The sequence below is a fragment of the Gastrolobium bilobum genome, unplaced genomic scaffold, assembly GCF_033153095.1.
Source record: "Gastrolobium bilobum isolate Gb01-03AN ecotype WA unplaced genomic scaffold, APGP_CSIRO_Gbil_v1 utg1595, whole genome shotgun sequence".
In the NCBI taxonomy this organism is placed as follows: domain Eukaryota; kingdom Viridiplantae; phylum Streptophyta; class Magnoliopsida; order Fabales; family Fabaceae; genus Gastrolobium; species Gastrolobium bilobum.
The window spans coordinates 341,551-413,639 of record NW_026899397.1 but is presented as its reverse complement, the minus strand read 5'-3'; the positions used below and the strand labels follow the sequence as shown (position 1 = coordinate 413,639).

At 33.8% G+C, this 72,089-nt stretch overlaps 7 protein-coding genes across 7 annotated transcripts; 2 read left to right on the top strand and 5 right to left on the bottom strand.

Moving 5' to 3' along the window:
• Positions 1–6,888: 6,888 nt before the first annotated feature.
• Positions 6,889–7,269, bottom strand: LOC133290256 (14 kDa proline-rich protein DC2.15-like). The gene has a single exon (XM_061488323.1). It carries the CDS (start codon positions 7,267–7,269, stop codon positions 6,889–6,891), a length of 381 nt encoding a protein of 126 aa, XP_061344307.1.
• A 6,553-nt stretch (positions 7,270–13,822) lies between these two features.
• On the bottom strand, positions 13,823–15,909 carry LOC133290255 (trihelix transcription factor GTL1). Its single transcript, XM_061488322.1, has 2 exons — positions 15,351–15,909; positions 13,823–14,612 (listed from the first exon to the last, which is right to left on the bottom strand). The coding sequence occupies exons 1-2, from the start codon at positions 15,635–15,637 to the stop codon at positions 13,823–13,825; spliced, it is 1,077 nt and encodes a 358-aa protein (XP_061344306.1). The 5' UTR covers positions 15,638–15,909.
• Positions 15,910–23,928: 8,019 nt separating this feature from the next.
• Positions 23,929–28,804, top strand: LOC133290285 (nudix hydrolase 2-like). The gene is made up of 9 exons (XM_061488359.1): positions 23,929–24,119; positions 25,010–25,236; positions 25,956–26,021; positions 26,157–26,294; positions 26,778–26,855; positions 26,937–26,987; positions 27,109–27,143; positions 27,615–27,723; positions 28,486–28,804. Exons 1-9 carry the CDS (start codon positions 23,930–23,932, stop codon positions 28,684–28,686), a joined length of 1,095 nt encoding a protein of 364 aa, XP_061344343.1. The 5' UTR covers position 23,929; the 3' UTR covers positions 28,687–28,804.
• A 10,134-nt stretch (positions 28,805–38,938) lies between these two features.
• LOC133290286 (nuclear transcription factor Y subunit B-3) lies at positions 38,939–39,904 on the bottom strand. Its single transcript, XM_061488360.1, has one exon. The coding sequence runs from the start codon at positions 39,679–39,681 to the stop codon at positions 39,127–39,129; it is 555 nt and encodes a 184-aa protein (XP_061344344.1). The 5' UTR covers positions 39,682–39,904; the 3' UTR covers positions 38,939–39,126.
• Positions 39,905–42,604: 2,700 nt separating this feature from the next.
• LOC133290319 (acyl carrier protein 3, mitochondrial) lies at positions 42,605–46,293 on the bottom strand. The gene is given in 3 exon segments (XM_061488405.1): positions 42,605–43,046; positions 46,017–46,262; positions 46,264–46,293. Coding segments are annotated over 3 exon segments (468 nt in total). The 3' UTR covers positions 42,605–42,854.
• A 4,061-nt stretch (positions 46,294–50,354) lies between these two features.
• On the top strand, positions 50,355–53,731 carry LOC133290295 (SNF1-related protein kinase regulatory subunit beta-2-like). The gene is made up of 4 exons (XM_061488374.1): positions 50,355–51,025; positions 51,913–52,091; positions 52,177–52,339; positions 53,137–53,731. Exons 1-4 carry the CDS (start codon positions 50,819–50,821, stop codon positions 53,461–53,463), a joined length of 876 nt encoding a protein of 291 aa, XP_061344358.1. The 5' UTR covers positions 50,355–50,818; the 3' UTR covers positions 53,464–53,731.
• A 2,367-nt stretch (positions 53,732–56,098) lies between these two features.
• Positions 56,099–60,426, bottom strand: LOC133290305 (heavy metal-associated isoprenylated plant protein 7-like). The gene is made up of 5 exons (XM_061488387.1): positions 60,401–60,426; positions 60,036–60,201; positions 59,504–59,700; positions 57,860–57,950; positions 56,099–56,436 (listed from the first exon to the last, which is right to left on the bottom strand). Exons 1-5 carry the CDS (start codon positions 60,407–60,409, stop codon positions 56,099–56,101), a joined length of 801 nt encoding a protein of 266 aa, XP_061344371.1. The 5' UTR covers positions 60,410–60,426.
• Positions 60,427–72,089: the final 11,663 nt, after the last annotated feature.

Here is a 72,089-nt window from a genome sequence, read left to right as displayed (position 1 = left end):
TCCAATTTTATTCGGTTCGGATTTGATCAATTTTCGATTTTTCGAAAAGTCTGAAATTTCAGCCATATAAATCACTAGCTATATCGAAATAAAGCCATACAAAGTTACAAATCACTGGAAAATTCAAATCTTCAAACTAAAACAAGTCTTAAAACTCATGAAGAATTAAAATAGATTAATAGATAATAAAAATTAAAACTAGAGTTTGCTATTAATAACATCCAAGATTCTATGTCTACAAAATAACAAGATTCATTTTAAGACGAGTCGACCCAGGATATTCTCATAATCTTCAATTCTTTGAGTTAGCAAGAAAGTAAGTTCTTTTTTTTTTTTTTGATACAATGATGAGACTTGAGCACATAACTTAATATAAACTACTCAACCCCCGCCTCGTCATTAATGGCTTAAAGTAAGTTCTTTAAGATTAGCTATTTGTAGATGCCCTATTTTATATTAAATTAAATTAAATAGCTACAAGAGGTAAAATTCTTTCCTGTGAGTTGGGATTTTTGGGATTTTTCATGGTAGTGCTCTAGGCTGGGGCTTACCTATTTAGATAAGAAAGTACGAACCATAAATAGAAAGGCAAAATTAGGGTGAGAGTTTCAGTTCCTTTTTACATTTTTTTAGATTTTTTTTCTGTTTAAAATAGCTTATTCAAAACAAAAACTTAATTAAAAAGGAAAAATGTTTATATTAATATTTTTTATTTGAACTGAGTTCTGATTTTTTTGTACATGTATAAATGGATTTGAAATGTGTATTAGGATCTGTTTGGTGTGATGTATAAGGCTTGATAGTATAAGTTTACACTATACATTATGACATTTTTAGTTATTTGGTGTGACCATCGTATAGTATAAGCTTATACAGCAAAACCCCTTAATACATCAAAATAATGTATAACTTATTCGGGCCTAAGAGGTGAGATTAGGCCTGATAAGGGGTTGATGTATTAATATTGGTTACAAGTACAATTCTCAATAACTAATATATCATTTCAATATTAATATATTAAAATAATTTTTTTAATATATTAATTTTTAAAATATTAGAGGATATTATCTTATACAATACCATACCAAACACTAGATATTATTAAAATTTAATCAGGTCTTATACTATCAGACCGTATCCAATACTATGCACCAAACATGCCCTCAGTGTGTCCTTTACAATTGAGGGCAGTCCACCAGCAATTCAAGGTGTTAAAACATGATTTTTCTTGGTTTTCAATATGACTTATAAAATTTGTTTTTCTATTCTTTTCAAGAAGAAAGTAATTTTTTTTTGTATAGTGATCCTAATTACTTTTTTAAGACGAGTCAACCCACAATATTTTCATAATCTTAAATTCTTTGAGTCAACAAGAAAGTAAGTTCCTTTTTTTTTTTGATACAATGATGAGAATTGAATACAGAGCCTAATACAAACTACTCAAATCCCTCATCACTAGACCAATCCTAGTGATTTAAAGTAAGTTCTTTCAAATTAGCTATTTGCAGATAGGGGTGCTCGCAGTCTAGATTGGATTAGTTTTGAAACAAAAATTATCCGATCCAATCCCTTCGGTTTGATCATTTAATCATTTATTCGATTTGATTTCTTTTTTAAATTCGATCCAATCCAATCCAATTTTATTCGGTTTGGATTGGATTGATTTTTGATTTTTTGAAAAGTCTAAAATTTTATCCATACAAATCACTAGCTATATCGAAATAAAGCCATACAAAGTTACAAACCACTGAAAAATTCAAATCTCCAAAATAAAACAAGTCTTAAAACTCATGAAGAGTTAAAATATATTAATAGACAATAAAAAAACTAAAACAAGAGCTTGTTATCAATATATAACATCCAAGATTCTAAGTCTACAAAACAACAAGATTCGTTTTAAGACGAGTCAACCCAGGATATTCTCATAATCTTCAATTCTTTGAGTTAGCTAGAAAGTAAGTTCTTTTATTTTTTGATACAATGATGAGAATTGAACACATAACTTAATATAAATTATTTAAATCCCTTATCACTAGACCAATCTTAGTGACTTAAAATAAGTTCTTTCATATTAGCTATTTGTAGATGCCCTATTTTATATTAAATTAAATTAAATAGCTACGAAGAGGTAAAATTCTTTCATGTGAGTTGGGATTTTTCATGGCAGTGCTCTAGGCTGGGGCTTACCTATTTAGATAAGAAAGTACGTACCATAAATAGAAAAGCAAAATTAGGATGAGAATTTCAGTTCCCTTTTACATTTCTTTAGATTTTTTTTTTCTGTTTGAAATAGCTTATTCAAAACGAAAACTTAATTAAAAAGGAAAAATGTTTATTATTTATTAGAAAAATTAAAATCTATAAATTATTTTTGAATTATGAAGTACTATTCTATATTTACTTTATAAAATATTATACAGTTAAACGAATATTATAAAGTTCTATAAAAATACTTGCTAAGGAAGGATGCAATACAAATATACAATTGATAATTATATATGCATTCCTCTTAATAATATTTTAAATGGAGAAGCGTACTTTGCATAATGAATATCGGGCATTCATAAAATATTGAAATTTTGCATTTACCACTAGACCGTGCCCGCTCGTAATATCCATTTAAATTAAGTTGACTTGAGTTTCTATGATTTATGGTATTTATACCTAACCCTAATAAGCCTAAGCATATATTTACACTTAGGGGTGTGCATGGCTCTGATCGAGTCAGTTTTTTATGCCGACTCGACTCAACTTGGTTTTTATAAGTCATGTATTTTGAATCGACCCGCTTTAATTTGATCCAAGTCAGATCTAACATGGTTTGGATTTTTTTGAACTAGTTCAGAATCGAGTCGGATCTGGCCTGACTTGGTTTTTGAAGTGGGTGAAATCTAACCTGACTCGTTTTTGACTTGATTTCGTCACAAAATTTTGTCAAAATTTTTACGTTGCAAACGACGAAAATTTTGTCACAAAATTATATTTTCGTCGGAATACTCTTTGTCAAAAAGCAACGAAATTTTTTCTCTAATGAAAACTTTTACAAAAATAAATTTTCTATCGAAATTTAGTTTCCGTAAATTTTTTTGACGAAAATGATTTTCTCCATCAAATGTTTTAAACAAAAAAAGAATTCCGTAAAAAATTTTGACGAAATGTTTTTCGTTCAAAATTTCGATGGGAATGTGTTCTGACGAAAATTTCGACGGAAGTTGTTTTAAGAGAAATGTTTCATTCAAAACTTTCGGTGAAATTTAGATTCTCTAAAGAATTTTGACAGATTATTTTTTTCGTCAAATTTTTTTATAGAAATATATTGTCAAAATTTTTTGACAGAAATGTGTTCAGTTGAAAATTTTGATGAAAATGTTTTTTATCAAAAAACTTTACGAAAATATTTAGTCGAAAATTTTCGATGGAAATGTGTTTTGATAAAAATTTTGACGAAAATTTTTTTTTGTCAAAAAGTTTAACAAAAATGTTTCCGTCGAAAACTTTCGCCGAAATTTGAATTCTGTAAAGAATTTTGATGAAATTTTTTTCTGTCAAAAAATTTCGATGGAAATGTGTTTCGTCGAAATTTTTGTTGAATATGTTTTTTTGTGAAATATTTTGACGAAATTTAGATTCCATTAAAAAAAAAGTTTCGTCAAATTTTTTTACAAAAATATTTTTAGTCACAAATTTTGATGAAAATATTTTTTCGTCAAAAATTTTGACGTAATTGTTTTGCGTTAAAACTTTTCTTTTAATGTAATTGTGATTTTCTTTTTCTTTTTCTTTTTTTCACATAATGGGTGTGGGTCAAGTTTTGGGTCAACATGTCATTGTTAAAACAAGTCAGGTCTAAAACTGGCCTAAATAAAAGTGGGTCAGTATTTAAATCCAGGTCAGATCAAGGGTAGGGCAAGTGAACCATTTTTTTTTCACACCCCATTTTACACGTAATTGTTATATAGTATAGTGATTTAGCAGGTTGATTGACCATTATGCTCTTGTATTTATTTATTTTTTTCTATTTTATCTCATTTTTAATCTCTATATTAATTTTAACCTTTTATTAAAACTATATATATCAATTTGCCCCTTTGTAACCAAGTTTGACCAACAACTACTCGAGTAAATGACTTAGTTCAGTAAATAAAGTCAATTACTCGAGTAAATCAATAATTTACTCGAGTAAATCAATAATTTACTCGAATAAATCAGTCTTGTTTACTCGAGTAAACCATTCTAATTTTAATATATTTTATTCAAATCAAGTTCTAATTTCTTGTACATGTATAAATGGACATAAGATGGATGTTCGTGGATTCTTTACAATTGAGGGACCATTCAAATCAGGGTGTGAAAACATGATTTTCTATTGATTTTCAATATAACTTGTTAAATTTTGTTCATTTTTTATTAATCCATGCTTATTATATCATACACACACATATTTGGACTCTATATATATGTTCACGGATCCAAAATAATTAAGGAAATCTCCAGCCAATATCAAGCTCTTTATACCCTAAAATGATGTAAATTTTGGAAAGACATAACTTTTGGCTTGATTGTCCGAATCAGGTTTATTTTTTGATTTCATATACTTTTTCGAGATCTACGTATTGGCAAATACTCGGAGGGAATTTGATCAATTTTTGTTGTTGAAGAAAATGCTTCTTTGTTGGGCTTTGGGCATATTTGTGTTCATGTTGCACGGAAGATTGATGCCTGTTTAGCAGATTTTATTTCTATGCATGATGTTTGTTGGAGATAAATTAGGGAATTAATTTGATTAATTATATAATCATGTATCAAATGTAGGCCATAAAAAGAGCAACAAATCATCTGATTTCATTGATTGTAAGTAAAATAATTTGGTCCAATTATTATATCACTCACTATTTATATTTTATATTGAAGGGAACCCCCCTCATAACTAAGCCAGGGAGAAAACTCATTACGATGTAGGTCACCACCATGCTGAATCACTATACTTACTCTGTCACTTTTGTTTACTTTGCTTGGCTTTTATAATAATGTTATTCAATTCAATTCATATTCCTATTTCTCACTATATCCAACAATAACAAATAATGGTGATCATTATTTCCATGGATATAAGATAATGTAAAACTAAATGAACTTGTAAGAAAGTAGACATCTATATCCCAAAATGGATGAAGTATGTGACGACGACGAATAAAGAGACATAATTTATGCTCACTTCCACTTACTCGAATAAATATTGGTCAACCAATTAAAACATGGATAGATCGATATATAATTTGAGAAAATGCGCAAAGTAATAATTATTTAAAAAATAGCGACAAAATGGTCAATCAACCTATAATGAGCCATACTATGAAAAGCAACCCAAAATGCAGCAACTGGGCTAGGGCTAAAAGAGTTAAAAAGCAAGTTCAGATACTTCCTTGATTACATCCCAAATTATCATGGGCTTTCCAATTTAGTATACAGCCCAAAATTTTATTTGGTTTTAAAATTTAAGCATTTAATATAGATTTATTCTACCAAATGATGATAGCTCAGTTGGCTTTAAGCAACTATTGAGCAGATGGGGTGAGAGTACGTGTTCAATTCTTTCCAGTATCGTCTTTGGGAGGAATTTAAAACTTTAACCGTAAGACCCGTCCCAAATCAAACTAGTCACGAAACGATGAACCGATCAAAATATTTCAAAAAAAAAAAAAAAAAAACATAGGCTTATTCGTCGTCATGTCAGTCAATGCGCTGACTTCCTTGCAAAACCAGGCCTACCTTTAGATTTTTCTGAAACTTCTCAATTGATTGAGCCTCATCATGATCTTCAACCTCTCCTTGCTATAGACAAGACTTAGGATCTAATTAACACCCTCTGTAGCATTGCTAACAGTGCTCTTGGATAATACCTTGTTTATGGGTTTTTTTGTGTGTTTAACTTGATATATGCTTTTTTTGTTTTTACCTTAATGCCCTCCATATAAAAAATAAAAATAAAACATACATTGTTTGGATGTAATTTTCTCCTTTTGTATGCTTTCCCTTAACATGCCAACCAATCGAGGTAGCTGTGACTGAATAATATTCAATTTGATCAAATTGGCTTTTGTGCTTAAAACAAGAGTGCATGATAAACCAGAGGTCCAGATCGAAAGTGTTGTTATTGAGTTCTAATTATTAGTTTCTTAATTCTGTTGATCAGATGGAGAAAATTATATGGACAAAACTAGGTAAATTATTCGATCATATAAATTATCACAAATTCGTATTCTTTACTAAACAGTGTGACTAGACATTGGACAGTATAGAGAGAATATAACAAAAAACTGTTGCCAAATCATCACGAGCAATAATTGTTGATAAACAGTCTAAATAAATTTACCATTATGCTTATCACAAGCTATCAAAGTTAGCTGTTCGATTTAAGTATAATATTCCATCCCATTTTAATAGTTTTCGTTAGTAAAAAACAAAAATAGATAGAGCCAAATATAATTTCAAATGTAAATTGGGGATTGGTATCATTTTGTGAAATATGATAGGGAATAAGTAATGCTTAAAAAGAAGAAGAAAAAGAGAGAGGCATAGTTGCCTTCCTTTCCGATCAAATAATCGTTCTATATGATAAACAAATTGACAAATTAAAAAAGGAAATGATATATGATATATCCCTTCTGGAAATAAGAATCACATAATTTTATTTGTACAACAGCTTATACACGATGGAAGAAGCTGATGAGGAAGGTGAGTAATCTTCCATCCAATATTAGAACAATGATGAAGGGGTAAGAAATTACATGCACATAACAAGAATTGAAAAAAAAGGAGAAAATAATTAACCACGAACAAACATATAACAAGAGACAACATTTGGAAATGTGGACAGAGGCGATGAATTTAGTAGCACTCGAAACCTGAGTTGTTCTTTCCACAGTTGTTGAGAATGACACTCAAGGAAATAGGAACATTAAGGTTGATGCCAAGAACGTTAGCTTTAAGGGCAGTGCAAAGGCAAGCAGCAGCTTCAAGATCAGCTAGACCCTGAATGAGGGAACAGCAAGGGAGGGTAGGTGGGGCCCCCAATTTAACATTGACCAAGTTCAACACTTTGGCACACACACCCAACTTAAGTGTATCTATAGGGCAGGTACCCTTTTGATAAGGCACTGGGACTGGGATATAAGGCACGTAGTTGGAGCTCACCATGGTGAAGGAAAGGATATTGAGACACAGGAACAGGGCAGCATATGCGGATGCAACTGTACCCTTGGAAGCCATTTCACACAATTAAGTATATATCACAGTGCTTAGTGATTGGATGTTTAATTTGTTTGTGATTTTTGGCTTATGGCTCTGTTAAGGTAAGGGGGGGTTTTATAGGTAAGTATTTGTGTGATACTTTTGTTGTATTAGTTTTTAATTATTAGTTAGGAAAACCCGTGAACACATTGGATTATAATTGAGATGCTCAAATGCAAGCTGGCACCCTGGCAGGGAAACACCTAATTTCATATGATAGTTGCGTGAATTTTGTTGTATATATTAGAATCACTGTAGCACCAAATGTGTATAGTTGGTGTTCTTCTTTTGATTATAAGGATGGAATTGACATAAAGATTGAATATTCTGAGGACTCTAAATATATCAATTTTTATAATAACTTCATTAAATTAATAGCATGCAAGTAGATATATTATTGACCCGTTCTTGTTTTCTGTAACATCCAAGACAAATGAGATCATAGAAAAAACAAGAAAGTTAACTCATCAATCATGTTATTCATCTCTTAATTTGTGCCCAAATTAATTGGGATATTGGAGTGGCCCGTGTTTACCCATAACGTGGGGTCGTAAGTCGTAACCAGTTTCAATTTCTTTCTTGATATATATGTATTATGATCCCACAAAATAAAATAAGAAATTTTTCAAAGAAAATAGAAAGAAACAAAAGGAGACTCTTCCATTTATCTAATCTCTCTGGCAAAATATATCATACAAATGCTAAATTCAAAAAAATAAAATAAAATCTACTATGAAATTTATTATTACAAATGACGTCGAAGAAATTGAAAATAATTATCGTGAGTCCCGAAAAGAAAAGTGAAGGATAAAACAAACGTAATGAAAAATAGATTTAATATTTCTTATGTTATACGAGATAAATTAATTTTCTATATAAATAAAAATGTATATGACATGACTCATTTTTTTTCTTTCTCTTCTTCTCACATAGGTCAATATATTTTTATATATATTTAAAAGATAAATTCATCTCCTGCAAAACTAGAAATATTAAACTCACAAAAAATTACACCTTTTGTAAAAATTTAAGTATGAAATATCGCCCTACGTACGTACTCTTGTATATAACACACATACATATATTTAACATATAAACGATTTTTTCCTATATTTTTCCATACGTTTGTGAGACAAAACATATACAATTATGTATACTATATCACGAAAAGCTGGAGAATGGCGAATTTATCTTTATTTTAAAATTATTTTCCAATTTACTATACTTTTAAACTATTAACTATTTTATTTCATTTTTACAAAAGTTGATTACTTTTAATCATGTGGGTCACTCAAATGTGTTATCATCATTATATGAGTGACAGGTATTATACTTGTGAGATCGATATTATCAAAAGTTGTCATCTTTGATTAAAGTAGGATAAATTAATAAATGGTTTTGAAAGTATGATAAATCAATATAAATAATTTTAAAATACAGAAATATTGGTCAATCAACTTACGAAAAGCATATAACCTTATATTTAATAGCGTTTTTTCCTATCATACAAAACTATTAATATAGGGAAAAATATCTATTCTTTTAAAGGATATAAGCTTATATCATTTTAGATCCTAATCGTTGATTTCCGTCCATCAACAGTTATAATCTATTGGGTCAAACTTAATGGGCCAAAATTATTATTAATTAATTAATAATTTTGACCCAATAAATTATAATCGTTGATAAACAGGAATCAACGGTTAGGATCTAAAATGATATAAACTTACATCATTTAAAATGATAGATGTTATTCCCATTAATATATGGGGGAAATGTTTCTGCAGTCACTGCAGATAATTTATCTGCATTTTTTCTAAAACGACGTCATTTTGGTATTGAAATATTAAAAAAAATATAAATATAAAGACTATTATAATCCTGAAATAAATTAGAATTACAAAAATACCATGATTTTCGTCCCAAAACGACGTCGTATTGGGCTTACTGCAGATAACTTATCTGTAGTAACTGCAGAAAAGCGAAGCCATATATATAATGGGGCAAGTTATTCTTACACTAGTGTAACGATAAAAAGTCTTACATCAAATCTTGGCTATTAATTTGTTTATATCTAACGGCAACATGTATAATATATAAACCATAACTTTTATGTATAAAAAGGATCAACGGCTAATATTAAAAGTGTAACTTACATCTGTATTTTATATATTTATATATGTGTGTGTGTGTGTCAAGTCACTGGATATAAGCTTTTGTCGAGTCACTAAATTATAATTGTACAAAGGTGGATCAATGATAATAAAGGAATAGAGAGAAAAAGAAAATTAAAACTATACAAAGATGAATCAATTAATATAAGAAAATAAATAAACAAAACGACGTAGTTTAATCACGACTTGACTATTTAGTGACATAACAAACAATAATCATATATATATACGAGGTAGGATCCTTTGACACCAGTGTCAAATTTTAAATTTGACACCTCATCTGATAACCGTTAGATAAAAAAAAAACCAACGACTCTGATTTGTAAGCATATAACACCATTGATCTTTTTTGATCTAACGGCTACCAAATGTGGTGTCAAATTTTAAATTTGACACCGGTGTCAAATGATCCTACCTCTCTCTCTCTCTCTCTCTCTCTATATATATATATATATATATATATATATATATATATATATATATATGAGATATGATCCTTCGACATCGGTGTCAAACTTTAAAATTTGACATCAAATCTTAAACGTTGATTGGCAGCAGTTATCATTTATTGAGAATTAATAATTAATTAATAAGTTTGATTGACGAAAATTATAACCGTTGATTGACGGAAATCAACAGTTGGATTTGATGTCAAATTTTAAAGTTTGAACCGGTATCAAAGGATTCTGCTCCTATATATTTATATATATATATATATATATATATATATATATATATATATATATATATGATCAACTTACATCGGTGTAAGAATAACAAAACTTATACCAAATCTTAACTGTTGATTTGTACGAAGTTTTTTAATTTTAAGTAGTGGTATATGAGTGTAATTGTACATGATCTCATTGATTAATAGCATATGGCTCATTAAATATTCCATGAATCTGGAAACCTATTGTAATGGTCATTGGACCAAGATTGTCTATAGTAAGAGCCAGCTCATTCATTGAGTTAGGGTAACAAAAATTTAAATAGGGTCTAATACTATATCCACAAACTTAGCCACGTTTATTTAGTTACGTTAAAAATATGGCTAATTTATAAATTTTAGCTCGGGTCAACCGGTCAAGGCCCCACCCTGCTCCTAAATGGCTCCGCCATTGTTTATAGCATATGGCTCATTATATCTCTAATACATCAAAGCCGTTATATATAAATAGGATAACGATCAAAATTGAGAGTATAACTTACATATGATCCTGACCCATATATATATATGGGGAGGGTTATATTTATAAATTTTTTGTTTACAAGTTACACTATATTCTCTCAGGAGAACACTAAGTTACACTATGTTCTCCTGGGAGTACAAAGTGTAATTTGTAAAAATTTATAAAAAAAAGTTTATAAATAGATCGTTCCCCTCTATATATATATATATATATATATATATATATATATATAGGGTAAGGATCATTTTACACCGGTGTAAGTTACACTCTTAATCTTGTTCGTTGATCTCATTTATATTTAAGGCTCAAATTTTTTAGTAATGTGAGCCATTGGATACAAGTGGATCAATGATCAAGATTGAGTGTAAGACTTCTAACTCTTACAACGGACAAGATTAAAGGTGTAACTTACACTGGTGTAAAATGATCCTAACCCATATATATATATATATATATATATTTATTTATTTATAAAAAGATTCGAGTAGTTGGCACTACGAATTAAGAATTTAAAATATTATGTCAAGTAGATTTGTCATATCATAACTCGTGAAGATTAAATTGTCAGATTTAAGCAATGAAGGTTTTTAATTTTAAGTCGTATATATGAGTGTAATTGTACATGATCTCGTTGATTAATAGCATATGGCTCATTAAATATTCAATGAATTCGGAAACCTATTGCAATGGTCACTGGACCAAGATTGTTTACAGCATATGGCTCAATATATATCTAATAAATTAAAATCGTTAGATATAAATGAGATAACTATTAAGATTAATAATATAACTTATACAAATATAAAATAATTATAATTCATATATATATATATATATATATATTTATAGGGGAAAGTTATATTTACAAATTTTTTGTTTACAAATTACACTATGTCTGACCGGTCTTATACTAATCAATAATATATGACCGGTCATACTTAGTGTAATTTATAAAAAAAGTTTGTAAATATATATATATATATATATATATATATATATATATATATGGATTCGAGTAGTTGGCACTACGAAGTACGAATTTAAAATATTATGTCAAGTAGATTTGTCATATCATAACTCGTGAAGATTAAATTGTCAGATTTAAGCAATGAAGTTTTTTATTTTTAAGTAGTGGTATATGAGTGTCATTGTACATGATCTCATTGATTAATAGCATATGGCTCATTAAATATTTAATGAATCCGGAAACCTATTGTAATGGTCATGATCTCATTAAATCAGGGAAACAAAAGCTCATAACTCCCTTCTGTATATATTATTAAATATGTCTCTGATCTGAATTCATGTAGGACCTCATTAATAATAGTTTTACAAATTCACAAATAATACAATGATTCTCGACAACAATTATTATATCTTTTCATCTCTTGAAAAAAATTATCAACATTATTGCGTCTTACCGCATGCGGTTGAAAATGAATTCTCTCGTGTTAAAAATTTACATGATCAAATTATGTGAAATTTTTATTTTTATTTCTTTCTCCATTAATAATAATTGAACCCCACCTATTTAATGCATCAGAAGAGAGAGATAAAAACAAGAATTTCACGTGATCACATCATGTGAAATTTTAATACGAAAGAATCCGCTCCCCACGTGGTTAATTGATTGAGTTTGGTTAGTTAGTAACTAATGTTTTATTTTATTTTATTTGGTAAACAGTAACTAATTAATTAATTGGTGATCAGTCCAATGATTGTAATTAGTTACTTTTTATTGGTATATATAATTAGAGCCCATTTGAATGAGTTTTTTTCTTCAAAAGCTGCTTTTTTTAAGAAAAAAAAGCATTTCTCGAAAAAAAGTCTGTTTGGATGTCTGCTTTTAAAAAAAGCAGAAGTCATAAAAAAAGTCAAAAATCTACTTTTTTCGGAAGTTAAAATATTTAGCTTTTACAAAAAACAGAAGTCAGAAGTCAAATATTTTTTTTCAAAAATCAAATATTTTTTTAAAAATTTAAATAACCGTAACTTTTATAGAAAGTACTTTTAAAATAAAGAAGTGATAAAAAGGACTTTCTTAAAAAGTGAATACAAACCACCGCTTAAACTACTTTGTTGTTACACTATGATGACTTCTCTCATTAACTTTTTTTTCTTCTATTTCTCTAGCTCTTGTCATTGAAGAACTCTTTTCTGCTCAATTAAATTCCATGGAGCTCCTCTCTCTCCCATTATATCTCGTTTACTCTCTCTGTTTCCACACAAAAAAAATTTCTCTCAAATTTCTCTTTTCTTTTCCAGTATGCAGGGATGATAGTATTATTCGTTAGTATGTGAAACCAAAATGCCAAATACACACGGTATTTTCCTCCAAGATATTTATTCCTTTACATTGCGTATGGAATCATTAAACTATAAAATTAATTTGATTAAATATAAGTTGATTGATTTAATATTATTCATTTGCATTATATTTGAAATCATTAAACTACAAATTTAATTTGATTAAATTTTTTTGTTCAATAATTACTATTATGATGACTGATATCTGATACTTATGTTCTGCTTCTTTACGTGAAATGCTTTTTATCATAGGCACTTTCTTTCAAAGTCTTTATATGATTGTCAACCGATGCTTGTAGCCTTTTCATGTTTTTAGGATGGGTTTTGCGGTAGATTTCAGCATATCATACCTATAAACTTATATATGTGTAAAAGATAAAATTATCTTCTACAACATAAAAAACATTCATCACTTAATTATATGGGTTTGTAACTTCTGCTGTCAGAGGTTAGGGATGTACAACAAAGAGAGAAAAAAGGTGGAGTCCCCCATATTTGTTTTTTTGGAAAAAAATAAACAATTTTTTTTTTTAGTCGGCTGCAAAGGAAAATACTTGTACAACACAAGAAGTATTTTTCCCTAATTATAGACACATATAATGTCTTAATCGGTATGACCTCAATTGCGTTATTGCAAACACCCCCCCACCCCCCAAAAAAAAAAATTAATAATAATAATAATACTAATAACAATGATGAAAATAAAATGAAAAATTTCAACCCGGTGAACTGAATATTTAAATGCAGAGTTTAAGGGTGGTATATTGTCTAATGAAATTCATTAGTATGCTGGTTCAAAAGACCAATGACTAAATAAATATGGTAGTGCTGGAAATTTTACATAAGCCATATTTATGATTATGAAGTTTGAGTCAAGTCCTTTTCTTCAATCCTGGAAACATTGTTGCTATTGCTCAATACATTTCCAGGATTGAGGAGCCCGTTTCTATACAGAATGTCCAACTCATCAAAGTAAGGGCAAGTTTTACTATTTTCACGCCTTTTCTTGCCGCTTCCCACTGTCCTTTTATAGTACTTGTTGATGTTTTCCCATTTCTCCTTACACTTCTTTGCAGAACGATTGTATCCCATGCTATGCATTGCTCCTGATATCTCCTCCCATATTGATGATCCTTTGGACCCCATAAGACGAAACTTGTGGTCCAATGAAGTTCTTACAGTTATGAGTGCTTGTACTTCAGCAACAGGCCATCTATTGTTACTTAGATCACTGTTGAAATCTTTTTGAATGTTCACCTCAACTTCATCATCTTCTCTTATATTGCTTACTTCTGCTGGTTGGGGGATTTGAATTTCATGGCCCAATAGATTCTGAATGAAAGCTATGAGGGCTAAATTACGAGACCTTTCTTGGGCCCTAACCTCTTCATCTTTTTTAATCCTTTCCATCTCCTCTTGCTTCCAAGCTTCTTCCCTCTTTATTCTTTCCCTTTCCTTGCTTTCTATCATCTCCATCAATTGTTTATGCATCTGCTCTTGCTTTTCCATCACCTTCTTTACCAAATTTTCTACAAAACCTTCAAGCTTTCTCACTGTTTTTCTCTTCCTCTTTCTAGAGCCAGGTACTTTAGTACTTGCTGATGAGTTGTCGTACTCATCATCATCATCATCATCGTCCAATGATGAACTGAAATAAAGACAAATAAATCAAAAGAACAGCTCAAATTCATGTTAAAATTGTCATGGAATGATGGTTCCATTCCATAAGGCCTTTCCTCAAGGTTTGTTTGTCATATAGAACATTTCATATGCTACAAAAACTTGCATTGTGCAAATAAGACATAACTGTTGGCCCAACTATAATAAATTGTATGGTTTGTTTTTAATTTAACCAACACAATACCATAAAACAAGGACAATTTCAATCACAAAATGATAATACAAAGTAGTGACTAGTCACTGCCCAATTGTGGACTCTAATTTATTTTTTTTCTCTCTTTCTCATCAAGACTAATGAGCTTCAAATGTACCAGAATACACAAGTTCTAATGCCTAATTGCACCCATCAAAACCCCACACACTGTCATCCCCACAAATCACATTATTTTTTCTATTAAATAAATAAATAAATAAAAAGGTATCACTTTATTGGTTGGGTACGGATAAGAATAAGATAAATACAAAAAGATAAGGCTATGGAATGGCATACAAATTTTAAATTTAAGTTGAATTAAATAATTTAAAAGGAGAAAAAAAAGAAAAGAAAAGACAAGAGAAAAGAGAAGATGATTGAATTACTCGCCATTCACCAAAGGCAAAGCCAATTTTATAATAATCATTGATATTCGAATAATCAAAAGTTATAAACTTTGGCAACTAGCGACGAAATGAAACTGGAGGGATTGGAGGAACGAAATGAACTCACCCAGATTCCTGCCCCGAGGGAAACGGGGCATGACCCGACCCGGACGCAATCGGATCCTGCATCTGGAGCGATGGTTCTAGAGGGTGGCCCGGATGCTGAGTTGAGTCAGGGCAGGGATGGAAACCGGAGGGAGGTGGGCCTCCGTTGGACCTGATGGGGCGGAGCTTCTGGGGGTTATGGCGGCTTTGAAGGAGGAGGTCGGCGGCGGAGTAAAGGTGGTCGCCGGAATCGGGAAATGGAGCGACGTGGTCGGGGACGGGGAAGTGGTCGGCGGCGAAGAGGTCCATATGGTAAAAATAAAAAAAATAGCGGCGCGAGGGTTTTGGGAAGAGGTGAAAATGGAGTGGAAGGGTGGTTACTCAAGTTGGGTAAGTAAAATACCAAGTGCGTTAAAACCTTGGTAGTAAATTAGTAGTGCCAAACTCCCATTATAAATTTTGTTAGGTAAGTGTAATTTTTTTTGGTTTTGTTAAATTAATTATAGGGATAAGATAGTGTGACACACAAATAATGTTACGTACAATGTTACGACCACATCTTAACCGATGATTTCTGCCGATCAACGGTTATTATTTATTGCGAATTAATAATTAATTAATGAGTTTGATTTAAAAAATGATATCCGTTGATTGGCGAAAATCAACGGTTAAGATGTGGTCGTAACATTGTGCGTAACATTATTTGTGTGTCACAATATCCTATCCCTTAATTAATTATATATATATATATATATATATATATATATATATATATATATATATATATAATGTTAAGTATTCGTTATAAAATTAATATTCTATGTATTTTGAGACAATGTCTAGTTTGAGAATGTATAATTGTATATGCACTTTGTAAAAAAAAAGAAAAGAAAAAGCAAACAGAAATAATGTATAAGCAACATTATTTAGGTTTTTTATTTGTTGCTGATGATAAATTAGGCATTTTATTATGACTAATACTATATTGCTATTAGGGATCAATTTGATTTCAAAATATCATAAAAAATAGATGAAATTAATGATATTATTATATTAGTTATTATTAACGGAACAATTTTATATTTGATAGCATGTATGTATTATTATATATTATAAATTATGGTTTAAGTTTTTTTTTTTATTGCCTCCACTTGAATCGTAGTTGGAGACATCAATCACTCTTTATTTGAGTTGTAACGTATTTGTTTATGGGAGTTATTAATCTTATGTCACATAAGTTAAGTATCTTATATCGGTGAAATAAAGTTGTGTGGCTCGTAATTTTTAAAAAAATATAAAAGAAAAAGAAAAAATGGGCACAAGATTCTATGAATGTACAACATAATGTTGCAAGGATCCAAGCTTCTCTCATTCCTAGCGCATCGGATGGAAATGACCGCATTATTTGGAGAAATCAAAAGGTTGGCTGCTCTTTAGTTAAAACCGCGTATTATAACATGCTTGGTTTCCCTCTCATGCCGTTGAAAAATTCTTGGACTACCATATGGAAATGGCATGGGCCTCAACGTGTTAAATCTTGTATGTGGATCATAATGTCTGGCCGCCTTCTTACTAAAGACCGCACATCTAGATGGAGTGGGGAATCTGGTCATTGTAAAATATGTCCTGGTGAGTTGGAAACAAACCTCCATGTTCTAAGAGATTGTAAGCATGCTAGAAGTGTTTGGAATTCTCTGGTTTCAGCTAATCGGCAAAGCTTATTCTACAGCTTGGATCTTAGAGATTGGATTGAAAATAATATCTCAAAAGCTTGGAATCAAAGTAATTCAGATGATTGGCGTGATGTCTTTTTTTATCTCTTGTTGGTTCATTTGGGGATGGAGGAACAAAAGTGTCCATGATACTAACTTCAAGCATCCAACCCATGGAACGCACATAATTGCTATGTATATAGAGGAAGTTCGTAACTGCATGGGTAGGAAGGCTATGGCTACTACTAGCATTCATCCAACTCGTATGAGTTTATGGAAACCTCCAAGGTTAAATTGGGTGAAGATTAATATTGATGGGGCAGTTGAAAGGAATACTGAGGTGGCTGCTTGTGGTGGGATTATCAGATCTGATGATGGCTCTTGGTTGGGAGGCTTTGAGTATCATATTGGTGCTTGCACTCCTTTAATGGCGGAGCTTTGGGGAACTCTAAAAGGTCTGGAATTGGTTTGGCAACTGGGATTTAAGAAGGTGGAACTAGAAGGAGATGCTTCTGAAGTATTCTCTTTGCTTGCTGATTGCAATGCAGCTTGTCAGCCTCGTATAGTGGCTAAGATACAAGCACTCATCGGTCAGGATTGGGAGGTAACGCTTTCTCATATTCCAAGAGAAGCTAATTCCTGTGCTGATTGGTTAGCCAAGTCTGCTCTTCACAAAGATACTGGATTCTGGAGTCATAGAGTTATGCCGTTTCACCTTGCTCAGTTATTTGATCACGATCTTCAGGGAATCTCCTCTTGTATGGATATAGACCCTGGATAGTTATTTTTTGTTTCTGGTTGTTAGTTTGTTTTTGTTTGGGGCTTCGCCCCTTAATGTTATCAAAAAAAAAAAAAGATAATTGTCTTATATGATATAAGACAACTATTTCCCTTTCTTTTATTTGTTTATTTGTTTTTTTAAGTAACGTTTTGGAGTTTAAATTAGTGAATATATATGAAATTGTTTATCTCATTTAACATGATATAAACTCATTTTTCTACATAGCTACACTCACATATATAAGAGAGATGAGAGATGAGAGAGAATAAAGGAGAGAGAAAAAAGTATCAATGGGTCCCACCACTCAATGAGTTTATCTTATGTTAAATGAAAAAATAATTCCCTATATAAATATATATATGAACTATTTCGGTCTGTCTCGATAGAACCACTATATACCTCTCAAGGGATGAAGTATGTTAATTTAGGGGTGCTCATAGTGGCAATGGAAAAGACAAAAGTAATGTAGAAGCTTCCCATGGTATTATGCAGGTATATTGCTAGGGTGGGAGTGTGTGTGTGTGTGAATGACTATGGTGGGTCCACATTGGTGCAGAGTAACAGTTCATAAAATAGATAGATTTGAATATGCCCCTTCAATGAGAGAATGAGGTATTTAGGGAGAAAAGACCACTCTCAAGCGTGGGAAAGAGAATGTGTAGTTGTACCACCTAAATGTTGAACCCATTGTCAATGTACAGGAGCAGCAGTGCATGGAGAAGAAAGCGAATCCTATGTGATGAGAGTGCCCTCTAGAAGGTTTTAGATGTGAGCATTTTGGGTGAGCGAAATCATATTTAAGCACAACACAATCATGAGTTTGCTAAATATATTATTTATAGATGAAATTTAATTTTTACATCCAAACTAAAGTTCTAAACTAATCTTCCTTGGGCTTGATTTTTGATTTTTTTTCTTTGAAAGGTAATATATAATCTCAAGTTGAAGTTGGTGGTCATTTTTAGCCTTAAAAGCATTGGATCTTGGAAGGAGACATAAACACCAGGTTCTACCACATAAAGACAGGTTCTCATAGACAAATGAACAAAGTTTCTCGTCTCAGGAATGAAGCTAATATTTGGGTCAATGATGAGTCTCAGCTTAGAAAGTTAGCTTGTGATTTCTACAAAAGGCTCTTTGAGAAAAATTGTAGCGAACAGAGGTGATTTTCATCCCAATCAATGTGGCCACAATTGTCGGAGGTTGATGTACGAAAATTAGAGGTGGTACCTAATCATCTGGAAATTTGCCACAATTTGTTTGAGATGAGTTTGTTTAAAGCCCCAGGAATATGTGGTTTTCCTGCAATTTTCTTTAAGAGAAACTGGGGACATATTCATTTCCAGGTAAGCGAGCATGTTAGGAAAATTTGAAATCAGCCTGAATCAATCCAAAAAATTAATAACACCTTAGTTGTGCTAATCTCGAACACGAAGATTCCTAGCTCTATGTCTCAGTTCAGACCCATCTCTCTATGCATGGTTTCTTACAAGTTGATCACAAAGATTATTGTCAATCATCTGAAACCTCTTATTGACAAAATTATTTCCTCTTATCAGGCGAGTTTTGTTCTTAAGAGACAGATCCATGACAATGTTGTTAGCATGCAAGAGTTAATCCATAGCATGCAGAAGATGCGAAGCTGCAAACCTTTTCTGGCTATAAAAGTTGATCTTTAAAAGGCATACGATGGACTTAATTGGAATTTTCTACGAAATGTTTGGGAAAAAATCCCGTTGCCAGGTAAGATTGTCCATCTTATTATGTCTGCTGTCACTTTTTCTTCTATTGATATTTTGTGGAATGGGGAAGGCAGATATTTTCCAACCGACCAGAGATGATCGTCAGGGGTGACCTTCTTTCTCCATATTTATTTGTGATGGCTATGGAAAAAATCACCCACATTATTCTTACGACGGTAAGTGGCAAGTTGTGGCGTCCGATTAAAGCAGGAAGGGGAGGGTCACATATCTCCCATTTGATGTTTGCAGAAGACCTATTGTTATTTGTCGAGGCTTCCCAGGAGCAATTGGATGTTGTCCTTAGGTGCATCAGTATGTTTGAAGAGATCTCTGGCCAGAAATTAAGTGTTCAGAAGACAAGTATATTTTTCTCCAAGAATACTCCTAACGATCTGACACTTAGTATTTTGGAGAAAAATTGTTTCAAGCGAGTTCACAATGTGGGGCAGTATTTAGGTGCTTGGATGATTCATGGTCGTGCAACAAAACAAAATTATGTGGCCATCATTGATAAAATTCAAGATAAGCTCTCGGGTTGGCAAGAGCAGTCCTCTCTCAAGCTGGCTGAATCAGTCTAGCTCAATCAGTCTAGGCCAATATGTTATCTCATCTATTGCTTACTTCCACATGCAGCATAGTTGGATCCTTACTATAGTTTGTGCAGAGATAAAGAGTAATCAATGTAAGTTTATTAGGGGACACAAAAAAAGGCATCGGCGGTGGCATGCTATCGGTTGGGATACTTTGACTATTCCTAAAGAAGACAATGGTCTGGGCATCAAAAGACTGATGGAGATGAATTCGACTTTCCTGGCAAAAACATCGTGGAGAAGGGAGCCTTTGGGCTCAAATGCTAAGAGGTAAGTACGAAGGTTCAGTTAATGATTTTGACCCTTTTTCTATTAAAGTGGGTTGTTTGCGGTTTTGGACAGATCTTTGTTTGATGTGGCATAAGTTGGAGGACAATATTGTGTGGGAAATAGGGGATGGGAGATCTATTTCCTTTTGGCTGGACCGTTAGGCTGGCAATTTACTGCCTCTTATTCAGCTGACCATATGCTTGATTCCTGTCGCAACTATTGATGCCAGACTTGATACATTTGTGGATGAAAATGGAAATTAGCATTTGAATCAGATGCGAGTTGTTCTTCCTGACTAGATTGTCCAGCGTATCCAAAGAATTCTCCCTCCGAGAGCAGATGACAGATTGGACAGGAAGTTCTGGCTTTTGGAAGGTGGTTTTCAAGTGACGATTAAAGCTCTGTATCACTTCTTTACAACAAACAAAGAGGTTAAGTCTTTGAGGGTGGAGGGGGTGATTTAGAATTTAATTAGAAAGTGGAAGAGGCCATAAAAAAATCAATTTGTTTACGTGGAAAATGATGCATGATCGTATTCCGACGAAGGTAAGAATGGCGGAGTGGATCAATGGGAGTCCCTTGTGTCCTTTTTGGGAATTGGATAATGAAACGTTGCAACATGCTTTGCAAGACTGCTCTCTTGGCTAACAAGTTTGGAAGGAATTTTGGCCCTCTGCGTGGGGGACTGGGTTCTTTTCCATTTCTATGGAAGAGTAGCTAGCGTCTAATATAAAATGCTAGCGTATAGTTGGCTGTGACATTCCGTGGTATTATACTTTTATGATTATTTGCTGGATGATCTTGAATTGGAGGAATGAGCGGGTTCATAACAATACACAAATACGTCAGTGTGTTTATGCGAAGATGGTTGGAGATAAGGTCCTACAGATTCATAATGAAATTCGCGTGGTGAATAGGAGAGCCTTGCGATGAAGAGTGATGAGCAGAGCTATCTACTGTTTTCTACCAGATGTGGATGTGGTGAAACTTAATACATATGTAACTTCGAGGGGGAACCCGAGTATAGCGACTTGCAGTGGCTTACTACGAGATTTGCATGGAAGATGGCTAGGTGGTTTTTCCTAAGGGGGTGGTGTTCAGTGCTAATAGCAGAGTTGTGTGGTGTTTTGAGAAGGTTAGAGTTTGCCTGGAATGAAAGGTGGAGACATCTAATTGTTGAATGTGATACAGTAATGATTATTTCCTTGCTCACTAACCTGGTGATGATGCCTGTCAGTCGCACTTGTTGACTCGTATACGGGAATGGTTGGAACGAGACTGGTAGATTCGTTTGATGCATGCTTTTCGGGAAGCGAACAGTTGTGCGGACGGGTTAGCTAATTATCTTCTGGATCATTTTGAGTTGGATGGTGTGTGGCACTTTTGACGACCGCCTGTGGAACTTGGTTTGCTCTTGCAGGCTGATGCAGCGGGTGTCTCTAGGAATACGATTTGCATCCTATGATAAGTTCGTCTCGGTCTGATTTTTGCTTTGCTGTTTTCTTTTCTTCTGTTTCAGGCTTAGCCCCCCCTCTATTGCCAAGAAAATAAAATTAAAATATATATTTTACGAGTACAAAAGCATTGTCATGTCATAAGTAATGTCGATTGGTTTTACTAAAAATTAATTTGATACTTTAATATTACTAATTAATGAAATTTAGATACTACAAATAATATCCGAAACCTTAATTTCTAGTTTTCTACTATGTAAGTAAAACAGAAAAATGAGAATCAAAATTATTTTAAACAAAAAAATAAGCTTTTATTTCTATCAACATCAAACTGAATTTTGTAAAAAAATATATATTAAGGACATTTATTAAGTCATTAAAAATAAAATAAAATATGAAATTGTATTAAATATATTTTCATTTCTTAATAAATTTCTTGAAAGTATTTATTGACAAAACTTAATTATATATCTAAATATTATACTTACTACCATTTTAAGCTTACAACTCTTACTACCTGTTTGGTTACCGTTGAATCAATTTGAAATCAACGGTTAAAAAATAAAAAATGATAGTAAGAGTGGTAAGTCTAAAATGGTAGTAACTATAATGTCCCTTAAATTTATAATATTTTCTTCAAATAACTTCATAATAGGTTTTTTTTACTAATACTTAATAAAAATATTAAATAAAAATTTAATATATATATAATATGTATAGATATAAAAAATAATAATACTTGTTATACCAAAATAAAAAATATTATTAAGACAATTTAAAATTATTCATTAAATCTATAATGGCTAAAGTACACACATCAAGTCTGCATAATGTTAGAAATAACAATATGTTTTGAAATAGATTAATTGAGAAAATATTTTTTTATGTCCTTCCATGAAGTTTTTAACTAAAAAATATGCTGAACTCAAAATAATTTAATCCAATCACTTGCTCCGAAGTATGAAATCATGATTGGTTTCAATAAAAGTGGATTATTATTCTAGATGAATTTTATCTTTACTTAGAGATTAATAGTGATTATAATCAAATAAATAGATAAATTTCTATGAGTTATTCCAATTTAATTAGTGATTTCAAATTTGTGTCTTGGATACGTAATTAATGATTGAGTTAGTCAACTAATGAATGGATGATGGAGAAATTAAAAGTTAATATAATAATTATATTTGTAACAGGTGCTAATAAAATATTTTTAAGTATTTTTTTTATTGAGGAAGGTTATATTTACAATCTTTTTTTTACAACCTCTTACAACCATATTTTATCACTGTTGATTTTCGTCAATCAACGGTTATCATTTATTGTGAATTAATAATTAATTAATGAGTTTAATTTGTTCAAATGATAACCGTTGATTGACGAAAATTAACGGTGATAAGATATGGTTGTAAGAGGTTGTAAGAAAAAAAGGTTGTAACTATAATCTTGCTCTTTTTTATTTGGTAACATTTTATGTCAAATTATTAATAGAGTAAATTAAAATTTATTTTATAAAACTTCTCCACCAAAAAGGAAAATGTATTCATATAATTGTCTTTAAATGACTTGGCCATGTTTGATGCAATAGATTTTTTCACGTTAAAGTTTTATATAATTTTATCGTACAAAATTTTATATTTACTAATTTTTTTTGGTTAACTATTTTTTAATATTAATTAGATTAAATTTTTTCAAAATTTATAAATTTTTATAAAAAAGAAATACAAAATTTTCATATAACAAAAAAGGAAAATTATATTTATAAATTTTTTTATTTGTAAATTTACACTATCTAATCGGGAAAGTACATTCAGTTAGGAATGTAATCGTATTCAGTTAGAAAATAATGCGAATTTTTAATATCACGATTTATCGTGTCCCGACACCGCCGTGTCCACTGTTCAACCACTTTCCTTGCTGTTGCTGTTTGGAATGCGTTTCGGTCTCAATTTTCATCGCACACAAATAATGCTAATCGCATTCTTTCAACTTTCAACGTCAAAATTCGATTTAGTAATTTCAGTTCCTAACATAAATCAATCAAATTAAAACATGGCAAATGCAACGATAATATATTGTGGTCGTGGGTTTGGTTTCGCACTCACACGCAACAACAACAACATGCTAAGATCGCTGCCAAAGCTCTCGTTCCTCTTCTCCCCAACCAGGAATCCCCATTATCTTGCAAATGGGCAGCGTTTTATATCTTCTGTGAGAACAATTAGAAGAACAGCTTCAAGAGGTACTCATCTGAAACCAAACTAGCTTAAGCTATTTTCATTACTGATCCTTGTTTTTCTGTTGGATTAGTAGTGACCCGGTTTCAAATTCTGTGTCCTTTTGTGTTTGGGTATCGTTTATGACTCACAAAATTTATCATTTTTTATTGGTTCCAACGTGAATGTTTGGTTATCATTGATTTTTTTTCTGAAATATCATTTTTTTTAATGTCTTTCAGATAGGTTTTGATTATATCATTTTTTGAACAATGACCCGAATTTCAATGGTTTTGATTTGGATCCGCATTTGCTGAATAGACCTCCCCTTCCTTATGGAGTCTTCTTCATCGTAGCACAATTCACTGTACAATTCTGTTCTCAATAAGTTGCTGTCTGTGTTTTTGAGATTGTTCCCTGTCAGTAAATTTTCTTACTTGAAAGTTGTGACATCTCCTTGGAAGTTTTAAAGAAAGAGAAATACCTTAACCTTCATTTTCCTTATTTTTTCAACAATTCTCATGTCCAAAGGTCATTCTTGGCAGGTTTTAAAATAGTGATGGTAACTGAATAATCAAGAAAATTAAAGGGAGATTGAACTAATTCACTTTCCCTCTTAAAAAAATAAAATAAAAAATTGTTTTTGGTCTGTATGGTTCTGAAGTCTTGTAAGATTCAGTTTGAAATGTGTAATTCATGCATCCATATGGTTCGATAAAAGTTTGGTTCTACCTCTTTCCTAATCAGTTGGGAAAAGTGGGCTATAAGGATTGCTAGCTTTTGTTTACACTGGTTAGGATTCCCCTTTTATAGGGAATGCTTAATAATTCTGTTCAGGTTTGTTTAGAATTATTAAAAGTAAACTACTTTTTTTGTATAGAGTCTAATGTTGCTTTTTCTTACTTTTCCTTATTAGTCAAGATTGGAGTGACTACCCCTGTTCCTATTCGATCCATGTCAACCTCAACAACTTCTTCACTAACTGCAGCAGAAATGATTGCAGAAAATCATGTCCAGCAGGCTAAACTTCTAACATCAACCAATGATGATTATGGTGGTGTTATTGTGGAACTGGATCAGCCTATGGATTCTACAACATTTGTCTCGATTCTTAGAGCATCAATTTCTCACTGGAAGCAGCTGGTAGTCTTTCATATTAGTTGCTTATTGTAATTAATATCACCCCATTTGAGTTCATTCATTGATTGAAACATACTGGTAAAATGATAAATAGAACATAAGGCCTTTTTCATTTAAAACTATGCATGGTTAGATAGCTTTCTTTCCTTTTCTTATGTTGTAGTTAATTTGTCCTCTTAAATTTATCAATTTGATGGACACATACTGGTGTACCTTTGGACCAGACATAAGGCTTATCCATGTAAAGTTTCTGCATTTAGTTAGGTGTTGTTTGTACATCATGTTACAGCTGTCAGAAGGCAATAATACAAGCACAAAAATAAGGTTATAGATAATTTGCATGTATACCTACTGGTCATCTTTTTTTCTGTTTCCTAGTGTTGTATGGTAATAACATTTCTTCTTCATCAATGCATTCAGACACATAAATATAGTTTTATTTTAAGTGACTTTAGTTTCTTCTTTTGTCATTGACCTGTCATTCAGTATATAGAACATTTTTATACATTTTCATATAGTTTTGGTAATGTGGAAAATTTAATCAATAAATAATGCCACTATATTATCTAGTTCTCATAATCCTAGTTTAGCAATTATGATCTACTAGAACAAGCTAATACATTTATATGCAACTTGGGTATTTTTATCGTTACTACATGTACTAGGAATCTAGAATCCATCACTTTGTTTATTTGAGCTAATGAATCAACATTGTTTTGCAGGGCAAGAAGGGCGTTTGGATAAAATTACCTATTCATCTAGTCAGTCTTGTTGAAGCTCTAGTTAAGGTGACTTTGTTGCTTACTACCGTATTGATAATGGTTATGCTTGAGAAGTTTGGTTAATGAAAATTGGAGTTCCATTAATGCCGTCATGTATCAAATTTATGTCTTAACCATTATTTCTGTGATCCTTTTATGCAGGAAGGTTTTTGGTATCACCATGCAGAACCAAAATATTTAATGCTTGTATATTGGATTCCTGAAAGTCCAAGCACTATTCCTGCAAATGCCACACACAGGGTGGGCATTGGTGCATTTGTCATGAACGAAAAACAAGAGGTACTTCCTCACTATTAATCGTAATGGAGTGCAATTAGGCTTATGGTTAATTAGGAAGCACTCCCTTACAGTTTGAGGGCTGTATCTGTGACAAATACTACTTATGCCAGTCCTGTATCTTGATAAAATGATAATGTCATAAATTAGGATGAAAAAGGACTTACATCTGTTGCATTTTATTCCATACAGGAACTAGTATATTTGGATCATTTAGGAAAGCAAAAGGAAAAGAGCACCTTCCTTTTCATTTATTCATAGAAAAGAAGTGACTAATGGACTTTATCTTTTTTGTTTATTTTAATTCCTATCTTCATTCTCTCATCCATTATTTCTACTTATTTTAATTCCTATCAGTTTCTGTCAGGTTCATTATCGCAATTTTCATTGGAAAAAGAATATCGTGTCTGTCACTAATAAAAATTCTTCAGAATTTTATTCTATTGGTAGTTAACATCTTATTTTCTAGTTATTCAATGATCTTAGGTCCTAGTTGTTCAAGAAAATAGTGGACAACTTCAGGGAACTGGAGTCTGGAAATTTCCTACTGGAGTTGTTGATCAGGTTAATGTCTAGGATATCTTCCTCATTATAGTATAATAATCTATGCTATATGTATGTAATCTACTCGTTCAACCTATATAGGGAGAAGATATTTGTGTAGCAGCAGTAAGAGAGGTCAAAGAAGAAACAGGAGTAAGTAATGTCGTTGCCACCAATTGCATGAGGCTACTCCCGAAATCAGTTATTTGATCAAGTGTGAAGAAAGTTTATGGTTGTTCTAAGCCTAATAATTCTGAGTTCTCTCAATTTTCAGGTTGACTCTGAATTTGTGGAATTATTAGCATTCAGGTAGCATGTCTATACGCATATATATCAATCCATATAGTTGATGGGAAGTTACAATGATTGAATATGGAGACTTCGAATTTAAGGTATAAGGTTCAAATCTCATTGATATTGGATATAGGGAATAGGGACTGATGGAAGGAGGGTGACCCCATCAGCATCATGTAGTTCAAAATCCTACGGGGGACGAGGGAATTCTTAACCGTTCATACACCAACTGCAGGCTCCGTTTTAGTTCTTACAATGTCAACCGAAAGTATTAAAGCTTGCCTATGTTGACATATCCATTTTTCACTATATCATTGCCTATTGGAGAATGTGTGCTCAAAACATTTATATGTTGTCTCATTTATTGTTACTTGTTGATAAATTATGAAGTTTTTCTTCCTTTTGAAGTTTCTTGGATTCTTGTGAGTTTGCAATTTATATGACTGAGCATTCTTTTCTTCTTTCATCTGAATATGCGATCAACAGACAAAGTCATAAATCATTCTTTGAGAAGTCAGATATATTCTTTGTGTGCAAGTTGAGGCCCCTTTCTTCTGACATCCAAATGCAGAGATTAGAGATAGATCGTGCACAGGTACTTAAATTTTTGTTGAATTTAAGCAGTAATTATGATTTGTTTTCCATGTGTCTTTTAAAATGGTCAATGCCTATAGATAATAAAAATATCATCATTTCTGATATGAACCTTGGCCGATATAAACCCTACACCAGAACCTTATGTTTCCGATGTGGGACTCTAAGTCCCGTACCTTACAACTGGATCGTAACATTAACTTGATAGGTGCCAACCAAGACTCAGCAAGATAATACAGGAATCGAAAAAAATTTAGTATATTGATGAGGTAAATGATCTGTTACAATTTCTCTGTTTATAAGCAGAAACGGATACACTGATTTAGAGGAAAATTACAAGTAAAATGAACAAATGAAAGACAATACTAGAGCACATAGAGAGGCTCCAGTCTCTCCCTATCCTGTTCCAAGTCCTTGTCCAAAGCTGCTGTTCTCAGCTACAACTTTCCTACTTAAGCAAGCTCCTTCCTGCCCAATTCTTCTAACTGCTTTTTGTTGCAACTTCCACCAGAACATTCCCCTTGTAACAATCCCTCATCTGCTGACTCAGCATGTAAAACCACCGTTTTATACTTCTTGCATCAATACTGTTCAATTGGTTGAGGAACCCCTGCACATTAAAGCTTTCTTTTTTGAAATTGTTTTGCTTAATCCATCCATTCAAGTTTGACAATAAATTGTACTTTTTAAAAAGATCTGAGGAAATGTAAAATGATTATAGCCAAAGGCAGATATCAATTCTTCATATTATTCTTTGCTGCAGTGGATGCCATATGAGGAATATGCAGCTCAGCCATTTGTCCAAAAGCAGGAGCTTTTGAAGTATATAAATGATATATGTTTGGCAAAGATTGATGGACGATATTCTGGATTTATTCCTGTTTCTACATCATCAAACTCCTCTGAGTGGCAGAGTTACTTGTACTTGAATGCTGCGGCCTTGAACAGGTCAAATTCTTTATAAGCATCATCAAAGGTTTACACAACTAGAAACGACATTCTATCTTAGTTACTTTGTATTATTTGATTCATGATGTGAACAATGCTGGTCTTCATCAGGTAAATTATCGTAATTTACCAAAAGTAGCCTTTGTCATTTGAAAGGGATTGCATTGTTAATGAAATTTAGTTCCTATTAAAGATGGTTGGAGAAAAGTTAGACAAGCAACAAAGCCTACACGGTCACTTGTTGTAATGCATGATTATTTAAATAAAAAGTTGGAAAATTTTGCATAAACACAGCACATAGCATAGTCACAGACAGAACTGTGTGACTGGTCATTGCTAGCTATTTGGAGTCATGCAGACATTATAAAAGAACCTGCATGAATGTTGACATCATCTGTGGCTTTGGTAGCAGCTCGTTAGTGCTGATTGTCATGCGCATATTTGGCTGCACAATATTGTTTGGTTAGTTTCACGATGCTGGAAAGCAATATGAGTTCTTTACAAATTGACCTCTTAATACAAATAAACTTTTACGAATGCTTTGAAAAACTTTTTTGGGCATTCGTTCCAGCAGCAGTTATCCAAGAAGATCATTTTGGTATAGATTCATTTGCCAGTGGTAAATTTGGAGAAGTTTTAAGATAAAAATAATCAGTCAAGTTATTTATGCATAAATAGTTAGTTACCCGTTTGAAACGATGTATATGGTCTTTTTGGGAAAATTATAAAATAAAGGCATCCTTCAAAATTAGCGCATATGTTATTATCCCTGTATATTTTATTTTAGTACAATTTACTTTTGTAACATCCCGTCTCGAGCCGATTCAATTAACATGCATATGATATAAACAGAAACAACGAAAGACTTAACTTACGAAAATACGAGTTAACTTTTTCTTTTTCTACTTTAATTCTTACTCGGCGTAAACGAAAATCGGGCAGAGTTTCCTCTGTAAATCGAACAACTGGGGATTTTTCAATCTCACTCAGAAGCATTTCCTGATAAACAGTTTATACAACATATCAATTCAGAAATACCAGGTATCCAAATATAATCACATACCCATCCATGGGCGCATGCATAACATGGCTCCGTGCCACTATATCTAACATCATGCAATCCAACACGTAAACATATATGAATACTACATCATCATATAACGTGCCTGAATACTCAAATGTACATGCATCAAACTGACAGACATGTACAAAACATATACAGGCCACATACAAAATAAAGGATCTAACATCATGATCTACAAAATACTGAAATACTAAAGGAAAACATTATACTCCAAAATAGAAGTAGCCTACAACTACTCAAAATCCAATCCGTCCAAAATCCTCAGCCACGGGTCGCGTCCCTGACTAGAGAGGTCTCACCGGGAATCTGGACACCTGAAAATATGGCCCCAACGAGGGGTGAGATTACAAATCTCAATAAGCTCCAGGTTTATAGAGAATTCTCCATACCCCTGGCTCACTCCTGCATGAAAGTCAGATACAGAGTATACAAATGCAACATATAGCAGATATCATAACAGAACAGAGCATATATCCATATCATATCAGAGACGTGCACCGTCATTCCCAAGGGAGGACCCCAAGTGGAAATCAACGCACGTGTTCCCAAGAGAGGGCCCCAAGCGGAACTAGAACATGTCAGAGGTGTACATCGTCAATCCCAGGGAAGCCCCAAGAAGACATCAGTGTACCATATATCAATACAGAAATCATATCAGAGCAAATCATATCATGTTATCAAATAACTCTATATGAATGCATCTATACAAAGTATCATATCAACAGTCATACATTCCAACCACAGTCCACTAACTATGGTGGAACACTCGAGCAGGAAAAGACTCCTTAAACATAGAGCTTACCTCTTGAAGCTTTATCAATCTGCTTACTTGTGGCACAAGTTACTTTTTTTATCTTCAAGAGATTCCGATCCTTTTCAGTCCCTAGGCACACCTAGAGAAGAATCCACAATAATATCAATAAAATGCTCTAATGCCATGTTCTTACATAAGGCATACATTTTATCGCTTATTTTCACTTCTTCACGTTTTTGACAATCCTATGCCAATACACAAGTCTAGACCACTTTGTAATCGTTAGTGTTCTTTAATTTAATAAAGTATTCCCTTAAGAATTTTCAACATACTTCACGCCATTTTACTTCAAATGGCCGCGAACATACCCTTAGGGAACCAAGGTATTTTTTAACCATTCTTCAAGTCATTTAACTTCTTAACTTATCAATTTTATACCTTGAATTACAACACATTTTATTAAAATAAAATGTAACAAAATATACCCCTATACAACCTTCTAGGTCGAACACTATAAGGAAATAGGCAAGGGTTCTTTTCTTTTTAATTACATGTAACTTACACATACAAATGTATGTTTCCATATTGTTCCAACTTAATGTTTGGACATCAAGTCCCTCACCACTCTCCATAGCCGAATCATAGGGAATCAAGACACAGGATTTTTCCCACTTTGGCCTTCCCACTAATTTACCAAATTCATACTCACTCCAACACTTTAGACCCTCTTAAGATATCAAATAAAATTTTGCACAATGACCCCTATACAACCCATCATGGCCGAACCTAGGGGAGTACAAACCAAGAGAATTTTACTTCATTTAACACATGTGGATGTTTATCTTTTACACTATGACTTCCTATACAAAACAAACCATCATCACTTTCAAGTTTTATACTACTTTATTTCCCACCCATCCATGCTCATAACTTTCAAAACATTATTCACAATAATAAAACCATAGGATTAGAGTTTTGTTACCTCCAATGAACTACCCAAAGCCTAGAAGGCATTCACCAAGCAAAGCTCCATCCAAAGATCCATTTATTCTTCTTGATGAATAGTAGCTCGAAAATGGGGGGAGGAAGAACTCTGCACACACTCTATTATAGCTCAAATTGATCGGTGGATTGGACTTTTTCCTATGATTTCCATGTGTGGATCAAAGGATTTGGATGAGTATTTAGAGAAAAATCAAGAAAACAAGAATCAAAACCCTAACCCCCTTCTTCCCATGTGCACCTCGGTTTTTGGAGAAAAGAAGAGAGAGAAACTGATGTGAATAGTGGTTGTTTAAGTGACTTGGGGTTTTTAAGCACATATGGCTTTTTAGCTGGTTGTTTTTCTATCGCATATTTTAACTTAAATTGACCCGGAACTAACTTAAAGCTACGAACATATTTTTATTTTTCTAAAATCATTTACATTAATTTTTATTTGTTACAAAACAATATTCATAATTTACAGTATGGTTTCTGCACCATTTTTTACGAAATGCACTGTGAATCACTAACTGTACTTCGCTCACTTCTGAACTTAAAACTTATAAACTTATTATTTTCTTGGGCCTATATTGACTTGCTTGGCATATATTGGAATTTTTTATTCTTATTTCATCAATTATTTATTTCTGGACTCTACCGGTTGCTTAAACAGCGGTACAAAATACCCAGCAGAAAACACTATTCACGAGATTTTCACGGAAAGTGCCAGACTATACAATTTTTCGTTCTGAACTCATATATGGAGTCAGAATTGTCAAATTATGTCTCCAACATCATTTTACTCATTTTAGCTCTACCTGTTAATTCACAAGACTGCAAATTCTCCGGCAGAACACACTGTTCATAACCTAGTCATGATTATAGTCAAAATACTCGAAATCACTCACTGAATCTAATTATGGTATTTAAATCTTTAAATTAAATCTCTAATTAAGATTTACCAATTAGGATCATTATAACTTTCATAAATTCAGAGTATGCAATTTACTCCTCTCTTTTCTTTCCTTCTTTTTTTTGGATACAGCAATTTACTCCTTTTGCATAATGTTATTGTAACCCATCAATTGCAAAGTTAATTGACATTGACTGTAATTTTTGTGTTATCAATCGAAATTTTGCTTATTAAGATTTTCAATGATAGATTACACATAAAGATAACTTTCTTAAGAAAACTTACCCAAACTTTTTCTTTACGCTTTTTATTATTAATTATACAAAAGGAGTAAAAGTGTTTCCTTTGTCAACTACTTTACCATGATATTTTCACATATATTTTAAAAAATTAATCGGTAAAACTTTGAGGTCATGGTTTGATTAGTTTAACTGATTATAATTAAAGTCCAATCATTGCTAAATAGAATAACGAAATAAGAAATAGTAAAATTAGAATTATAACCAATTCGCAATCTAACTCTTTCCATAATCTGATCCGGTCCCATTTTAAAACGTCAATTTTCATCTTTGCAGTCTTTCTTAAACTTATCATCTTTGGGAAGTCAATTTCTATTCCAGCACTAGTTGTACTCAGTTTCAGTAGTCATATCTCCTTATTTTACTTCTCTAGGACTAGCAATATAAGTAAGTGGAGCCAAGCTAAGCAATTGGAGCTCAGGCTTTTACTTGAAAAAAAATAGTTATGTTTGGAGGAAGATTAACTTTCAATGAACTTACATTAGTATAAGAATAGTAAATTTTTCTTATAATTCGAGCCATTGATCACACTTGTATTTAAATCTCATATCAATAAGTTAAGTTAATTGTTCCCCCTTTAATTTAATTTACCCCCTTTAATTTAATTTAAATTTTAAATATGGTTTGTTTAACTCATTTTTGACAAAAATTTTCTTAGGGGTGTTTGGTAGAGGTTTTTGGGAGGGATATCTAGACAACTTGAGATGGATTTTGATCTTGACTATGTTTGGTAGAAGAGTTAACAAAATTTAGATAGAAGACTCCTTTGCCCAGCCAACGTGTTTTGTGTGCAAAATTTCGTTGGAAGCACTGTTCCAGAAAATCATATTCACGGTAGTATGTTGGGTTTTTGCTGGGGAAAGAAAAAGTTGAACGAATTTGCTAACGAAATTGTCCCTGGTTTCAACTCTCTTTCCTCGTAAGTTGTACGTCTCCTTTTAAGGCTGATTTTTTACTGACGAAATTGTCCCTAGTTTCAACGAAATTGAAAGAAATTTGCTGACGAAAAAGTATGAAGTTATACATGGTTCGGTAATTGTTTTATTACTTTAAATTAAAAAATGTACATTTTAAGGCTGATGTTTTTACAAGGTTATTTGTATGCAAACAGCAATAACAACTTTCAAATATTTTACAAGGTTATTTCATCATTTCAATCCATTTTCCCATCAAACTTTTACCTTCAACCAAACATAGACTCAGAAAATTTAACTCAGATTTCCTGATAATATTTTTACCTATCAAACAACATTTTTTTTAGAGTAAACACCCTTTTTGGTTCCTGGCAATATCTATGAAATTCTTTTTAGTCCCTGTCAATAAAAAAGGACCAAATTGGTCCCTAAAATTATGAAAAAAGGGCCACGTTAGTCCTTATGTCAACTCCTCCGTCACTAATGTGGCCCTTTTTTCATACTTTTAGGGACCAATTTGGTCCTTTTTTATTGCCAGGGACTAAAAAAGATTTCGTATATATTGCCAGGGACCAAAAAGAGTGTTTACTCTTTTTTTTAATTTTCTTACCAAAATCACTTTCCAGCAATATGCTTAGTAGTTGTATTTTTCTGGTAAATTTTTTTTTCTCCTCTACCAAACGCCCCCTTAAAGTATTTTTTAAGTTTATTAATAGCATGATTTGATGATTTAAACATACTTAAAAGAATAAAAGATGTTTGGTAGAGAAATTTTTTTAGATTTCCAAAAAATTGATATTGAGAATACTATTTACTCACATTTGGTATAAGAATGGTGAAAATTTTCGTGAAAGGATTTCAATTTGTTAGACAAAATACCATCAAATATGTGGCATGAGTATTCCTGGATCCAGACACATGGGAAAATATCACACAAAAAACTGACAAAAGTAACCCTATATGTGACATGCCCTCTTTGTTGAGATATAAAGTCCCACATTGATTGGATGGGCAACTAATATGACCTTTATAAGGTCTTGGGCACTCTCACCCCTTGAGCTAGCTTTTGGGGTGGTGTATCCCAAGATTCTTAACATGGTATCAGAGCCTCACCGTCCCCCGCTTTAAAAAGTGGAATTAAAATAAATAAATAAAAGCACAAAAAGGTAAACCAAAAATGAGCCTGTGCAATTTTCACGCTTCTAGCCTAAAGGGCTCTTGCGTGAGGGGGCGTGTTGAGATATAAAGTCCCACATTGATTGGATGGGCAACTAATATGACATTTATAAGGTCTTGGGCACTCTCACCCCTTGAGCTAGCTTTTGGAGTGATGTATCCCAAGATTCTTAAGACTCTTCACCTTCCTCATCATCACTTGTCTCACGCCTCCTCCGCATTGCTAGCAATCTCTTAGCCTCTTCGGGATCATTCTCATACTCAACGCCTTATTAACCTGCGGTAGCCATCAATAGCCCCCACCCTAAAACCTACACTCAAACACCAAAAGCTTCTCAATCAAAAGAGAATGAGACAAAAAAAATTAAAAACTTTCCCAGGAACCAAACACCAATTGAATGAAAAACTTTTATTAGGAGTGGAAGGCCAAGGTTGTTGCGAAACCCTAGATACTTTTAGGAGATATTTAAGATTTAAGGCCCGTTTAATACGGCAGGATTCTCGGAGATTCTTGGGAAACTGAATTTTTTAAAATTTTAATTTTCAGATATTATCGTAAACTGAATGTGAAAATAATTTGAAAATTGAGATTCCCGGATAAAAAAAAATTCTCCTCTACCAATTCTCGGATAAAAGTATTAGATATTTTCAGATACTTTTAGAGCGTTATTCTGTTGCGTTGTCGTTAGCAATTGAAACTCAAAGACGAAGAAACAAGAGTAAAGGCTTGAAGAAAAGAATAAACATGGGTTATTTTTGTAAAATTATCCTACAGTAATATTTGGCAATACCAAACATACAATCGCTAAATTTGAGTTAATATTGTCAGTATTATTTTGGCCTATTAAATAATTTTTTGATCACATTCTTTAAAAATTCACTTTCCTAACATATTTCTGAGAATCATAATTTTTGGGCAAAAAAAAAATTAATCTTCTGCCGAACACATTCCATGTGAATTAAGATAACTAAATCCTTCATTTTATACCAATCCTGCTTAGATTTCCTTTATATAACATTCGTAAAGTATTATTGTCAAAGTAGTTATCGAATTTCAGATGCAAAAGGCGCGAAAGTTTTATTACATCAACAAGCTTCTACCTTAATCGACTCGCTCAAGTCTTTAAAATTTGGATGTGATAATATTGTTGGAGGTTTAATCTTTTACGAAACCACTTTTACACTTTCCCAACTAAAGTTTGATTTACCGGATGCAAGTGGACAGTAAGTCGAACTGGCAAAATGAGTTCGACTCTGCGGGCTAACTTATTCCACCAATTAAACGGGATGGAGTGAGCTGAGTTTTTTCAACCCATCTCAAAAGTGGAGCAGAATGGGATGGGCTTATTTTTTGGCGAACCTAACTAAAAGAATAGGGTTTTGATACGAGAACTTTATATCATTCCTATATCATAGACATGGATATAGGAATATTTTCTTTCCTTGCCTACCCAGACAGAGGCGGATCAGTATAAAATAAGTTCGGACTGGGCGAGTCGGCCAAACGGGAGACAGAATGGACATAGAAAAGCGGGACAGGACGGAGTGGAACTGACCGCCCACTTTGCCACCTCTAACCGTATGAAATTTTCAACATCATGATGGTCCTCCCATTAAGGGAATGACACATGGTTTTTCTCTTCTTTTTTTTGTCCCTTCTCTCTTTCACTCTCTCTCCTCCGCCCCACCCAATCCCTTGTGAGTGGAGAGCACCAAATTTCATCTCCTAACCGTAAGGAGAAAATTTAACACAAATTAAGAAAAATCCTTCACCCCTTCGCGTATATTATACTAAATTTTCAAAGCCAATGGTCCATTATTTTGATTAAATAATAACAATCAATCATCTGTTGAAATGATGCTCCATGCAAGCTAACTTGGACTTTTGTGTGGCCCTGCCTTCACATTGAGTCGAAGCGTCAACAAACTACAAAGTCTTAGCCTTCTTCAGAAAGAAGAAAACTACTATTTCACAACCCTTGTGAGAGTTCTAACCTTTTTTCTTCATTTTCAACTTAAGGTACGTACTATTAGTTTACGCAAGAATCTAACCCAAGAGAATGGCCAATGGCCAAAACTTTTTGGGACCATATATTCATTCCCTTGACCAAAGACAACTCACTAATATGAATATGAACTGGTTCGTGCATGTTTGAACAATTCAATTGTCATCGTAGCATCGCTCTCTCTCTCTCTCTCTCTCTCTCTCTCTCTCTCTCTCTCTCTCTCTCTCTCTCTCTCTCTCTCTCTCTCTCTCTCTCTCCTTCTGTGCATTACGTCTGGATAAATAGACATCAAGAATATGCGCTTATTGAAGACAACAAAGCATAGTTAATGGCTCTGTCGGAAACAAAGACCAAACTCCGGATAACACGAAACTACTTTCTCTTGTTTCCTCCAGCATTTTGGCTACGTAGAATGAATGCATTATCCTACACAATTCTACATTTCGCTTCAAAGTTTAAGAGACTCTGTGGTTCACTTAATTTATAAAACATTTAGATAATTGGCTTATAAAACGAGCAAAGACTTTCATGCAAAAAAAAAAACTCTTTCATTTCAAATGAGACACATAAATTTGAAAGAATAAACAAGTCAATCAAAGTGTTTAAATTTTTAGGACTACTTAGAAATACTATATCTTAATTTTATATTGTATTCTTTTTTTATATTATACGTCGGTTAATCGATTACTTGATTAGTTCAATTCGAGATGGGTAGAATCACATGTGCGACAAAGCTTTACCTACCAAGTTTTTTATTCTTTAAAATAATATGAATTGTTTTGATTTATCATTGCACAATTAGTATTTTCTTAGGATCCGTTTATAAACTTTTTTTGCAGATTACACTAAGTACGACCGGTCGTACACTGCATGATTAAAGTATGACCGGTCGTACTTAGTGTAGTTTGTAAACAAAAAAATTTGTAAATATAACATACCCCTTCTTGGATTATTGAATTATTGTTTACTGGATATGTATAGTAAATTCAATTATAAATTGTACGGGAAATACCGAGCATGATTAAACATATGTACCATAAAAATCTCAAAATAATAATATTATTTGTAGGAGAAAGTTATATTTACAAATTTTTTATTTACAAACTACACTAAGTATGACCGGTCATACTTCAATCAAGAGTGTATAACCAGTCATACTTAGTATAATTTGTACAAAAAAAATTTAAATGGATCCTTCCACTTATTTGTATGATTCACTATTCATAAGTCAATATAACAGTAAACAATCTAATAAGTTAATTACTCTTACTTAAATTTTAGTTATCTTAAGTAAAACTCTTTATTTATTTACCTCTTTTACGTGTGCAAGACATCCTTAGCTGTATAAATTGAAATTTTTTCCAGATATTATTGTTGTGGTGAAAATTATCTCTCTTGCCTTTTCAAGAACTAAAATCCCAGCATGGAAATGGAATTCACTTAGTGAGATTTTCATATATTCTTTTCAAGTGATTTTTTTTTATCACTCTTCATTTCTTAACTGAACTCCTCCTATTAATAATATACGAAAAGTGAAATAAATACAAAAATTTTATATGACTGAAAATTTCAAATGAAAATGAAACATATATACAAAATTTGTATATAATGATGAAAATCTCTCGTGAAAGGATTCATAATTCCGTTTTGAGTCATTCGGTTTCAGGTCAAATGTAATGAAAATCACAGTGCACTGTACTCATCCATTTAAACTACAAATATGTAGCTACTTAGTTCTTAGGGTTCTTTCATATAGTTATAGCCCCTACTTGCCAATGAAAGGGAAGTACATCCATGTAACATACATCATATCGAGCTACTAAAATTCGGGAAAAAATAATTAAAAAAAAATAGAAAAAATATTTATCATTTTAAAAGATATAATTTTATGTAATTTTAAGTAAAACTAAGTGTTTTAATAGATTTCTACATATATACAAGAATATCTCTTTCTCTTCCCTCCTAATTTTGTAAATTAGAGAGAATATAAATAACCTCTAAATATGCATAAAAATTTCATTTAAAATAACACAAAATTATATTCTTTAAAATTACAAACACTTTTGACAGAAAGGAAACATCACAACCTTAGTCCTGCCCTTAGTTCTGTTCCTGCAGAAAAATATGTAAAGAAGAAATATAATACAAGAAATCTTTGTATTCCACATCACCATCCTTGATGTCCATGTATATATGTTCTCAACTCAACAACGAAATTGCAAGCAACAAGCTATTGTATTCCAAAATCAAACATATATGAATATATACCATCCTTGAATAGCTTAAACGGATGCATATAAACCTGCTTGTATGATGAAACTATATTCTAGCTAATAGTCCTTCCAGAAGATGCTGATCCACTTCCAGATCCATACGTGTGACGTCCTTCATGCTGATGCCCCATCATCATCATCATCATCATAGGAGATGGCACACCATGACCATAACCCTCACCACCATCATTCCCATCATCACCCTGTGGCCTCCCCATGATAGCAGCAGTAGTAGTAGTTATCTTCTCCCCTTCCATCTCTCTATACTTGTGAAGGTAAATCTTAAGAGGACCCACATACTCTTCGAAACCCAGTGTTGTCATGGCCCACAATAGATCATCACCGTTGATTGTCTTCCTCTTCTCTTTCTGGCACTTATCAGACGCTTCCCCTGTTATGAAGCTTATAAACTCTGACACACACTCTTGCACTGTCTCTTTGCCTTCCTTTGAGACCTTTGCGTTTGCTGGTAAAGCCTTCTTCATGATCCTGCTCACGTTCGCTATGGGAAGGAACCTGTCTTGCTCTCTGCACCCTGTTAATTCATTGTTTCCACTTCCGTTGTAATTACCTCTTTGACCTCCTGACTCATTATCAGATTCAGCCATAACCCCTCTCACACTCAAAGTATATATTTAAGAGATGTCACCAACAAATTGCACCCTTATAAATTATATATATATATGTATGGATATATACTATAAACACAGACACTTCAAAAAATCTGACTTATAATAACTCACTGACACTCTTCGATACTCCGACACTCCCGACACTGCAACATTTGTTGCAAAAGACTAAAAAAAAAAGGTTAAAGTTAAGGTTTCAAAATGGAGAGATATGAATAAGGAAGGTTGGAAAATGGCGGGTTGGAGTGGGAGAAGTTAGTAAGTGGGGTAGTTTGGTTTGTGTGTTGATGTGTATATATAATTGTATATGGGTTGCATTGGAGGGTTAAATTAATTAAGAAGGTTTAAGCTATTTCGAGTTTAATTATTTTTAATTATTATGGTCTCTGCTTAGGAGACGTGGATTATTTGGGGTCGTGCGTGTGAGTAATAGTTTATTGACGCGTATGTTTGATGTTAATATTGCGTTGAATTGGTAATAACTTGGAATTAAAGCATTCACATTGAATTGAAAAGGAGTAAAGGCCACTCAATGCTCTTTTGCCGAGTCTTTAATTTGGACACAGCAAATTTGTCAAAAGTTGTAGCATTGGGCCTAACATTACTCTTATCAATCTCAGCCCAAATGGAGTACCCAGAGCTAGACGATTCAGACACAGCAAAAAAACTTAATCAATAGTTTATAAGATATTAAATTAAATTGTAGATACGTTTTAAAATTCATAATTAAAATAAAAAATTATCTATTTAAAATTTAAAATATTATATTGCACTAAATAGACACTAATTCATTCAAGCAGCATAAAAGCAAAGATATATCATTTCGATAAATTCAAACGTAAATTACTCCATTTTGGTAAAAAAAAAAAATGGAGTTATATATAAGTTATGCTTTCTGTCGCTGACTCTTTTACTCTCTTTTTTTATTGCTTTTTTTTTTTTTTTGGAAACAAAAACATTTGCTTAGTTGTTATATATTTGGAGAAAGGTTATACTTATTACATTTTTTTCTTACTACTTGTTACTATCAAATCTTAACCGTTGATTTCTGCCAATTTAAATGTTATAATTTATTGGGTCATATTTATTAATTAATTATTAATTCTGGTAAATTATAACTGTTAGATTGACGGAAATCAATGGTTAAAATTTAGTAGTAACAAGTAGTAAGAAAAAAAGGTAGTAACTATAACCTCTTCCATATATTTGTATTATAAATTTATGTAAATGTTGTATATATATCGTGTCGTACGGTGGACTAGTCGTTTTAATAAGTCGGATTTCTGAAACACGGCAAGTTTCTCGTTAGAGACTTGTACCATACATGATCTTATAATGTAGCATCCCCTCCTTTCTTTAACAATTTTTTTTTGTCTCATTTTGCTATTTGAGTTAGATACGGAGAAGTAATCTATCTATTTATTCTCCTTGCTTAACTGAATGGAAGTCTAACTTATAATTTTATGTTAGTAAAGAAGATTAAAATAATTTGGAAAGAGAATTTCAGTTGTAGTATTACCTTAAACCATGTTTCTAACCTCATAGTAGCAATAGATTTGTGTAGGGGTGACAAAATGTGTCGGCGGGTCGGATTAATGTCGTGTTTAATTTAGGTCGTGCGTCAAACTGTCAAACTCGAACATGATACATTTTTGTTTGCCTGTCAAAAATTGAAAACCGTACACAATCCGTAGTGATGAAGTGATACAAATGGCTGACTATGAAGAGGAGAAGCTATCTACAGTTCTCGTGACAGGGTCAGTTAATTGTGAGGCCAGTTTCCTTAGTGGAAGAAATCAACCCCATTCATGACCTATACCAGGTATTTGAATTTTGAACTAGTACTTACCTTTTAATCGAGTTTGTTTCTTTGTATATATGCTATGCAATCGTTACAGCTGCTATGCGGTTTCTGATTCCCTATGTGTGTTTATTTCATTAAGTAGCAAGCAAATCACTGATCATGAGCTTGCCTGTTTTGTTGAGTAAATTCAACTAAGTAGAGTGCAAACTCAGTTACTTAGGTTAACCAAAGACATCTTTTGACTAAATTCAGACAAAGATTAATGTTCCAAAACTGAAAAATTACAGCTGTTGATGCTACGTTGTTTAATTTGGTGACAGAGAAAAATCTGGCTTTGGCGTTTTGGAAAAATTTCTTGTTTGGATAAGAAGGAAAAACATTGTTTCAAATTTACCAAATCACATTGTTGATTGTAATGCAATGTACATCTTGAATTCCAAAATTCATGAAATTTCATTTACCTTCAAGTATGATTAATCCTAATATTTATGCAGGAGTATTGGTAAGCTACAATCATGCATCCGATAGGACAGGCAAATCAATTGTAGCAAGAGGTGTTACTGATGAATTTGGAGATTTCATTGCCGACATACCTTCCCACCTTCATACCATTCCCAACTTGGAAATGATATGTAGAGTGAAAATTCTTCGGATTCCAAAGGGATCACAGTTCTGGCCAGCTCGTGTCAAGAGACACAAGGGTCTCAGGCTGCTATCATTTCAGAATGACATCCGCACTTACAGTGCCGGAAATATAAGGTTCCAGCTTTCAATATCCATGGCATATGAGACTAAGGGAGTAGTGAATAAGAGATTAGACGCCACGTACATAAGCATACGCGAGTTTAATAATTATTTTAGTAAGTGAACCATAGCTCACTTAGATGGCGCTTTCAGTCACAGCATTGAGTTGCATGGGATTTAAACACCCCCACCCTTCAAAGAATACATAGATATGATCAGTTTGTAAAATATGTGGGTTAAATTTGAGAGTAGCATGAGATAGATATGTGTTCTGTGTAAATACCACTAGCATTTGGTCATCTAGAAATCTAAGAATGATTCCAAAAAAGTTCAACGAATATTATCACACACACGAGATGCTAATGTATATATTTAAGAATTTGGGATGAACCAATTACTTCATATTGTTTAGAATAGGGCATTTCCACATGCAAGATTCACCAGGGAAACCTTAGGGTCTTTATGCATTCTACCAATAATTACCTCAATGAAGCAACCTATAGATCAACTAACATTCATGTTGCAACAAAGCTGACTTAACAGAGATCCATATAGCACAACCACAGGCACTTGAATACCACATCCCAAAGTTAACAGTGAGAAGTCAGGGCTTTTCCACATTTCTCTGGTCAGCTGACTCAGCTCCGGAGGCTATGTATTTTGCAACATCAGCACAACAAGTAAGCTTATCTGCCTTCTCATCAGGGATTTCAACCAAAAATTCTTCTTCAAGGAGTTCCACCCGGTCCAAGCTGTCCAGGTTCAAGTCTTTTTGAAAATCAGCTGTTTCAGTAACCTACAAAATGAAAGTAGAATTATAGTAGTAAAAACAAAGATAATTAAGCAATGTTGTGAATTCTTCATATATGAATAGTGTTAGAGTAGTACAATGTATATAATAGAATAGTCCTATGTCTTGTATATGATAGATTAGTTTCTGTACTTGTTAATATAAATATATTCCTCTCGTGCTCGTATTAGACACATAATTATTCAATCTTAAGTTGGTACCAGAACTCTTTGTTCTAGGAACTTTTGCTTCCGCTAAAACCCTAAATCCACTGCTTAGATGTGCCAAAACCCCAAGCCCACTGCTTAGGTGTTCTCTCCTTCCTTGTCGTGCGTCCTTCTGGCTAGGGGTGTTAACGGGCCGAGCCGAGCCGAGCTTTGGTCTTAAAAGGCTAAGCCTGTGTTTAAATGTGTCAGTCTGACCAAGCCTGTTACTTGTTATAAATATAACTATCGGCCTGTGGCTTGACTTATTTACAAAAAATAAAAGCCTTATTTAGCCTCTTAGCCTGTTTAAAAAAAAAAAAATAACAAAAATTTATCCAAATAGAATATACAATCAACAACATTAGTAATTCAATAGATATTCAAAAATTCAATTTATATCCAAATAATATAATATAGAACAAAATCATTCAAAAAGTTTGTTTAACCAATAAAATAGGGTGAAATGGATTAAGGAGAAAGAGAGGGCTATAAAAAATATAAAATATAAATAAAAAATAATATACTAGGTCAGCCTGAGAGGCTTTAAGGCCGAACCTTTGAATTGAAGCGTAAGACCTTTTTATTAAACGAGCTTTTATACAAGTCCAAGCCTGGTGCCAACAACCAATTTTAGACATATAAGCTCAAGCCTTCACGAGCCGAGCCAAAGGCCCCTGATTTGTTTAGCACCTCTACTTCCGGCAACTGTTAGAAGCATTATTCACTGCTGGAGTCACTGTTCACATCGCCGGAAACACTGTTCACGTTGCCTGAGTTACTGTTCAAAGCCGGAAATACTGTTCTGGCGTCCTTTTTTGGTCATTTTAGGATAGAACTGCTTGGTTTTGTCTCCTCCTTCCAGATCTGCTCTTGGTTCTTCGTGGGACTCTTGTTTGGCGCGTGTTTCTTCTTGTTTGGCTATCGGTTTGGTTTTATTCTGCAAGTTTTTATTGCATTCATAATGGTAGCATCATCTCTTGTTCACTCGAGGTCAATTCTCCTACTCTTCCTGCCAAAAGTTCTTCAGGTATCATCTCCATTAATGTTGGACCCATTACCTCCTCTAAATTGAAGGATTCTATTAACTACAAGAATTGGTCCACCTCTGTTTGCGTCTGATTCTTTGGACAAGGGCATTACAACATCTCACAGTTCAATCTACTACTATTCCTAAGAAAGAAAAATATGATTGGGAAAGGATTGACAACTGGCTTTTGAGTATTCTTTGGCAGTTTATTGATCTAATTATTCTGGACATTTTCTATTTTTTCAGACATGCTATGAAGTGTGGGAAGAAGCTAAAAACCTCTACACTAATGATATTCAGTAGCTTTATTCTATCATCTCTCAATTCATGGATTTGCACAAATCATCCGACATTCAGATGAGACATATGTTGCCAAAAGTCGATCTTTGATGCATGCGTACTTGGATATGTTGCCTTACCCTATTGATGCTTCTGCATATAGGAAACAGGTGGAGCGCCTCTTTATGGTTGCCACTCTTTTTGGTCTTCCCGAGGAGTATGATAGTTTATGTGACACTATCTTGACTAGTGAGGATCTTGATTTATCATTGACTTATCAGCGCCTTCTAAATCTCAACAAGAAACCAGTGTCTGCACCTAATTCATCCTATGTTGTTGATTCCACTGCTCTTGTTTCCTGTACTGACTCTCGTGAGAACAGTGGACGTGGTCGCCGTTGTAGCCAGGGCTAGAGCGGAAGTGGTCAGAGACCTCATTGAAGTTATTCAGCAATTTGGTCCTTATGAGGAGCTTTATTACGCGAAGTATCCTCACCTACGACCCTCTCATGCTGCGAATATAGCTCAGCAGATACTGTTTCATCTGGTTCAATCTCTCTCTCTCTTGCAGACTATGCAGCACTCCAGACTCTTCTCAGGAAAGTTTCTCCTCAGTCTCAGCCTTCTACTCCAACTACTGGTAATCCTGTTCCTTGTGATTCTCATTGGGATGTTGCTGTGAGGATCCTCTGCTACATCAAAAGAGCATCAAGGAAAGGCTTATTATATTCAGATGAGGGACATACAGAAATTTGTGGTTATTCAAATGCCGATTGGGTAGGATCACCCTCGAATAGATGCTCTACTTTAGGTTATTGTATCGTCTTTGGAGGAAACTTGATTTCTTGGAAGAGTAAGAAACTGTTGTTGCCCGATCCAGTGCAGAGGCCAAGTATCGTGCAATGGGAGCTGCTACCTGCAAACTAATCTGGTTAAAGCAGTTGATTCGGGAGCTCCATCTTTGTGAACAGAGCCCATGACACTCATTTGTGACAATCAAGTTGCTCTACATATATCATCTAATCCTGTATTTCATGAGAGAACCAAACATATAGAGATCGATTGTCACTTCATTCGAGAAAAGATTCAGTCAGGAGAAAAGTACATAAACTATTGATGGGCCTTCACTTAAAAGTTTAAGCTTTTGGGTTGATTTGGTTCTTTACATGGTATCAGAGTCTCGGTGTCACGGGTTCGATCCTCACCGCCCCCCACCCCCACTTTCTCTTGTTGAATTTCTTAGTACAGGTAGGTGAGCCTGTGCATTATCCACTCTTCATGTAGGATCTCGTGTGAGGGGGCGTGTTAGAGAAGTATATAAATCATTGATGGGCCTTCATTTAAAAGCTTAAACTTTTGGGTTGATTTGATTCTTTACAAATAGTAAAAACAAAGACATGTATTGTCCAACACTAACTTTAACCATATGAAAATGTAAATCTCATTTTGACCAATAATTTAATACCTTTGAGGCATCGATTTTATCATACTTCTTGGCCAGTGCAATTACTCGATCCAGTATTAGATCAGAGCTGGCAACCGTTGAAAAGCACCAACATCTCAATTGCAGATGCACACTCTTATCCCCAGCCAAAAACCATCTTTCGGTTGACCTCTTCAAATTTACATGAGTCAAGATAGATTTCCTTATGTTTTGCATATTCAAGAAATCTGCAAATATTATAAGCATTATTTCAAAGTTATCCAAGCTGGCTAACTTCAGAACACAAAAGAGATGTCATCACAGAGTGAAAGTGAGGATAATAGAGGACTTTTCCTCCTTTCTCTCATTTTAAAAATGCACTAAAATTTGCTTGCAAATAAAATAATTAGTTGAAGCTAAGGAATTACAAGGAAATCGTATGGCTCATCAAAATCAATCAATACATAATTACAAGGAAAAATAAATTTTACATAAACAAAACTTGACTGTTTGAAAAAAGATTAAAGAAATTTAAGCCATAATCAATGAGTAGTAAGGATCCTAACTAAATATATGACTGGACATGATTAAGACCGGAAAGGTCTAAAATGCAACACCACTACATCTCTTTGTCAAACAAGATATCACTAGTTTACAACATTTACACAAAGCAAGGTGCTTGTCCCTACTTCATTGGCATCAGGAACTATATTAGATTCCATCAAGGTCAAGGAAGATAGGAAACTCTCAAGAATCTCATTAGTCATTACAGAGGTAATTGCAATCAGCATGTCAGTGTTACATCAGCACGTTGAGATTATAAAAAATTTTAGGCATACATCTGAAATGTGATATCATGTTTCCATATAACAAACAAGTTTTTCTCAATACTACTAGTAGTAACAAATAAAAACCAGCTAAATCAGAACAGCTCCTATAGCATCAAATAGTAACAAGATAGCCTAATGCTAGCAACCAGAGAAAAAGCAATTAGTAACTAAGTCTGAAAGTAACAGAATATAAAGAAAGAGGAAGAGACAGAAGTGGACTCTAACGAGATTCGCCGCAGTGTATGGGATTTGGTCAGATATACTGACAAATAAGTCGGTCGGGTAGTGTTTGATATAATGCCTGTTAAAGAATTGAACCAAAACTCAAAAGCGTAGTATTTCTCTTCCTCACAAATTCACTCTTACACTCTTTAACTTAATATACCATATATGTTTTGTTTAATTTTAACAAAAAATAATAATAATATTTTGACTAAAAACTATTTATTGAATATATTTTGAATTATAACAAAGTAGTCAAATCGAAACACACACTTCTATATTTGGATTTGTTTAATTTTTTATGAAAGAAAAAACTTAAAAAGTTATTTTTATTAATATTTTTAATTATAAATTATTTTAAATATAAAATAAGATAATTCAGAGATCAAACTTGCTGAAATTGATCAAACTAACATATTAAAAAATGCAAAGATGACTCATTAGGGATAATCGTAGAAATAATAAAAAGGTAAATTACTTCGTGAAAATACCTTTTACTTATAATATAATCTTTAAATTTAATCATTATAGATGTTAATTTTTAAATTTATAAAATTTATTTCAAGTTAATCTTTCTTAAAATTTAAGGTGAGATATATAAAGAATTAGGTTGATATATTTCGAATTGACTTATTTAGTAATTAAAATAAAAAATCAAATTGTAAATAAAGAATAATTCTAAAGTTGTTATTTTACTCAATTATAAAATTACTTTCAGCTTTCAAGATGAAGAATCTAACCTACATCTAGCCCAATGAAACTTAACTCTTTTAAAAATAAAACAAAAAAATCTTATTTTTTATCTCAGTAATTAAATCTCTATGTATTTAATAACAGTAATTTATTAATGATTAATAATAAAAGAATGGATATAATTTAATAAGTTATAATTGTTGAATATACGAAAATCAACGGTTGAAATAAACATTCTTAATACGTTATTGAGAGTGTTTTATTACGTGGATAGAGATGTCTAGTTGAATTTATGTTAGTCATTTGTGGGCTCTCTCAAGTATTTATGAAGAAGATATCTTCGAATATAAGTATACCACTACAGGTGTCAAAATGGGTTAAAGCCTAAGCATTATATTTGGCCCTAACACATTAGGTTTTTTTTTTTTTTTTTTATGATAGGCCCTTTTTTTAGCTCTAACCCTCAAAGCCCTATAATTTAGCAGGCTGAGTTAGGGTTGGCCCGCGGGCTAAACATTTTCTTTCATCAAAATTTTTATTATTTAAAAAACTTAAAATTATATAAATTTAAATTTTTTTAAATATAAGTAAAAATTGTTGTGAATTTGATAGAGAATATAAGCGAAAGTCAAATATGAAAGAAAGGAAAATGGAATGTAGAAAAAATAATAAAAGAAATAATAAAATAAGAATAAATATGAGCAAATAGTCCTATATAAAGACATATCTTAGATGCATTTTTAAACATGGAAGTCATGAAAAAATAAAGAGTCACATGTTATGAATTATGTGAAAGGTCATTCATAATCTATGTAAAAGGTCATCCACAATCCATATGAAAGGTCATTCATAATCTATGTGAAAGGTCATCTACAATCAATGTGAAAGGTCATCTACAATCCATGTGAAATGTCATACATAATCTATGTGAAAAGTCATCCATAATATTTTACAATACCCCTTTTGAATGTATTCTACAATTCAACACACCATTAGTGTGATGATTATAGAATATATCAAAGGTTATGAAAAATAAAGAGTCACGTGTTATGAACCATGTGAAAGTTCATCCATAATATTTTTATAACACAAATAAATTTTTCAGTAGTGATATGTTTTAACAGAGATTTTCATCTTTGCATCAATAAAAATATGATTTTCTGTTGACATCTAAGCATGTTGTACATCCAAATTTGTATTAAAACATATTGTATACAATACACTTTAGTAATTTTGTGGATAATAATAACTACATTTTTTTGTAACGATAATAGTTAAATAAAATTAATGATTTACTTTCAAATATATAGCATACTAAGAACAGTTATTCAATACTGGTATTAAGATAATTTTTTCATCATTACTTTTTGTTTTTCACTATAATTGTTGTATTCTATTATGTCTCCCATTGAGAAAATCTTTATTTGATAACATCATTTTATAATGAATTTAGTAAAAGTAGTAACTAAATTTTCACTTATATTAAAATTTTGTTTATATTTCACTTGTATATTTATGTACAAATCTTATTTTATTAAAAAAATTAAATTATAAAAAATTTATAATTTATATAAAATATGTTAAGAAAGTGTTAAAAATTTATTTGTTAAAATATTTATTAATGTATTGTGAAGATGATAAAAAAATTTATGAAATTATAAGTTTGGATGGCCCGCAGACTAGCCTTAACCAATAGGGCTTTTGGCTCGTGTGTGCCTTGATTATTGAGGTTCATTGAGCCCTACAGACTTTTTGGCCCTACTCCACATGGACTAGGGCCAAATGGAATAGACTGACCCATTTCGACAGCTCTACATATTATTGTACACAATGAAGTAGCGGTGTAGCTAATGCGTGATGTGAGTGCACAATAACTATCATACATGTAGGGTTTTACTTGTGTATAGTGAAATTTTGGTTTGATAAATATTAGGGAATTTAATCCTTGATCAATTATTATCACGGTAGGATTGATATAATTAAAAAATCTTTCTCTTAACTGTTTATCTTTATTGAGTCTCTTAGAATATTGGCCTATATATCACGCCCATAACAGAGAGATTTTTTATTTTAGATAAAATTAATGATAAAGTATTTAATTACTATTTTTTGTTGTTACTAACTAAATGCTAAGATTCTGAATCAATTTATGCTTAAAATTTCTTTGAGAAAAGTTCATCAATTGCGCTGTTGTTACTTTAGAATCACTTATACTCTTGTGGTTTTTTTCTTATCACATATGTCTCTGTGATTTGTAAAAGGGTATGTTTTTTTATCACATATACCTCTGTTGTTTTTTATTTTTTACAAAGCACATAGTAATATGTAATAGGAAAAAAGTCACAGAGCATAAATGATTCTGAAACAAACCACGTTGGTGAACTTTTCCCAATTTCTTTCGCAACAATACTTTTTTTTTGTAAATATAAAACCTTTCAAGTAACTTGCAACATTGATGAATTTACATAAGATTCAATTATTAAGATTGAGGAAGAAGGAGAGGGAATTACGAAAGTAGTCACAATCAGAAGGAGGAAAAAGGAGGGGTGCGATGCCCAATCCCCATGCCATGATATTAACACTCTCACTCACTCTCACAGTATCACTCTCACTGGTGACATAGTGCCACTGGACGGGAACAAACACAAACACAGCACATTGAAACTTGCGAGTGGAAATTGAGGGAAAGAAACGACCTCGTCAAGAATATGAATATGAATATGATGACGTGACACAACACTCATTGCCCCACCACACCCTTTTCCCATTCCCATTCTTCTGCATCTCATTACTCCCACTTCTTCCTCCTTATAACCTCCAAACTTTCATTTCCTTTTTCTTTCTTCTTTCCCTTTTTTTTTTTAATAAACATATAATAATTTAAAATAATAGCCATTTTTTCTTAGAGCTTAATCTCTCCTCTCAAATGGGCATCTTTTTTTTTTTTTTTCTGCTGATTTGTTTCGGGAATCATATTTGAGTATTTAATATTTTATCAAGTAGGTTCGCTTTCTCTTTCTCTTTCTCATTTTTCTTTTTCCTTTTTTTTCCCCGTTTTTTTATTTTTGTTTTCCATCTCTCTCCCTTCTCTGTATAACGATGGGGAATGTGAATGGGAGAGATGATGTGAACGGTACTCAATCTGGGACTGAAGAAGAAGAAGAAGAAGAAGAAGGTTGTGACAGTGTGAGCGATGGCATGTCTGCACCTGATGGGGTTGGGAACCCTGCACCTTCTGAGTTGATGGGTCAATCTCCTCCTGCTAGCCCTAGAGCAACCCAATCTCCATTAATGTTCGCCCCTCAAGTAAGTTTCCTCCTTTTCTATCTCTTGTATCTTTTTCCTATTATTGGCTAAATGGGTTTTTCCTATTTTCATCTAGATTATAAAAAGTTTGCTTTTTTTTTTTCTTTTTTGTTGGGTGCCCCCCCATTTTGATGAGTGGAGTTTCTAAATTAGTATCGAAAGTCAAACGTGTGATTCACGAAGGTTTTGTTTTGATTGAATGTTATTATGTCTGGGTTCGACGAGTCTTAGCAGCCATGAATGAGGTCAGAGTGCATTCAATTTGGAAGGTGAATTAGTAGGCACAGACTAAATTTCTTTAATTTTCTTGAGATATTTTTTGGGGACTAAAACAACTCCTGGTGCACACTAGCTGTTTGATGCAAGTCCATAAGGTAGATTATGAAGTTCTAAAGCTCTTTTACTTTACAGTTCCATGTTTTCACCTACTCGTTTTTTGGTAGTTGGATCACTGTGACAGAGAGTGGTTTCATATCATGCTGACCTATGACCTATGACTAGGTTTTTCATCAATCAGGATCAGCGTGTATGGGAACCTAATTGAGTGTTGCTGTGATTGGGAAGCAAGTTGCTTACGGTATTGGGATTACTTTAAAGGAACTATATTCGCATCTTCTAGATTCTTTTCCAAGTGAATAATCGACTATCCTAACCCTACCCCTACCCAAGTTGATTGTGGACACTGGAGAGTACTGAATGAGACATCTGGGCTTCACGATATTCTATTGTCAATCATATTATATGTACTATTTAGTCTCTATTAAGCTTGGTAATGAGTTTTTGTTGTATTGTATGTATGTTCTTGGCTGTGGCCTGTTTTTATGTGCTACTTTTGTGGATTCTCTGTTTTCATCAATTGTCAATAATTCCCTTTTTCTTGTGTTTAGGTCCCGGTGGTTCCACTACAAAGGCCTGATGAGATGCATGTTCCAAGCCCTTCCTGGATGCAAACTACTTCAGGGCATGAGGATATGTACAGTGAACTAGGAATTCCAACAATGATTACTTGGAGTTATGATGGGAAAGAAGTAGCTGCGGAGGGCTCATGGGATAATTGGAAAACAAGGTCTGGGATTTAGTGTCTTGTTTATTTGTATTCAAAAAAGGTTGCTATAACTGTTGCTTAGATTCTAACATTCCTTCTTCATCAGAATGCCCTTGCAGAGATCAGGGAAGGACTTCACAATAATGAAGGTACTGCCATCTGGTGTTTACCAGTTTAGATTTATTGTGGATGGACAGTGGAGGTATGCACCTGACTTGCCTTGGGCCCAAGATGATGCTGGGAATGCTTACAACATTCTGGACTTACAGGTATTATTTTGGTGACATATTTTGTATGCAACTTATGGATCACAATTGATAGGTTATGCTGATTATTGCATACTATTCTGAATTTCTGATAATATTTTTTCATGTTGAGAAAAAGTATGATGCTGTCAATAGCTAACTTATTTTTGGGAGTATTAATTTTGCAACACTATTAGGGACTTGTGCACAAAATGAACACTGTATGAGTGTATTGTAAAGGACCTTATTATTTTGCAGCAACTTGGGATATATTTCACTTTTCTCTCCTTTCAGGATGTCGAGCTCTATTTTCTTTTCTTTTTTCTTGATGTTGAAACTTGTTTTTGGTTAAATATACCCTTGCGTTCAATTTTTTTCCTCTGGATGTCTTTTTCGTTTTTCATATATTTCATGCTCTTTTGGCCAAATTTCTCTTCTCTTCTTGCAAGAACTCCGTTTTCAATGCATATCTCCCTAAACAAATTTCAGCTTCACTTTGTGGCTAGGTAGCTTTGTGAGTCTCCTTTGGTTTTTAGATAATCATCCTTAATGTGCATGAATTTGATTTTTATAACAGTTACAGATTAGTTTATTCACTTTTTGGGGGTCATATTATTGCCTTGTAGCTTCATATTTATGAAATTTTCTTAGGTACTCTTGTAAATCATTCATGGTAATCAGTAAACCTTGCAATTCCTAGACAATGGATGTTAAGAATGATGGTAAAATTGATTTCATTGCAATTCCTAAACATAATGTTTTACTGCTAGAAGGCATTGACATCTAATTTGAGGCTAACGATTTTATTTATTATTATGCAGGATTATGTTCCTGAAGACATTGGAAGCATTTCTAGTTTTGAACCTCCTAAATCACCAGACTCTAGTTATAACAACTTACAACTTAGTTCTGAAGATTTTGCAAAGGAACCGCCGTTGGTTCCTCCATTCTTGCAAATGACACTTCTTAATGTTCCTTCAACAAATATGGAAATTCAACCTCTTATATCCAGACCTCAGCATGTACTGCTCAATCATCTTTACATGCAGAAAGGAAAGAGCAGCCCTTCAGTTGTTGCACTTGGTTCAACTCATCGGTTCCTAGCCAAATATGTCACTGTTGTGCTGTACAAGTCTTTGCAGAGGTAAACATAAATGAAATGGACTTTGTAGCCTTTAAAGCCTTTTAGTAGTTAATATAGCCTTTTATTAGTAAACATAAATGTTATAAGTAAGAAATTCTAAGCTTCATAAGGATCACTACATGAAAATCAAGGTTGTGTCACATATAATGCAATTGCTCGATGGTCATTCATCATGCAATTTAGTTCCCAATTCTTACATCATTTGGTGATGCTATTCTCTAGGAATTTTGATTAAGCTACTTAAATAAGAAGGGGAAAGAAAAAGGTAATTTTATGACATTTGTTGGGTTAACATCTCTTGCAGATCAAATCCACCACATTCTCTATATAAGTGTAGTTTTATATTGATACACTTGTATCAATGACTTGTACAACTAAAAAATTAGAGCTAAATATAATTGAGATTAACAGACAAAATTAATAATGTAATTTGCACTAATGTATGGTGTGTGACTTTATTTAACTTTTAATTTTGCGGTTGGATTAATAAAATTCAATATTTATGAAATATTATCCAATAATGGCCAAGTCTTAAACATAGAATATGTGGATCCCATTATGTATCTAACAATTATTTTTCCTAAATATCCAATCTTTTGGGTGTTAGAATGCGTTTTAGAATATTCAGTCTTCTAACAATTATATAAAATTCAATGTTTTAGAATGTGTTTCATCGCAATTCAATTTCATGAGTTTTAGAAAGTAGGTAGATGTTGCTACTGAATATTTCAGAAAATTGAAAGAAGCCCCTGATAACTTCAGTTGTAGTTTTTCAGATTGAATTCTCTCTCCCCGTCCCTCATTGATGTTGTTAGACGGAGTTATGACTATTTGAAACTAATAAACAACACTCTCCTTACAGCTTATTATAACTTGTAAAAATTAATCATATATGGGGGCAACAATCATTTTCCAAGAATAACTTCAAAATTGTTCCAAATGCAATCATATTACCTGATGATCCCGCCTCTCTCTAGAATAGGCGTTGCTGCTTTCTGCTATAGGCACTTTTGAGCTATTATATTGTGCAAGAGGAATTCTATTCCCATTGAAGTGATGAATTTAATTTTACAATATAACAACCATAAGTCTATTCATAAGGAATAAATTTTCTCATGTGAAAAGTAGTCATGTGGTCATGTTATTTGATCATAACTATTCATTTAAAAATTATATAATTTTTTTTCTCTTATCTCATTATCAATGAGTGGCTGTGATCAAATAACATGATCACTTTTTCACATGAAAGGATCTATTCCCCTGTTCATAACTTCTCTGTTTCTTACTTTTCTACCTCAAAAAAGCAGTTCACCCTCGAGCTTTATAAGAATAAAGTGCTCCTGATTCATTCGCCTTGATGTCACCGCAACAGTCTTAACTCTTAAACGTCCCATTATTTCAGAGATTGTATGCATCCTATTTCTTTTGGAATTAGATTCCCTCACACTACTTTGTATGATTCACTTTCTGCAAAACCGATAAAATTTGCAATTATTATGTCTATTTTAGTTTATATTATTAAGGATCAGTCGGATGAGCATTTTTTTTTTTTTAAAAAAAAAAAAAAAAAACTTGCGTTTTTAAGAATGATTTTTAAAAAAAATTAAAAATATTTTATATTTGGATGACATATATATAAAAATAAATAAATAAAAAAGTTATTTAGATTTTAAAATTGATAAGCACTTCTTATGTATAAAAAAACTAAAATGGATAAGTGATGGTAGTGGTGGTAGTGAAGTGATTTGAATGGAGTTGAGGTAAAAAAATATTAAAACTTTAAAAAAAAAAAATTGCTATTCAAACTCGTCAAAATGCTCAAAAAGATTTCATTTTATTTTATTTTTAAAAAAATAACTTTTCTAGAAGGAAAAAAAGCCTATCTAAACACACACTAATTCAATTTCCTTAATTGCAAAACCACAAACGCGACAACTCTTAAAACGTGTCAGAATTAGAAGCCATATTTTGTTCCATTACCAATTAACTACATATCTGTCATGCAGGCATATAAAAAATGAGAAGCTAATATATTGAAGACTTAATTGGCTTGTAAATTCTGTTAATTGCAAGCTATACTTGCAAAGTTTAGGTTGAGGTGGCATTTTCCCAATAAGTTTTATCATAACATGAAGATTTGAAAAAATTCAGTAATACATGTCAGCACACACCAACATAAGTGATTCTGGCCAGAGGCCACCCTTTGGCAAGGAAAAACGTTGAAAACTCATAAACACAAGAAATAAGGCATCCTGCTCCATAGAATGCCAGCTTTGAGGAGTGAGGGATGCTGTGGAAAACCTAAACCCTTAAAATATGGGCAAAAGAAATATCGTTTTAAAGGAAACAAGTTTGTGTCCTTTTAGGTATACTTTCTGTAAATATAAAAAGTTGCTTTTTTTTCTCTCTTCCTGTCACATCGCTGATGTATAAAGTGAAAAAAATAATAATTTTTCAAATTTATCCAAAGTATGACTGAACTTTGTATAAGTCACTGAAAGGATAGAAATTTCTTACAAACACACTAAATCCTTAAAATATTCAGCACTATGTATATTATTCATGACCAGTTCAAACAACATAACACAGAAAAACTGGTTCAGCTACTAAAATACAGAGGTAGAACAAATATCACTGGTTTACATTACAGAGCAGGCATTTGGGTTATCATCGCTGAAAATATGAGGAGCATAAGCGTAGTCAACATAATATCTTGATGGCCAATACTCGCTCCGCTTTATGTCAGTTTTATTATCATCTTCTCCCTTGTTTTCTTCACCTTCTTTTTTCTCTTCCTCTTTCTCTTCCTTTTTCTCCTCTTCTTTCTTCTCTTCTTCTTCTTTCTTTTCTTCGTCCTTCACAATAGAAGCTTTCTTTTTGGTCCTCTTGTACACATAATCTACAAGCTTTCCTGGGTCAACCACACCTTTTACTATGACTTGATCATTTTCCAAGTTTGTTTGCACTGATTCTACTCCTGCACATGTTTATATTATTACACCTTTTATTATCATCTTCTTATGTTCATCACTTCGCAACTAAATCCAATTCGGAGCAGTACGAGATTAATGCTTTAAACCCCTTCCCAGAAGTGATACTGAGGAGATTCGAACACATGCTCTCACTCACCCCACTATCTGCTCAACTCTCATGCGCCAAATGAGTTAACACCATTTAGTAGTGTCTAATTATCTTTTAATATATTTAAGACGCAATTGAAATTAGACCTTTAGAAAAAAAAAGTTGAAAACAAGAATCATTTATATTAAATATTTTGGAAGGAATGGGATTAGTGCCACAAATTATGATTCTCACCGCATGATTAATAAATAAATCAGTATCTGTGGGCTTTGATGCAGGGTGAAAAAAAAACACATAACACACAACTTCCAAAAATGAAAATATAAATAAACATAGTTGTCGTTGTCGTTATGAATTTCAATGCTAAGTTTGAAAAGAATAAGGAAGTAAGATCAATTATATATATATATATATATATATATATATCTATATATATATATATATATATATATATAAAGGGATCTATTAATCTCATGTTGCATGAGATAATTATCTCATGCAACAGAGACAAAGTAGTGGGGTCCACATTTTTTGTTTGTTTTACAAATGGTGAACCCCACTATCTTGTCTTTGTTGCATGAGATAGCAACATAAGATTAATAGATCTCATATATATATATATATGTGTGTGTGTGTGGAATAAGATATTGTGTTTTCTTTTTTTCATGCTTACAATAATTTTTTTTTAAACATCATTAAATCAAAATTTCAATTAATTTTTATATTTTTTCTCTTTTCTTGAGAGTTTCTGATCTAACGGTGTTGGAGAGAAATATGTAATTAAGTATTAAAAAAGGTAAGCATACTATCCTCTCTCTATATATAAAGATTATTTTTTTAAAGGGTAATACTTCTCTTATGTTGTATAAGAGAAGTATTATCTTATGCTCAGACAATAATTAGGAGAGAGAAAAAAGTTGAAGGTGGGAGAAAAAAAATCTTGTGGGACTCATTTGAAAAATGTGAGTGTAAGAGATAAAAAAAAAGGGAAAACTACTCTTATGCAACATAAGAGTAGTTTTATCTCCTACACACTCATCGAAAATCGTGACACTTCTTTTTTTCTTTTTCTTTTTTCTTTAAATGGCGGACCCCACCATATGTATCTCTACAACATGAGAGAAGATCTCTCATGTAACATAAGATTAAATGAACCAAAAAAAAAAATTATGTAACATAAGAAAAGTAATTTCCTTTTTTAAATTATGTGGGGTGCAAGATTTAAAACTTGTTTGTTGTGCGTGCACGAGTGAGGGGAGACAGTTCACAAGAGCAATGAATATGAAGTAAGGGAGAAGCCGAGAAGGTGAATATTGTACCTTGAATCTTACGGATTCGCTTCCGTATACCTCGAGCACATGCTTCACAATGCATTTGAACTTTGAGAACTACTGTTACCACAGGAGGGGACTGACAAAAACAATTGAAACAACCATGAGACAGGAATCCAATTATCATCATACAAGATCTATTGAACAAACATAAAAATATCATTGTTTAGCTATAATTAACACATATAAATCTTACGTGCATATTGGGTAACTGTTGATTGGTTCATTTTTTTTTTGGAAATTAACTGTTGATTGGTTCATGAGTTAGAGTAATTTCACCTTTCAATTCCTTGTAACCTCCAAAAAAAAAAAAAAAAAAAAGAGTAATTTCACCTTAATTTATTTCATTTTAATATTTCATATAGGAGGGTGCAGATTTTTCATAAAGTATTGACACCAGTTTTGGGTTGTGACAACCCATTTAAGTGGCAAAATAAATAAAGAGGCCTCTAACTGAAGAACATCTTTCAATACTACCGTTGTACTGACCACCGGGTACGGTAGTTTAAAATGAAATTACAAATTATATATTATGAAAAATATATAATTATAATATAAAACAAAAAAAATTCTCCCCTTCAAGAAATATATAGCTAATGTGTTATGCTCCTATTGATAGGATGTACATATGACGGTAGTATATTAGATTTTTTCCTCTTAGTGATCCTACTATTTTCTACTGTCAATTCAGATATGGGCCATGGTGGGTTTCGAATTGTACACTAAAAGCCAAGGAGCAAAGATTACAATCTCCATCTGAAAACCAGTTAGCAGAGGGGCAGTCTCCGAGAGCTACTTTACCCTGATGATCTCATTCAATGCATTATGGAAAGCAGCTGTTGTTTTAACCTCCCCAAGTACCCACATCACATGGTTATGTTTATATGAAATGTGCATCATGTATATAGACATATACTGTTATCAACTACCAAGTTTACAGGGTGGTCACTGTAAAACCAATAGGGTATACATATATATATGTAACGAGCCCGTGACTGTGACCCCATTTTGCTGCAAGCTACACGTCAAGTTGCAAAAGGGAGTGGGGTCAAACCCTCTTAATTGTCACCGCCTTAGTCCTCGTTACATGTGCATTATTGGAGGGGGATATCATTTTGCTAACTTTGTTTCGTTACTTTCATGCCAGCATCCATCCACCGTGGAAACAACAGGATCAATAAAACCAAAAGAGAAAGACTATGGAAACTGTAGTACAAGTATTTCACTGTGTAAGGTAAAAAAAAAGAAAAAAATTACTGGGTTTGAAGTTTTGCATGCAATGTTTCAAGCAGTTATTAGAAGGATTCGGAGTCAGGAAGGGGTAGGAGGGGCAATAGCCTCATCAAATTTATCAAACTTTTATCTTATATTATATTTAGACTTAAAAAAAAAAGTAGTATAATTTAAGATAGTTTCCTCTTCGTTCTTATTATTTCTCATATACCAAGAAAATTTAAAGAATTCTTTAAACCTGAATACATATCAACCCACTATTGTGTTATCTTTACTAAGTTGGTGTGAATTTTGGATTTCACGCACCCTCACAAAATTTTCTGCCTCCTCCGTTATTTCTCATGAGAATGATTTACTACAACATTTTTGTCATGCTTAAACTCTATGAGTCTGATTTACCTCCTCCTTTTTCTCCTCTGGTTGCGGTTCTTTTGTTTCTTCTTTTTTCTCCTCTTGAGGTTTTGGCAAAGGTGAAATAAGCTCCACTTTCTTACCACTTTTCTTTTGTAGCCTCTCACGCACCTTTATGGGGTCTGCTGCCTTTCCTTTCACCACTACTTTGCTAGCCTTGCTATCTGCAGTTACCTCCTCCACTCCTGTTTCACAAAAAGATTAGAAAGGATATTTTCTTAATAATACTTTATTGTTAATCTTTTCCACCACCTAAACCTTTTATCTTCGCTAAACATAATGAATTTTTGTCTCTATTTGAAATGAACATGTGTAAACTTATTTGTAAAAGTTGAGAATCACATATACCTGACCTGACAAATTATTTCATTATGTATGTTGTGAAATTCAAAATCAATCATGGATAGAAGATCCCTTTTAACAAGAAAAGAAAGAGGAAAAGAGAATAAAAGCACCAGCTGACACAAAAATGGTCTATTCAGAAAATGTCTTTAAGAGCATGAAATTGAAGAACAATGACCTTCAAATCGTTTCAGTGCTTTTGCAGCTTTCCTTGCACAGGCTGCACAATGCATGTCAACCTTGAGTACTATCTCTGGTGACTCTTCATCCTTCTTTTCATCCTTTTTCTCTTCTTCCTTCTTTTTCTCGGTGGTTTCTTCATTCTTTCCTTCTTCCTTGTTCTCCTTTAACAGCAAACACAACATTTAAATGCATCCAGCAAAGATAATACCCACAAAGAAGACACGAGAAAAGATTATAGATTAGAGACATGAACCTAGTCTGAGTCTAGCTAGTTTTCAAAGCAAAAGTTGTCAATAACAGGAAACAGATATTGATTAAGAATAAATTTATAGACAAGAATTTGTGTAAGAGAACTCTTACATCACCCATTTCTGTGATAATAGAGAATGGCTTCTGCTTCAGAAATTTTACATGGAATAATAACACATCGTATAATATATATTGGAACTAGCAATTCATGCTGCCTTTTGTATTCTCTCTCTTCCCTGTCTTTGTCTGTGGGAGCAATGTTAATTAGGAGGCTGAAAAAGAACATTTATGTAACGTGGCTGAGGTGGACCGTTTAATGCAAAATAGATATACGTTGTACCATGTCTGTGTTGGCATCTCCAAAACCACCCTTCATTTTGTGTGTTATTAATGACCTATAATTGTAGGCCGTAACATAGATACTATTTCCCCTAATATTATTGACTTGAATGGCAAGAAACTCTGTTTTCATTATTGGGTTTGAATTTGGTGAAGAGGAAAAATAAGCACTAGGATGGTCTCGTCCATAAGTGTTCTACCTAATTAAGGGCATAATGTTCAAATAGCCACTTAGTCCAAGTATAAAGTAGCTTTTTGAAAACCAAATCGTTTGTTACCAAAGAAAGCGATTTGAATTAAAAATGCTAATAATGTTATAAATAATTTATTGGCTGTTCATATCTGTTATATGATCGTTGGAGACGTTATGGTCGTTGAAGACGTCATGACCATGACCGTTTGAGATGTTATGACTGTTGGAGACGTTATGACCGTTGAAGAATAATTGCAGTTATTGTAACTTTCATGTTTTCTGAGCCTATAAATAACGTATGTATAAAGCATCAATTGAGTATGACAATACAACCAGAATACATTCTCCTATCTCTGTATTCTTCTTGCAATTATCAGTAATTTTATAACACCTATCAGCACGAATCTCTACCCAAAAAAGAGAATTGCAATCCGGAAATGATCTTTTGTAAATTGTTGGGGCAGCTCCACCTACTGCTTCATCGGTGTCGCCGCCATCAGGTAAGAAGCCTCTCAATATGCCCCAAAATTATTTTCCCTCAATATTGCAGTATCGTTCTTCATTATTAACATGTCATCCCATTTTCGTATTGCAGTCACGAAAGGTATGAGTCATAAAGCATTACTGTTTTAAGCATCTATTATTTGCCTTCTCTAATTTATTTATTTGTTAATTTTTATCTGTCAACGATATATGTGTAAAATTAAACACTCATGTCTTATATACGATAACAAGTATAGGAATGAGATCTATTACTCAATCAAATCAAACTTAATTTAGGGAAATAATATTCACCAATATATTGAGAAAATTTTAACAATATCCTCCATAAATGAAAAATAATTTTGTATATTTGTTGTCACGCCGATTTTTAATATTATGTTGATTGTATATATAGCGACAAAACTATATGCATTGTGGACCTCGTGCAAGAATTAGAATAGTGAAAATTCTACATTATAAAATTTGTGTGCAAATATCCGAAACCTTAAAATAATATTGAAACCCCAAGCTTAAAACAATACAAATTATGTCAATGGCGTATCAAAAAGCAATTATAATTGCAAGTCACTGTGTTTATTTTATGGGCAATGTGCTTAGAATTAGAAGTTGGTGGCGTCATGACCCCACAAACCCTATTGATTTTGAGATACAACGTGAACGGGAGGGACTGTGCAGTTCGAGTCCCAGCTTGAGGACATTGACTCGGGAGTTCTATGCTAATGCTTAAGCCAAAAAGCTGATATTGCCAATCGAGAGTATATGACCTCTTGCGGGGCAAGCGTGTTTTTCCTATGATGCCCATTCACTGCAAAAGGTCCTTAAGACCGGGTTTCATGGCACCATGCATTGCGTTATTAGGGCTTAGTGCAAGTTTTCGGGCTCTTATTATCTAATGAGAGGGCACAGGCAGTTGGTGACCTACTTAGGTATATTTTGGAGGTAATCGTTGTACCTGAAAAAATGTGGAAGAGGACTGATGGCACAGAGTGGCATGGGACTGAAGACGAGACTTTGCCCCATCGCATTTTCTATGGTGATTTAATTTCAGTGGCGAAGTTTTGGTAGACGTCCAGCGTATATATTTTGCTATCCTTTACACATCATCATGATGTAACATTCCGCGGGCTGCACTTCTCTGCCCTATCATGGAAAGAGAGGATATTGACATTTGCACCTTGCTGGCTGATTCACTTTATAAGACAGTTCATATGCGTTCATCACGCGCCGCCTTAGACCATAGTTCTTTGATCCAGGCTTTATATATGAGAGTGGGGTGATTGGCCCAGTGAACAACGAGACGATCAGCCAGCGGGTTACTATTGATATTGATTCTTACTTACCTCTCTTGCCACGAGTAAAGGATGACCTATATGCCAGAGGGAATGCTGTTGGTGCCCGTTGACCAGCTAAAGGTAAATTTTTTTTCCTTTTTCCTCTTCTTTCTTTGGTTGTTCTTCTTGGAAAAAAAATTTCGACGTATCCGTGCTTCATGCATACACCATGGTTCTGATATTAATGGCTTTCTGATTCATTCATACAAATATTGATGTTAGCATATTGATTTGCACTAGATTATGGTTTGTGTCTGACTTGATTATTGGATTAATGTGCTGATTATTTTTTTTTCAAAAAATTTCAAAAACGCAAATCTGGGAATGATTTGTGCTCTTCATTTCTTATCTTATCACTGATTTGAGAAATTTTCTTATTTTTAGGATGGCACCTAATATGAGAGTCACGAGGAAGCATGCTAGAGCTTCCCCCAGCGGGACATCACCTACTGAGGAGCTATTCCTCAGCACTGAGCATCATAAGAGATTTGTGTCCTGCTTAGCACGCAAGTTATACATGAGAAGTTGGTGTAGTCATGACCCCACCAACCCTATTGATTCTGAGATACAATGCGAATAGGAGGGACTGTTCAGTTCAGGTCCCAGCTTGAGGACATTGACTCTGGAGTTCTATGCTAATGCATGGACACAAAAAGCTGATAATGCCCATCGAGAGAATATGACCTCTGTGCGGGGCAAGCATTTTTCCTATGATTCCCAGTCACTGCATAGGGTCCTTAAGACCAGGTTTTTTAGCACCATGCGTTGTCGCTATCAGGCCCTAGTGTAGGATTTCGGGCTCCCATTATCTTATGAAAGGGTACAAGCAGTTGATGACCTACTTAAGCGTATTTTTGAGGAGACTGCCATATCTGGCACAAAGTGAAAGAGGACTGATGGCACAGAGTGGCATGAGACTGAAGACGAGAATTTGCCCCATAGCATTTTCTATGGTGATTTACTTCTAGTGTTGAAGTTTTGGTATACATCTAGCGTATATATTTTGCTTTCCCAGCTTGAGGACATTGACTCTGGAGTTCTATGCCAATGCATGGACCCAAAAAGCTGATAATGCTCATCGAGAGTATATGACCTATGTGCGGGGCAAGCGTATTTCCTATGATTCCCAGTCACTGCATAGGATCCTTAAGACCAGGTTTCTTGGCACCATGCGTTGTCGCTATCAAGCACTAGTGTAGGATTTCGGGCTCCTATTATCTGATGAAAGGGTACAGGCAGTTGATGACCTACTTAGGCATATTTTTGAGGAGACCGCCATATCTGGAACAAAGTGGAAGAGGACTGATGGCACAGAGTGGCATGAGACTAAAGACGAGACTTTGCCCTATCGCATTTTCTATGGTGATTTACTTCTAGTGTTGTAGTTTTGGTATACATCTAGCGTATATATTTTACTTTCCTCTATACAAATCTCAAAATGGCACCTAGGATGAGAGTCACGAAGAAACGTGTTAGAGCTTCCTCGAGCTGGACAACACCTACAGATGAGTTATTTCTCAGCACTGAACATCATGAGAGATTTGTGTCTGAGCACGCAAGTTATACAGGAAAAGTTGATGATGTCATCACCCCACCAACCCTTTGATTCTGAGATACAACGCGAATGGGAGGGCCTGCGCAGTTCGGGTCCCAGCTTGAGGACATTGACTCTTAAGTTCTATGCTAATGCATGGACCCAAAAAGCTGATAATGCCCATCGAGAGTATATGACCTCTGTGCGGGGCAAGCATTTTTCCTATGATGCCCAGTTACTGCATAGGGTCCTTAAGACCAGGTTTTATGGAACCATGTGTTGTCGCTATCAGGCCCTAGTGCAGGATTTCGGGCTCCCATTATCTGATGAGAGGGTACAAGATGTTGGTGACCTATTTAGGTGTATTTTGGAGAAGACCACCATATCTGGCACAAAGTGGAAGAGGACGGATGCCACAGAGTGGCATAGGACTGTAGATGAGACTTTGCCCCATCGCATTTTCTATGGTTATTTACTTCTAGTGCTGAAGTTTTGGTATACATGCAGCGTATATATTTTGCTTTCCTCTAAACAAATCTTAGGATGGCACCAAGGATGAGAGTCACGAGGAAACGTGCTAGAGCTTCCTCCAGCTGGACAGCACCTACTGAGGAGTTATTCCTCAGCACTGAGCATCATGAGAGATTTATGTCTGAGCACGCAAGTTATACAGGAGAAGTTGGCGGTGTCATGACCTAACCAACCTATTAATTCAGAGATACAACGGGGATGGGAGGGACTGTGCAGTTCGGGTCCCAGCTTGAGGACATTGACTCTGGAGTTTTATGCTAATGCATGGACCCAAAAAGTTGATATTTCCCGTTGATAATATATAACCTCTGTGTGGGGCAAGCATTTTTTCTATGATGCCCAATCACTGCAAAGAGTCCTTAAGACCAGATTTCTTGGCACCATGCGTTGTCGCTATCAGGTCCTAGTGCAGGATTTTAGGCTCCCATTATCTAATGACAAGGTACAAGCAGTTGGTGACCTACTTAGGCGTATTTTGGAGGAGACCGCCATATCTGGCAGAAAATGGAAGAGGACTGATGGCACAGAGTGGCATGGGATTGAAGATGATACTTTGCCACATCGCATTTTCTACGGTTATTTACTTCCAGCGGCGAAGTTTTGGTGTACGTCCAGCATATATATTTTTCTTTCCTCTACACAAATCTCAGGATGACACCTAGGATGAGAGTCACGAGGAAGCGTGCTCGAGCTTCCTCTAGCAGGACAACACTTATTCAGAAGCTATTGCTCAGCACTGAGCATCTTGAGAGATTTGTGTCCCTGTTGAGCACGCAAGTTATACTAGAGAAGATGGTGGAGTCATGACCCCCACCAACCTTACTGATTCTTAGATACAACGCGGATGGGTGGGACTATGCACTTCAGGTCCCAACTTGAGCACATTGACTCTGTAGTTCTATGCTAATGCATGGATCCAAAAAGCTGATATTGCCCATCGAGAGTATATGACCTCTGTGTGGGGCAAGCGTTTTTCCTATGATGCCCAGTCACTGCAGAGGGTCCTTAAGACCAGGTTTCTTGGCACCATGAATTATCGCTATCAGGCCCTAGTGCAGGATTTCGGGCTCCCATTATCTGATGAGAGGGTACAAGCAGTTGGTGACCTACTTAGGCGTATTTTGGATGAGACCTCCATATCTGACAGGAAGTGGAAGAGGAATGATGGCACATAGTGGCATGGGACTGAAGACGAAACTTTGCCCCATCGCATTTTCTAAGCTGATTTACTTCCAGTGGTGAAGTTTTGGGATACGTCCAGAGTACATATTTTTCTTTCCTATACAAATATCTCAAGATGACACATAGGATGAGAGTCACGAGGAAGCGTGCTAGAGCTTCCTCCAGCGGGACAACACCTACTGAGGAGCTATTCCTCACCACTGAGCATCATGAGAGATTTGTGTCCCTGCTGAGCACGCAAGTTATACACGAGAAGTTGGTGGAGTCATGACCCCTCCAACCCTATTAATTCTGACATACAACGTGGATGGGAGATACTGTGCAGTTCGGTCCCAGCTTGAGGACATTGACTTTGTAGTTCTATGCTAATGCATGGACCCAAAAAGCTGATATTGCCCATCTAGAGTATATGACCTATGTGTGGGGCAAGCGTTTTTCCTATGATGCCCAGTCACTCCAGAGGATCCTTAAGACCAGGTTTCTTGGCTCCATGCATTGTCCTTATCAGGCCCTAGTGCAAGATTTCGGGCTCCCATTATCTGATGAGAGGGTACAAGTAGTTGCTGACCTACTTAGGTGTATTTTGGAGGAGACCGCCATATCTGACAGAAAGTGGAAGAGGAATGATGTCACAGAGTGGCATAGGACTAAAGACGAAAATTTGCCCGCATCGCATTTTTTAAGCTGATTTACTTCCAGTGGTGAAGTTTTGGTATACGTCGAGAGTATATATTTTGCTTTCCTATAAACATATCTCAAGATGGTACATAGGATGAGAGTCACGAGGAAGCGTGCTAGAGCTTCCTCCAGCGGGACAACACCTACTGAGGAGCTATTCCTTACCACTGAGCATCATGAGAGATTTGTGTCTCTGCTGAGCACACAAGTTATGCACGAGAAGTTGGTGAAGTCATGACCCCTCCAACCCTATTAATTCTGAGATACAACGTGGATGGGAGGGACTGTGCAGTTCGGGTCTCAGCTTGAGGACATTGACTCTGGAGTTTTATGCTAATGCATGGACCCAAAAAACTGATATTGCCCATCGAGAGTATATGACCTCTGTGCGGGGCAAGCATTTTTCCTATGATGCCCGTCATTGCAGAGGGTCCTTAAGACCAAGTTTCTTGGCACCATGCATTGTCGCTATCAGGACCTAGTGCGGGATTTCGGGCTCCCATTATCTGATGAGAGGGTACAAGCAGTTGGTGACCTACTTAGGCGTATTTTGGAGGAGACCGCCATATCTGGCAGAAAGTTGAAGAGGAATGATGGCACAAAGTGGCATGGGACTGAAGACGAGACTTTGCCCCATCACATTTTCTAAGGTGATTTACTTCCAGTGGCGAAGTTTTGGTATACGTCCAATATATATTTTCCTTTCCTATACACAAATCTCAGGATGACACCTAGGATGAGAATCAAGAGTAAATGTGCTAGAGCTTCCTACAGCGGGACAACACATACTTAGGAGCTATTCCTCACCACTGAGCATAATGAGATATTTGTGTCCCTGCTGAGCACGCATGTTATACAGGAGAAGTTAGTGGAGTCATGACCCCACAACCCTATTGATTCTGAGATACAGCACGGATGAGAGGGACTGTCCAGTTCGGGTCCCAGCTTGAGGACATTGACTTTGGAGTTTTATGCTAATGCATGGACCCAAAAAGTTGATATTGCCCGTTGATAATATATGACCTCTGTGATGCCCAATCAGTGCAGAGAGTCCTTAAGACCAGGTTTCTTGGCACCATGCGTTGTCGCTATTAGTCCTAGTGAAAGATTTCGGGCTCCCATTATCTGATGAGAGGGTAAAAGCACTTGGTGACCTACTTAGGCGTATTTTGGAGGAGACCGCCATATCTGGCAGAAAGTGAAAGAGTACCGATGGCACAGAGTGGCATGGGACTGAAGACGAGACTTTGCCCCATCGTATTTTCTAGAGTGATTTACTTCCAGTGGCAAAGTTTTGGTGTACGTCCAGCGTATATATGTTTATTTCCTCTACACAAATCTCAGGATGGCACCTAGGATGAGAGTCACGAGGAAGCGTGCTTGAGCTTCCTCTAGCAGGACAATACCTCCTGAGAAGCTATTGATCAGAACTGAGTATTATTAGAGATTTATGTCCCTGTTGAGCACGCAAGTTATACTAGAGAAGTTGGTGGATTCATGACCCCACTAACCCTACTGATTCTTAGATACAACGCGGATGGGAGGGACTATGCACTTCGGGTCCCAACTTGAGGACATTGACTCTGTAGTTCTATGCTAATGCATGGATCCAAAAAACTGATATTGCCCATCGAGAATATATGAACTCTGTGCGGGGCAAGCATTTTTTCTATGATGCCCAATCAGTCCTTAAGACCAAGTTTCTTGGCACCTTTTGTTGGCGTTATGAGGCACATTGTAGGATTTCGGGATCCCATTATCTGATGAGAGGGTACAAGCAGTTGACCTACTTAGGCGTATTTTGGAGGAGACCGCCATATCTGGCACAAAGTGGTAAAGGACTGATGGCACAGAGTGGCATGGGACTGAAGACGAGAGATTTGTGTAATCGTTACTTTCAGAAGTATATAATTAAAAAAAAAGTAACAGCACAACGAGGATGAATGGAGCTTTTAGGTCGATCTGTTTATTATCGTAATAGTTTATTTTGTTTTTATTTTGTTTTTCTGTTTGCTTTTTTATTTTGATGTTACATCACGTTCAGGTTATAATAATAAAATAATAAATTATTATGACTATAATTTTGATCTTCATTATGATTGTGATTTTAATATGTAAGTAATTAATGACAATTAAAATGAATTAAAACTACTGTAAAAAAAATAAAAAAAAAATGTTATAAAGTGATTTGAATTTGAAACCATTTCAGCATTCATGTGGATTATTATTACATTCATAATTTAAAGTTACCATTTTATTCCCTGAAGCGAATGCAACAACTCATAATAAGTTTGAAAGGAGACAAACTTATAGTCGTGGTCGTGGCCATGGACATGGTTGCGGACGTGGACGTGGGCAAGGCAAGGCAAGGGGCCAAATATTTATTGGCACCATTATTGAAATAAACAAGAGAATAATAAAGGCCCTCAAAGTAACTCTTCAAGGAGTAAAGAAAATATATGCTATCGATGTGGTATGAAAGGCCATTGGTCACGAATCTGTCGTGCTCCAAAATATTTTGTTAAGCTTTATCAAGCCTCAATAAAGAAGAAAGAAAATAATGTGAAAACAAATTTGACCTTCAAAAATGATACTGAAGCAAATTTTGCTTATAAAGAGGATGATTTTGCTGGCCTCACAGATATTACACATCTGGATGTTGCAAACTTCTTTGAAGATAATAATTGATATATTTAATTAACTTGTTTCTTTTTAATGTAATTCTTCCTTTAGTCTTATTTCTTTTCCTTTACATGTCTGTTGATGCATTTAGTCTGTTGATGCATTTTATTTTAATGAAGAACATGAATATTTATTTAATTAGATTATGAAATTTATTGTTTCTTTTAAATATTTATTTTATGTTCTTTTAATTTTATTTCTTTTCATCTACATGACTTTTAATTATTTTAATGAAGAATATGGATATTCTCAAACATTCAAATGGACCCAAGGTCAATGAAGATCATATATGCCTCGCAGATAGTGCTACTACTCACACAATATTAATAGATAAAAAATATTTCTCTTATTTGATAATGGAAGAAGGTCATGTTGACACAATAACTGATAGTACAAAATTTGTTGAAGGCTCCGGAAGAGCAAATCTTTTATTACCTGGGGGACCAAATTCAATATCAATGATGCATTACTTTGTAGTAAGTCCCTAAGAAACTTATTAAGTTTCAAAGATATTCGCCAAAATGGCTATCATATAGAAACTACAAATGATGACAATTGTGAATATCTTTATATTACTACAAAAGTAGCAGGTAAGAAATGCATATTAGAAAAATTACCTGTCTTTTCTTCCAATTTGTACTACACAAATATTCGCATGGTTGAAACACATGTGATGTTAAATCAAAAGAATACAAGTTATGATAGTTTCATTATTTGGCATGATCGGTTGGGCCATACGAGATCAAATATGATGCGAAAAATAATAGATAATTCATATGGTCATCCATTGAAGAACCAGAAGATTCTTCAATTCAATGAATTTTCTTATGCTCCCTGTTCTCAAGGGAAATTTATTACTATACCATCACCAGCTAAAGTTGAGATTCAATGTCCTTCGTTTCTGGAACGCATACAAAGTGATATGTGTGGACTTATTTACCCATCATGTGGACCATTCAGATATTACATGGTTTTAATAGATGCTTCTACAAGATGGTCACATGTATGTTTATTATCAACTCGCAATTTAGCATTTGCGAGATTGCTGGCTCAAATAATAAGATTAATAGCACAATTTCCAGATTACTCAATAAAGACAATTCGTCTTGATAATGCTGGTGAATTTACATCTCATGCTTTTAATGATTATTGTATGTCAACTGGAATCACAGTTGAACAGCCTGTTGCTCATTTTCATACCCAAAATGGTTTAGCAGAATCGTTCATTAAACATCTCCAATTAATATAGCTAGACCACTGCTTATGAGAAAAAAACTCCCTATTTCGGCATGGGGATATGCTATTTTACATGCAGCAACACTTGTACGCATTAGACCAGCAAGTTATCAAAAATTCTCCCCATTACAGTTGGCTTATGGTCAGGACCCAAATATTTCTCATCTTAGAATTTTTGGATGTGTTGTTTATGTTCCAATTGCTCCACCACAACGCACAAAGATGGGTCCTCAAAGGAAGTTAGGAATATATGTTGGATATGAATCTCCTTCCATAATACAATACCTTGAACCAATGACGGGGATTTATTTAAAGCAGGCTCTTGTCGATTGTCATTTTGATGAATCAATCTTTCCAACATTAGAGGGAGAGAATAAACAACTGAAAAAGAAAATTGATTGGAATGCAATATCATTATCTCATTTAGATCATTGCACAAATCAGTGTGAACTTGACGTTCAAAAGATAATTCATTTGCAAAATATTGCCAATCAACTGTCAGATACTTTTACTGACCTACCAAAAGTTACTAAATCTCATATTCCAACTATAAATGCTCCAACTCATATTGATGTCCCAGTAGGACAGTCTAGTGCAAATGAAACTAAACCACACTTAAAACGTGGAAGACCAATCGGTTCTAAGGATAAAACTACTTGAAAAAGGAAAGGAGCAAATGATCAAGATGGTCATATTATGGAGACAAGTACTTATGAAAATCCTGAAGATATAACTTTACATAAAACCTCAGGGGAGGTTCAGGTACCTGGAATTGATGAAAATGAAAAGCTCTCGATTAGTTATGTTACTTCAGGAAAAAGATGGAACCGAATTGATATAGTTTTCGACAACATTTTTGCATATAATGTTGCTATTGAAATAATAAAAGAAGACGAGGATCTTGAACCTAAAACTGGTGATGAATTCAAACACCGAAATGATTGGCCAAAATGGAAAGACGCAATTCAAGAAGAATTGGATTCACTCAAGAAACGTAAAGTTTTTGGACCTATAGTTCAAACACCTGAAGGTATAAAGCCAGTGGGGTACAAATGAGTTTTTGTTCGAAAATGTAATGACAAAAATAAAGTCGTAAGATATAAAGCACGACTTGTAGCACAAGGATTTTCGCAAAAGTCTGGCATTGATTATATGGAAACATATTCTCATGTGGTGGATGAAATCACCTTCAGATATCTTATTAGTCTGGCAGTACATGAAAGACTTGGCATGTGTCTAATGGATGTAGTTACAGTCTACCTATATGGCTCACTTGATAGTGAAATTTATATGAAAATTCTCGAAGGATTCAAAATGCCTGAAGCACTTAAAAGTTCCTGGGAAATTTGTTCAATAAGGCTTCAAAGATCATTATATGGATTAAAGCAATCAGGGCATATGTGGTATAATTGCCTTAGTGAATATTTATTACAAGAAGGCTACAAAAATGTGCCCTTGTGTTTTTATTAAAAAGCATGGATCTAAATTTTTTATAATAAGTGTATATGTTGATGACTTGAATATCATTGGCAATACTGAAGAACTTTAAAAAGCAGTAGATTATTTGAAGAAAGAATTCGAAATGAAAGA

Coding starts and splice junctions, on each gene's coding strand:
- LOC133290256 (XM_061488323.1), bottom strand. CDS start 7,269: ATGGCTTCCAAGGGTACAGTTGCATCCGCATATGCTGCCCTGTTCCTG.
- LOC133290286 (XM_061488360.1), bottom strand. CDS start 39,681: ATGGCTGAATCTGATAATGAGTCAGGAGGTCAAAGAGGTAATTACAAC.
- LOC133290305 (XM_061488387.1), bottom strand. Junction 59,701..60,035: donor AGCACTGAAACGATTTGAAG/GTCATTGTTCTT, acceptor TTTGTGAAACAG/GAGTGGAGGAGGTAACTGCA. Junction 56,437..57,859: donor GCGAATCCGTAAGATTCAAG/GTACAATATTCA, acceptor AAACATGTGCAG/GAGTAGAATCAGTGCAAACA.
- LOC133290295 (XM_061488374.1), top strand. CDS start 50,819: ATGGGGAATGTGAATGGGAGAGATGATGTGAACGGTACTCAATCTGGG. Junction 51,026..51,912: donor CATTAATGTTCGCCCCTCAA/GTAAGTTTCCTC, acceptor TCTTGTGTTTAG/GTCCCGGTGGTTCCACTACA. Junction 52,340..53,136: donor ACAACATTCTGGACTTACAG/GTATTATTTTGG, acceptor ATTATTATGCAG/GATTATGTTCCTGAAGACAT.
- LOC133290285 (XM_061488359.1), top strand. CDS start 23,930: ATGGCAAATGCAACGATAATATATTGTGGTCGTGGGTTTGGTTTCGCA. Junction 26,022..26,156: donor TTGTTGAAGCTCTAGTTAAG/GTGACTTTGTTG, acceptor CCTTTTATGCAG/GAAGGTTTTTGGTATCACCA. Junction 26,295..26,777: donor TCATGAACGAAAAACAAGAG/GTACTTCCTCAC, acceptor CAATGATCTTAG/GTCCTAGTTGTTCAAGAAAA.
- LOC133290255 (XM_061488322.1), bottom strand. CDS start 15,637: ATGGACCTCTTCGCCGCCGACCACTTCCCCGTCCCCGACCACGTCGCT. Junction 14,613..15,350: donor CCCTCGGGGCAGGAATCTGG/GTGAGTTCATTT, acceptor TCTTTATTTCAG/TTCATCATTGGACGATGATG.